The sequence below is a fragment of the Muscardinus avellanarius genome (genome assembly GCF_963383645.1).
Source record: "Muscardinus avellanarius genome assembly, chromosome: 1".
NCBI classification, from domain to species: domain Eukaryota; kingdom Metazoa; phylum Chordata; class Mammalia; order Rodentia; family Gliridae; genus Muscardinus; species Muscardinus avellanarius.
Genome location: NC_137786.1, coordinates 224323597 through 224395685, shown reverse-complemented (window position 1 = coordinate 224395685; position 72089 = coordinate 224323597). Strand labels below are relative to the sequence as shown.

Below are 72089 nucleotides of genomic sequence, written 5' to 3'. Positions count from 1 at the left end.
CAGCCTCCCAAGTGCTGGGATTACAAGTGTGCGTCACCACGCCCGGCTCACCACTTCATTTTAATATAGGACTTCAGACTCTAGCTAGAGCGATAAGGCAAGAAAAGGAAATCAAAGGAGTAAAAATAGGAAAAGAAGAACTCAACATTTACTATTTGCAGATGACATGATACTAAGAAGAGTCAACAAACCCACCAAAAGGCTTATAGAACTGATCAACAAATTCAGGAAACTCTGAATACAAAATCAGTTTTAAAAAATCAGAAGCTTTTCTGTATACCAACCATAAATCCATTGAAAAAGACATCCAGGAAACACTTTCACTCAGTATCTCCCAAGAAAAATAAAACACATAGGAATAAACTTAACCAAGGAGGTAAAAGACCTCTATAAAGAAAATTATAAAACATTTTTAAAAAATCAAAGAAGAACTTAGAGGATTAAAAGATCTTCCATGGCCGGGTGTGGTGGCACATGCCTGTAATCCCCGCGCTTGGGAGGCAGAGACAGGAGGATCGCGCAGGTTTGAAGCCAGCTGCACGCGCTGGCTTAGGAGACCCTGTTTCCAAATAAAAATGTAAAAATAGGTCTGGGAGTGTAGCCCGGAGGTAGAATGGCTTCCAGGAACCCCAGTACCACCAAAAAAAAAAAAAAAAAAAAAAAAAATCTTCCATGTTCATGGATAGGCAGAATAAATATCAAAATTTTCATACTTCCAAAAGTGATCTACAGATTCAATGCAATACCCATTAAATTACCAAGATCATTCCTCACAGACATAGAAAAATCAATCCTTAAATTTATTTGGAACAACAAAAAACCCAGAATAGCCAAAGTATTTCTCAGCAACAAAATCCATGCAGGAGGAATCACAATATCTGACTTTAAATTATACTACAAAGCCATAATAATTTTTAAAAACAGCATGGTACATAGACCAGTGGAGCAGAATAGAAGATTCAGAAACAAATCTGCACACTTATAGCCAATTCTTTTTGACAAAGGGGCCAAAAACATACACTGGAAAAAAGATAGCCTGTTCAACAAATGGTGTTGGCAAAACTGGTTAACCATGTGCTGAAAAATGGAAATAAACCCCACTTTCTCACCCTGCACTAAGAGTCAATTCAAGATGGATCAAAGACTTGGAAATTTGACCAGAGACCTTGAGGCTCCTTGAAGAGGGCATAAGTCCAACACTGCAACACACAGGCACAGGTAAAGAACTTTCTCAACAAGACCCCAAAGGCACAAGAAACTAAAAGGTGGATCAATACGTGGGATTGTGTGACACTGAAGAGCTTCTGTTCAGCAAAGGAGACTGTCAAGAACCTCAACTGAGATCCAACAGAATGGGAGATTTTTGCCACCTACTCCTCCAATTGAGGACTAATATCCAGAATATACAGAGAACTAAAGAAGCTCAGCACTAAGAAAACAAATAACCCAATCAAAAACTAAGCAAGTGAACAAATACACACTTCATGAAAGAAATTCAATGGCCAATAAATGCATGAAAAAATGCTCAACATCACTGGCAATCAGAGAGATGCAAATCAAAACTACCCTGAGATTTCACCTAACTCCAACTAGAATGGCAATCATTCAAAACACAAACAACAACAGATGCTGGCGAGGATGTGGAGAAGTGGGAACTCTAAGACATTGTTGGTGGGATTGCAAATTAGTGCAAACACTTTGGAAAACAGTATGGAGGATCCTCAGAAGAATGGGAATCAATTTACCAAATGATCCAGCAATACCACTTCTGGGTATCTACCCAAAAGAATGGAAACCAAACTACCAAACTAATGCATGCATATCTATGTTCATAGCTGCACAATTCACCATAGCCAAACTATGGAACCAGCCAAGATGTTCATCAACAGATGAATGGATTACAAAACTATGAGATATGTACACAATGGAGTTTTACTCAGCTATAAAGAACAAAATTACATCATTTATAAGGAAATGGATGGAACTGGAGAACATTATGCTGAGATTAGTCAGTCACAAAGAAAATAAGAAATGGGAAGCTCTCCCTAATATGTGGAAGCTAGAGAGCAAATGGGTCATAGGAGGAACTCCAGACAAGAAGTAGATTCTATAGAGGAGCAAATAAGGTAACATAACTGAGGAAGGTGGCAAGGGGGGAGACAGAAATTTTTAATGTATATGATGTACATTAACAAATATATCAAAGTCAATCACTAAGCCAAACATGAGGAGGAAGGGGAGAGGAAATGGGGTGGGAATTGGGTAAGGGCTGTGTGCATGTATTCCTTAACATCTTGTACTCCATTAAGATGTATGATTACAATGCACCAATCAAAAGTTAAAAAAATAAGCCGGGCGTGGTGGTGCACGCTTGTAATCCCCGCGCTTGGGAGGCTGAGATAGGAGGATCACACAGGTTCGAAGCCAGCCTCAGCTACTTAGTGACGCTCTCAGCAACTTAGTGAGACCCTGTTTCCAAATAAAATATAAAATAGGTCTGGGAATATAACCCAGAGGTAGAAAAGCCCCTGGGCTCCACCCCCAGTACCACCAGAAAAAAAAAAAAGTTAAAAAATAAATAAATATTCTCACCACAAAGATAAGGGTTAAAGTTTTGGGACTGAAACTAATTAGCCACATGACCCTCTTTGAATATCTTTATTTCTTGTTAGACAAACCCTGAAAAATAATGACACGAACCTCTTCATTTGTAAGTGTTCTTTAACTCAATACCCCCATTAAAACGCTTAGGAATAAAGCCGGGTGTGGTGGCGCATGCTTGTAATCCCAGCATTTGGAAGGCTGAGATGGGAGGACCACTAGTACTTAGTGAGGCCCTCTGCAACTCAGTGAGACCCTGTTTCAAAATAAAGAATAGGCCGGGCGTGGTGGCGCACGCTTGTAATCCCCACGCTTGGGAGGCGGAGACAGGAGGATCGCGCAGGTTCGAAGCCAGCCGCGCTGGCGTAAGAGACCCCGTTTCAAAAATATAAAATAGGTCTGGGAGTGTAGCCCGGAAGTAGAAGGGCTTCCAAGAACCCCAGAACCACCAAAAAAGAAAGAAAAAAGAAAGAAAGAAAGAAAGAAAGAAAGAAAGAAAGAAAGAAAGAAAAGAAAGAAAGGAAGAAAGAAAGAAAGGAAGGAAGAAAGAAAGAAAAGAAAGGAAGGAAGGAAGGAAGGAAGGAAGGAAGGAAGGAAGGAAGGAAGGAAGAAAGAAAGAAAGAAAGAAAGAAAAGAAAGAAAGGAAGAAAGGAAGGAAGGAAGAAAGAAAGAAAGAAAAGAAAGGAAGGAAGGAAGGAAGGAAGGAAGGAAGAAAGAAAGAAAGAAAGAAAGAAAGAAAGAAAGAAAGAAAGAATAGGGCTGGGGGTGTAGTTCAAAGATAGAATGCCCCTGGGTTCCATCCCCAGTACCGCAAAAAAAAAAAAAAAAAAAGATTGAGCCACGTGGAGGCACACTTTGTAATCCCAGCCTTTGGGAGGCTGAGACAGGAGGATTGCAGTTCCCGGCCAGCCTCGGTTACTACTTAGTGAGGCCCTTTGCAACTCAGTGAGAACCTTTTACAAAATAAAGAATAAAAAATAGGCATGCGCCACCACACCCGGCTCAATACGTCTTTTTTAAAATGTTGGAGTGCCTGCCTTGCTGGTCTTGCCTTTGGGCCATCCAGGACTGACTCAGAGATGCTACCAGTATTCCATTACCTTCCTCCGAGAGCCCTGAGCTAGATGCCCTGAGGTTCTCCTGAGCCCTGACAACCCGTGATTCACAGAACCGAAACCACCCTTGCTCCAGTCGCCTCCACTGAGCCCACTGTGACGGTCTCAGGAGAGCTGTGTCAGCTGACAGGTGGAGAAGGAGGAACCTGTCCCCACCGGCAAAGCCAAGCGCCTGGGGGAGGGAGCACAGAGGACCCGGACGGCGGGGAGCCCAGCCTGTGTCTTCACCCCAGTAACAAGTCCCTGGGCCCCTCCTCAGGCCCATTGGTATTTCCTGTGCTTCCGAGTGAGCTGCGTTTCTGAGAATATCATTTTTTAAATTGCTAATACAAGTCAACTTCTCTTCTCGTTAACAAGGCCCCCAGTGCCTCCCTCCTCAGGTGACTCCCAGGCGGCCAGAGCCAGCAGAGCTTCCCAGGAGGGTCAGGCCTCGGAATTCCTCCCTGCCCATCGCCACTGTGACACAGACACAGTTGTCAACGGTGATCAGAGATTACCACAGGAAAAGTGAGCGCGGCCCGCCCTTGCCTAGACGCCGCTCAGTGTCCCCCACTTGTGCACGCAGCCTTCAGGTGGACCTTCGGTGTCCAGCAGAAAAAAGGTCTTTTCTGGGGAAACTGAGTCATTTAGTTGACTTAACTGGGAAAACTCCCCCAGGTTCTTGCAAGCTCCCAACGGGGTAGGTGAGTTTTTCTCTCCAGACTTTGGAAGCCAGGGAGGAGGAGAACGGCTGCGACCTTTTTACGTGGGAACTTTCTCCCAGCAAGTAGGGCTTCCCGAGCTCTAGCACCTCTCAGGCTGTTACCCGCCTCAATCCCGAAATAAGGGCTTGATATTCTATGTGTTGTTTGGGTTTTTTTGTTTTGTTTTGTTTTGTTTTTTCATTCACTTTGGTACTAGGGATTGAATCCAGGAGCATTCTACCTCTGAGCTACACCCTCAGCCCTTTTTTTAATTTATTCTTTTTATTTTGGAACAAGGTCTCCTTAGTTGCTGAGAGCCTACGTTGCCGAGGCTGGCCTTGAACATGCAATCAATCCTCCCGTCAGAAACCTAGCAAGACACTGTTTCAAAAAATAAAATAAGCCGGGAATGGTGGCACATGCTTGTAATCTCAGCATTTGGGAGGCTGAGACAGGAGGATCATGGTTAGCCTCCGCTACTTAACCAGGCCCTTTGCAAATCAGTGAGACAATGTTTCAAAATAAAGAATATAAAATAGGGCTGGGAGGTAGAATGCCCCTGGGTTCCGTCCCCAGTACCAGGATTACAGGTGTGTGCCACCCACCCGGCTACGGGGGGGTACCCTCTTCTTCCCTGAGACCTGAATCTCCCGGGACCCCAGAAAAAGATTTAGGGGTAGGCATATCCCAAGGACCTCCCCAGAGCTCTAGGGCTTCAAGCCGCGGGTGACCTTGGGGGAAATGGCCTGGCTCTATAAGCTCCAGGCAGGACCGGGAGGGTGCAGATGTCAGCCCTGAGTGCTACCTGTTTGACCAAGACTTCTGTCTCTTACCAAGCGTGGATGTTTGGCCAGCCAAGAAACAGCCCCGGAGAGGAGAACCTGAAAGACGCAGGCCGGAGTGAAGGTGAGTCTCAGAAAAGCCTCCTGGGGCTGGGCGGAGGGGTTCTTGAGTGTCCCTGAGGGTGTAGCCGACCGGGGAACATCATTTACCAAGGTGGGTATTGGCCTGTTGGAAACCCTGAGTTTCCCCAGCACTGATTCAGGGAGCTGAGGCTGCCTGGCCTCCTTCCCCATTCCCAAACCCACGCCCACCGTCACCACCAGCAGTGTCCATCTTTAAGCATTTCCTGAGAGGCCTTCAGAGGTCCTGAGCAATTTCTCCCAGGTCCCCATTCATGAGGAGTTACAGCCTCACTTGTGGTGGGACTGGAGTTAATGTGTAGCAAGTCAGTGGATGCTGATGATGTATACCAAGGGTCTACCCTGTTTGGAGAAGTAGGCTAAGCACATTGACACATTATCTTTCACACACACACACAAAAAAAAAAAAAAAAAAACCTACGGCTCAGAAGAAGTTGAGTAACCCCACCAGGTCTCCTGACTTGTTCGATGCACCTTTTGCATAGTAAATGTGTGCAGAGATTAATTCCCACTTCCAAGCCACCGTACCCCCTCATCTGCTGCTCCCCCGCCAATCCAAACTCATCTTGAGCTCCGGCCCAGCCTTCTCATCCTGAAGCCCTCCCCATCACTCCAAGGCCAGTCGCCCTGCCCTCCGTGGATCTCTACTACACAGTGGGTACCACCACCAGCTCCAGCCTTATTTCATGGAACAAAGTTTGTCTGAACAAAATGTTTAAGATGTTAAATGCCTGCAGTCATGTCTTACACTATTTTAGACAGCGGTTGTTTAATTTTGGGGAACAACTGTTATCATTCAAAGACTTTGGGACCACCACAATTGACAACGGTAGTTGTTCAAATATTTGCTGTTTGCATGATACAAAATGTAAGGGAGTCTCCGCCTTCAGAAGTCATAATGTGATGGAGCCTGCTGGTGCACGCCTGTGATCCCAATACCGGGAAGGCTGAGACCGGAGGATTATAGGTTTGAGGCCAGCCTCAGCAATTCAGGAAGATCCTTAGTGATTAAATGGGACCTTGTTTCAAAATTTAAAAAAATAAAAAGGGATGGGGGTGTCGCTTGAAGCTAGAACACCTAGGAGTTCAATCCCCAGTTCCATACACCATCCTCCACAAAAAAGAAAAAAAGAAAAAACCTCAAGGCGGGCATAGTGGTGCACGCTTGTAATCCCAGCATTCGGGAGGCTGAGACCAGTTAATCGCAGTTCACGGACAGCCTCAGCTACTTAGTGAGGCCTTCCACAACTCAGTGAGACCCGGTTTCAAAATAAAGAATAAAAAATAGGGTATGGGTTGTAGCTCGGAGGTTAAATGCCCCTGGGTTCCATCCCCAGACACGCAAAAGGAAAAAAAAGTCAGAAGTTATGTGACCAGGAAGTAAAATGACCCGGCGGGGCCAAAGAAAGACAGAGACACCAACAAAACCCTATTGAACAACTCTAAGTACGTGTGCGTGAGGAGAAATTAACTTGCCAGATTACGACAGCCCACAAAACAAGAATTCCACTGGGTAAAAGAAGTCTGACTAGGAGGGCTGAGGAATGGTTTTGCAAGAGGTGGAGGAAACCCGGTGGCACTTTGTAACTGAGCGCCTCAGAGTAAGGCTATTGACCCAGGTCACTGGAGAATCATTCCTGGGTGTGCCCCTGACGGAGTCACACGCCATCTGAGAGTTGAGTGGGAGCAGTGGAGGACCCGGACCAGGGAAAGACCGTGGGAAGAGGGGGCTGGGAAAGAAAACAATAGCCCTCATTTTCTGTAGGGCAGGGTCCAAGAGCTCTACCTACAAACAGTACAGCGCGGGGCTGTCATCCTATCAGAGACACATAAAAGCAATAAGACCCGTTACAGATCAGAGACTCTCCAGAATCTGGGTTTGAATAAAACGAAACCCTCAAGAAAGTTAGAAATGAAGGAGTTAGCCAGGCATCATGGCACCCGCCTGTAATCCCAGTACTTGGGAGGCTGAGACAGGAAGATTGAAGCTTTGAGGCCAGGACGTAAGTAACTTAGCAAGTCCCTGTTTCAAAATAAAAATAGCTGGGGGTGTAGCTCAGAGGTAGAATGTCCCTGAGTTCAATCTCCAGTGAGAAGGAAGGAAGGAAGGAAGGAAGGAAGGAAGGAAGGAAGGAAGGAAGGAAGGAAGGAAAGAAGGAAGGAAGGAAGGAAGGACCACTGGGTGAAGAAAGTGGATTACAGGGCAGAAAGCTGACTTTGCTAGGTTAATCTCAAGACAGAATCATGTGATAGGAGTCACGCAGAGCAGTACCCTGTTTTTCAGGGTTGCACATCCTGACCTTTTCAACAAGTAGATGGTTGGTCCGTGAAGAATGTGGAATGTTCTAGTAAATTCTTCTACAGTCACATAATCATGAACCCAGCTCTGGGAGGAAAGAGTAGCATCAAGGGCAGGAGGAAGATTCTGGAGCTGACTAGTTCTTCTAAGGCCACAATCTTCACACTGAGGTTGTATCCCGCTGTGGGTGAGTGAAGACCCTCCAGAGGGCTCAGAGGCGAAACAGTGTTAAGGGAACCAGTTTCCAGAATCTCCGTGTGTATCTGCTCTTTCCTAAAACCTACATTTCTGGAGAATATATCCGCGATGGGAATGCTGTGCTCAGTTCTCTCCCCCTCCGCAACTGCCCTTCTTTCACTTTTGAAAAGACACGCATAGTCAGGAGTAGTGCCACATGCCTGTGATCCCTGATACTTGGGAGGCTGAGACAGGAGGGTCACAGGTTCAAAGTCAGCCTCAGCAGCTCAGTGAGACCTTGTTTCCAATTAAAAAATAAAACGGGGCTGAGGGTATGGTCCAGAGAAAGAAGGCACCTGAGTTCCACCCCCAAAACCAAACACACACACACACACACACACACACACACACGCACGCACACACACACACACATGCTTCTAACCCACCATGAATGTTACAAGAAGATATTTACTAACATACAGAAACTTCCAGAGTACCACATGAAGGCATAATTTGAGCAGTAAGTGTTAAAAAAAAAAAGTAAATAGCTTTCATAACTGCCTATAAAATTCTTTTAAGTTAGCTGGAAACCTCTCAACCAAAACAGAGGGAGAGTCTTTAAAAATTAATAGATAATAAGGTATTAAAATAATTGTTGATGACACATCATATCAGATTCTCGGCATCACTAAGGAATTCGATTAATTGAAGGGCATTACCCTAACAAAACCCCTTAGATTCCCATCCATTAAATTATGTTAACAAAGCTTCTCAGAACTCACAATTTTATTACAAAATATTTTGCCAGAGATTAATATTAATGCTGTGAGAGGCCAGGGTGCGTAGGTCCTTGGGAGCTGGACAGAGCTTCCTAAAGGTGTTCACTATTAATCAGGTGTAGAGCATCCTTTTTGCTAGACAAGTTCATAGGAATTCTACGCATGTTCCTGAAGCACAGTGGCACGAAGATCCCTACCTACTCGGGCAGAAAGTTCAAGGAAGATGTGTCACAACCAGACTGGTGGGACCAGCCGTGACTTCAAAGATTTTTTTTTTTTCAGTACTAAGGATGGAACCCAGGGCCATTTTACCTCCGAGCTACACCCCAGCCCTATTTTTTATTCTTTATTTTGAGACAGGGTCTCACTACTGAGTTGCAAAGGGCCTCACTAAGTAGCTGAGGCTGTCTGCGAACCGTGATCCTCCTGTCTCAGCCTCCCGAATGCTGGGATTACAAGCATGAGCCACCACGCCCGGCTCCTCCACCTCATACTGTGTGTGTGTGTGTGTGTGTGTGTGTGTGTGTGTGTGTGTGTGTGTGTGTTGTACTGGGAGTTGAACCCAGGGCCTCACACACACTAGGCAAGCGTTCCACCACTGAGCTACCTCTCCAGCCCTCACCCTACACCTTGACTTAGCTGCTAAGGAATTGGAGCCCCCGAGAGATGAGAATTGTCCAGGGTAACAGAGCTGGATGTAGAAAGCAGCTCCATCCTGTCCATTGCTCTGTCTGCCAAACCCTGTACCTGTTACAACAGGTGGGGGAGCAGTGAGGCCTGCCCCTGCCTTCTCCTGCACCCCAACGCCACACTTCGTCTGTATCTTCAACATAAACCTGCTTGATATGAATGAGATTCTCCCAGGACTAACTTCCAAGAGCAAGAGGCAGGTGTCAGGGAACAGAAGAAAGTAGAAAAATAAGGAAGGTAAGCATATGTTCTTCATTTCCCAAAGGGAGAAACTAATACATATGGGTGCGTGTGTGTGCATGCGTGCATGTGTGTGTATGTCTTCACCAGGGATACACAATTAGTTAGAACCACCATCACAATGAGGACTCACATCTGCTTGGCTTCCCATGAGCCTTTGCACTTTCCTGCGGAGTCTGATACTTCCCACCGGCTCCTGGTGAAAGGAGCCGCCCACCCGCGGGCGCCCTCCCCCCTCACCTGGCACAGGGATGGGCATACCCCAGAAACACTGAGTGATTGTCACTCGTCACCTCTACAGATGACACCTGGAGAACCAGCCCTGGCCAGCGGCAACCACACCCCAGTCACCGAGTTCATCTTGCTGGGATTCTCCAGCGACCCAGAACTCCAGAAGCTTCTCTTTGGAGCCTTCCTGTTCATCTATACCGTGACGGTGGTGGGCAATCTGGGAATGATGGTGCTCATCTTCACCGACCCCCGCCTCCATAACCCCATGTATTTCTTCCTCGGTGTTCTCTCTTTCCTTGATATCTGTTACTCTTCCGTGGTCACGCCCAAGCTCTTGGCCAACTTCCTGGCCTCTGACAAGTCCATCTCTTTTGAGGGCTGTGTGGCCCAGCTGGCTTTGTTCGTGGTGCACGTGACGGCTGAGAGCTTCCTGCTGGCCTCCATGGCCTATGACCTCTTCGTGGCCATCTGTCAACCCCTCCGTTACGGTTCCATCATGACCCAGGGGACCTGTCTCCAGCTGGTGGCTGCTTCCTATGCGTTTGGCGGAGCCAACTCCGCCATCCAGACTGGAAATGTCTTTGCCCTGCCTTTCTGTGGGCCCAAACAAGTGGCACACTACTTCTGCGACATTCCACCTCTCCTCCGTCTGGCTTGTGCCAACACAGCCAGGGCAGAAGTGGTCCTCTACATCTTCTCTGCCCTGGTTACCCTTCTGCCTGCCACAGTGATCCTTACCTCCTACGGCTTGGTCCTGCTGGCCCTTGGGAGGATGCGCTCAGGAGCTGGGCGGGAGAGGGCGCTCTCCACCTGCGCCTCCCACTTCCTGGCTATCGCCATTTTCTACGGTACTGTGGTTTTCACCTACGTCCAGCCCCATGGATCCACCGGGGATAGCAATGGCCAAGTAGTGTCCATCTTCTACACCATAATAATTCCTATGCTCAACCCCTTCATCTACAGCCTCCGCAACAAGGAGGTAAAGGACGCCCTGCAGAGAAGGCTTCAGGTTACCATCCTTCCCTGCTGAGCCTTTGAGGGTGGTATCTGCAAGGCCTAACATCTTCCAGATTACATTATGAGCCGGGCGTGGTGGCACACACTTGGAATCCCAGCACTTGGGAGGCTGAGACTGGAGGATCGCAGGTTCGCGGACAGCCTAAGCCACTTAGTGAGGCCCTTAGCAATTCAGTGAGACCCTGTTTCAAAATAAAGAATAAAAAAATGGTGCTGTGGGTAGAGCTTAGAGGTAGAATGCCCCTGGGTTCCATCCCCAGTACCACAAAAAATAAGAAATAAAAAGGGCCGGGGGTGCAGCTCAGAGACAGAATGCCCCTGGGTTCAATCCCTAGTACTGGGTGTGTGTGTATGTGTGTGGGAAGAGAGTATACCTTTCAATCCGGTATTCAACCATGAAATTAGGTATTTCGTTTCAGATTCTTCCTTTGTGTTTCTCCAAGACACATGTACTTAACAATATTACATGTCTATTTAAAAACACCTAATTCTATTTTAAAAGTTCTTGAATTGACTCCCAAAGCACAGCATCTTATAGAAAGCTGTAGCTGCCTAAACATCACACATACACCCACGTGCACACACACGCAATTAGATACAAGACAATGTGGTAGGTCCTACATGGATTGCCATTCAAATGTTTAACATAGATAGCTGGTGCTACAGTAACAAATCTACAAATCTCAGTAATGTAATGCCACCGGGTACTGGGGATGGAACCCAGGGGCATTCTACCGCTGAGCCCTGTCTTATTCTTTATTTTGAAACAGAGTCTTATTAAGTTGCTGAGAGCCTTACTAAGTTGCTGAGGTTGGCCATGAACCTGTGCCCCTCCTGTTTCAGGCTCCCAAATACTGGATTACAAGTGTGAGCCATCATCCCCTGCCACCACCATGCTGAATCTGAGCCACATGAGCTGAGTCTTCGGGAAACCGTACCCATCCATTAATGTCTTTGGGTCCCTCTCATCTTGGAATGCCACCATCTCAGGCTTTGCTCCCAAGATCTTAATGACGACAAGGGAAATGGCCAAGGTCACATGTCCTGTGTTTTTGAGGACCTAGCCCGAGGCCAGCTCACATCACTTCAACCCATGTCCGGCCCAAAACCAATGTTATGGCCCCAACATTACAATAAAGGACACTGGAAAGTATAGTCTTCTTTTTTGCCCAAAGAGAGGAAAAATAAATGAAGTTTAGTGAATGCATAGCTTTGTCCTATCACGGGTCAATTGAATAGTTGGTTATGACAGTCATCTGTAAGGGACAGGAAAACAGCCATGGAACGAATCAGAAATACAGTACTGGTTAGGTCAGGCATGGCGGCCCAGGCCTGTGATCCCAGGACTTGGGAGGCTGAGCCAGGAGGATCACAGGTTCATGGCCAACCTCAGCAACTCAGCTAGACTCTGTATCAAAATAATAAGTAAAGGTAGAATGCCCTTGGGTTCAATCCCCAATACTACAAAAAAAATAAAAAGGGGTGAGGGCAGAGCTCAGAGGAAGAATGCTCCTGGGTTCAATTCCCGTACAAGAAAGGAAGGAAAGGAGGGAAGGAGAGAGGGAGAGAGAAAGGGCTAGTTGGTGTTTCTGTGTAATTGAGGCAGACTGTTTTTGTGAGTGAACTTTGTTTGTTTGTTTGTTTGTTTGTTTTGAAGAACTGGGAATTGAATCCAGGGGTATTCTACCTCTGAGCTACACCCCCAGCCCTATTTTTTATTCTTTATTTTGAAACAGAGTCTCACTAAATTATAGAGGGCCTCACTAAGTAGCTGAGGCTGGTCATGAACCTGCGATCCTCCAGTCTCAGCCTCCCAAGTATTAGGATTACAAGCGTGCATCACCACACCTGGCCAGAACATTTTTAAATACCCCTTGCCTGGGTTTACCTAGCTCTGTTCAGTATTTTTTTAATTATACACTCAAGTTGCATGACAACCAGTACAAGCAGGCCAGTGAACTCGGAGACCAGCTGCTTGATGGCTAAGTTGGAGGCCTGGGAGTTAGCCCAGAGGTAGAAAGCCTCTAGGTTCCACCCCCAGTACCACCAAAACATAAATAGATACAAATAAAAATAAAAAGATAATAAAATTAAATAACGTACAACAGTTGAATTTTCGAAGAGTGATTTTAATCTAAGTTCAAACTTTGTAACGGATTGCTCAAGAACTGACAGGCTTGCAAACACATATATTCCTGAGGAGAACACAAGAAACCATAAAGCAAGAAGGTATTTATTTATTTATTTATTTATTTATTTATTTATTTATTTTTGCAGGTCTGGGGATGGAACCGAGGGGCATCCGACCTCTGAGCTACACCCCCTGCCCTGTTTTTTTTTTTTTATTCTTTATTTTGAAATAGGGTCTCACTGAGTTGCAGAGGGCCTCACTGAGTAGTAGCTGAGGCTGTCCGCGAACCGCGATCCTCTGGTCTCAGCCTCCGGAATGCTGGGTGGGATTACAAGGGTGAGCCATCACGCCCGGCTTAGGAAGGTATTTTTTAAAACATAAAAGTCAGAAAAGAACACAAAAGCTAAGTGTGCATGGGATGTGACTCTACCTATTGGAAGTGTTCATTTACATACTGTCATTTTATGACCTTACTAACACTTAGATTATCTGATTATTTTTTTCTGATTTGGCAGGCATAAAAGCATATCTTCAGGAATTTCCCTAATTACCAAGGTGCTTTTCTATTTCCTTTGATTCTTTTTTTTTTTTTTATGGTGGTACTGGGGGTGGAACCCAGAGGCTTTCTACCTCCGGACTATACTCCCAGACCTATTTTATACTTTATTTGGAAACAGGGTCTCACTAGGTTGCTGAAAGCCTTACTAAGTAGCTGAGGCTGGCTTCGAACACGTGCGATCCTCCTGTCTCAGCCTCCCAAGCGCGGGGATTACAAGCGTGCGCCACCACCACGCCCGGCCTCCTTTGATTCTTCACATGCTGTGAGAACTTGTATGAATTGAGAAGCTGGATGTGTTGGCACAGTCCTACAGTCCTAGTACTGAGGCAGAAGGATGACAGGTTGAAGGCCAGCCTCAGTAAGTTAGCAAGACCATCAGCAAGTTAGCAGACCTTGTTTCAAACTAAACAATAAAATAGGAATGGCGATATAGCTCAGAGGTAGGATGCCCCTGGGCTCAATCCCCAGAACCATTAAAAAAAAAATTGAGAATCCAAGAAGACTATCATCGCTATCCACCTTGACTTTATAGACTCGGGCTGAGGAATAGCAGATTAATATCCTGGCCCATTCACTGTTGTGTCTCTGTGTGAGGAACAGTGCCCAGAACATGGAAGGACTCAATAAATGTCTGTTCAATGAAGGACTTGATGGAAGTTCTTGCTTTCCTTGGACCAGCGGCTCTGTCAAACCAGAGAGCTCTTGAGCTTTTGAGAAATGTGGGACCTGGCGTTTTAGCGAGATCCTCAGATAATCTGTGTGTACATTAAAGTTCAAGGCGTCCTGGACCATGTCTCAATCCAGCTTTACATCCAAGAGGGAACGAGGAGCGTGGTTCCTCACGGGCCCTCGCAGGGCTCACAGGTTAGTCTGAGAGAATGTTTTCAGCAGAGGAAAAAGAATGGCAAAGACTAAGAATTTTTTTTTTAAAAAACCTACTCTGTGCCCTCTTCCCTGACCCCTATCACCATTGTCTGTGATCCACGTTGAAATGATCAGTAAACCGGGCATGGTGGTGCATGCCTGTAATCCCAGTACCTGGGAGGCTGAGACAGGAGGACTGCAGGTTCGAGGCCAGCCTCAGCAAGTATTAAGACTCTCAGCAAGTCAGCAAGACCTGGTTTCAAAATAAAAAATATAAAATAGGGCTTGGGGCCGGGCGTGGCGGCGCACGCTTGTCATCCCAGCATTCGGGAGGCTGAGACCGGAGGATCGCGGTTCGCGGACAGCCTCAGCTACTTAGTGAGGCCCTCTGCAACTCATTGAGACCCGGTTTCAAAAATAAAGAATAAAAAATAGGGCAGGGGGTGTAGCTCGGAGGTCGAATGCCCCTGGGTTCCATCCCCAGACCCATAAATAAATAAATAAATAAATAAATAAATAAATAAATAAATTAGGGCTTGGGGTGTAGCTCAGATATAAAAATGCCCCTGGGTTCAATCACCAATAACACACACACACACACACACACACACACACACACACACACACACCATAAGCAGTAAAAGGAAAATTCACATTAACAAAATCACCAGGGGATGGGATCCCAGTATGGCATTGCTTTGCCTAAATAATGATGGGAAAGGTTGGTATCATGGGGTAACCCTGGGTATGACCGAAGGAACACTTGTAAGGAGTGGGTATGTGTTGGACCCCTTGACTCTATTTCCTCTGGTGCTGGTTGCGGGCATGGTGTCAAGACACTGAATTGGGGGTTTGTTTAAAGCTGTCAGTGTTAAGCCAGGCTTGGTAGCCCATGCTTGCGATCTCAGCACTTGGGAGGCTGAGACAGGAGGATCGCGCAGGTTTGAAGCCAGCCTCAGCAACTTAGTGAGACCCTGTTTCCAAATAAAATATAAAATAGGTCAGGAGTGTAGCCCGGAGGTAGAGGCCCCTGGGTTCCATTCCCAGGACCACAAAAAAAAAAAATAAAAATACAAATAAATAAAGCTGTCAGCGTTACCTTAACTAAAACAGTGAACGTTAGGGTGTCTGCTGGTGTGTTTGTTTTCCCACTAGATGAGCTTCGCCCCCCTTCCTCCCGGCTGCCTCTGTGAAAGCGCGCCGTCTCTGCACTGAACACTGCGTTATTTTTACAAGCTCCACCCAGTGACCGACCCCCAAGAGCCATCACTAGTGAAATATCTAAGAGGAAGCTAAATAAATGTCATTTTTGACAAGGGCATAGACGCTTCCCACTAAAGGACAATATTTTATGAGGTATATATTGTTAGCCTTCTTTTACTAATTAAAAAGATCTGCCAGGGCTGTGACACATCCCTATAATCCTAGCAGTTCAGATGGCTGAGGAAGGATAATCAAAGGTTCAAAGCCAGCCTAAGCAACTCAGGGCGACCCTATCTCAAAATAAAAATTAAATAAGGAAGCTGGAACAAGGTGCGGTGACACAGGCCTGTAGTCCCAGGCGGTATAACTCGGAGGCAGAATGTCCCTGGGTTCAAACTACAGCACCGAAAAAAAAAAAAAATAGAATTGGGGGTGTAGTCCAAACTGGGGTGCCACTGGATCAATCCCCAGTACCACAAAAAAATTAATTAAAATTCTGTTTGGTATAGAAAAAAGGTTTTGAGGTAAGCAAAATTAAACAATTTTAATATTTAGAAGTGCATTCACAGATGGCAAAACTTTTTAAAATCAAGCAAGAGATGATTGACACAGGGTTCCAGGAAAATGCTTACCTCTCTGGGGGACAAGGGGGATGAGACCCGGAGAGGCACAGGAGCCGACCTGGATCCCACTCAGTGCCGTCCGGGGGCCTGCACCAAGTCGCCCGGAGCTGGTTAGAAATGCAGGCTCGGGCTCTTCCCCGAACCTACTAAAGCAGAATCCGCACCTTTACATGGCGTCCGGGTGATTCACGGGCATATTAAAGATACTTGTATGCCGGGTACGGTGGCAGCGCACACCTGTAATCCCAGTGACCCCGGAGGCTGAGGCAGGAGGATTGGAGTTCCAGAACAGCCTGGATAATTTCGCAGATCTTGGTCTCAAAATAAAAAATAAAATGGGCTGAGGAATATGGCTCAATTGTAGAGTGTCTCTGGGTTTAATCCCCAGTATTGAAAAAGAATATATATATATATATATATATATATATACATACATATATATATATATATACACACACACACATATGCATATATATATACACATATATATAAGCTTCATTTCATTTTACATCTAAATGTTATGCACTATATATGGTGGTTATTATTTAAAGATTGACAATTTTATTTTCGGGTATAACCTTGCAACTCAAAAACTCCTTGCTCATTCTTTTTACTTGAAATATTTGGTAGAGAAATTTTCATTTTTAATGTTGAGAGAAAGATCTGCTAATGGTAACTATGCAATGCAAAATGGTAGAAGGTTGTGTAATTGTGAAAGTGCTTTTTTGATGCTCTTGAAAATTTGAAAATTCTTAAGTTTTTTCTTTTCTTTTCTTCACACCTTTTTTTTCCTTTTTCTTTTTCTTTCTTTCTTTCTTTCTTTCTTTCCTTTTTTTTTTTTTTTTTTTTTTTTTTTTTTGGTGCTGGGGATTGAACCCAGGGGCATTCTGTCTCTGAGCTACACCTCCAGTCCTTTTTATTTTTTTTGAAACAAGGTCTCACTTAGCTGCTGAGGCTAGCCTCAAATCACCAATCCTCCTGCCTCAGCCTCCCAAGTATTGGGGTTACAGGCGTGCACCACCACATCCAGAGCTTTGAAAATGTGTGGAGAGAAAATATACACACTGACAATCTTTTCCCCTGAATTAAAAGAGTATCAGCGCTAAACCACTGTCAACAACTTGGTGGAACGGGAACCTTCCCTCTTCAAGGTGTTGTTAGCTTAGCTTGATGCCAATTCTCAGCCCCTTTAGAATAGGTGTTAATCCCCAAGGGATGTGTGGATGGATCAGTGTGTCATTTTGAAGGTCCCTATGACGTATAGCTACAACGCACCAATGACGGTGTTTTTTTTTTTAAGCACGGGTGTTGATGCAAGGCCTTGGACTCACCTGCACAGGAAGATGACTTCCTCCTCCCTGCCAGCTCTCTTTGGGCTCCTCATCCACCGGATGACAAAGGTACTCTGTCAGTTCAGGGAGACCCACTCAGTCCAGCAGCTCCCCCTCTCCTGGTCACGCACCCGTTCACACACGTCTTCCTCGGGGTTTCAAAGTACCCAGGAATACGGATGAAAAGACAGGATTCCTGCCCGGCCGCCTATCTCGGCCTGTCTCTCCTGGCATCTGCTCAAACCACCCTATGCCCAGTTGGTCTCAAATGCCAGACCTGACCGCAAGTCCCAAAGGAAAAGCTTCTCCGAGATCTCAGCGACTCCATCTTCCCTCACGGAGGCCACAGGGCGCCTTCACCCCGCCCGCAGGACGCTGAGTCTGAGGGAAGGTTGCCTTCGCCGTCTCTGCCGGGCCCACCCCGCCCAGAGCCTTTCCTTCTTGGTCCCTGCACCTCAAGAGGTGCAGACAGCCCAGCAGGTGAGCCACGGGACTCCTCCCAAGGGGTCCACTGGACTGGAGCTCACTTCTCCCTGCTTCCTAAGCCCCAAGAATTTTTATAAAGACCTTGAGAGAAGAGAAGATACTGAAGAAACTGGCTTCGGCTGATCCTATTTTCTTAGAGGCTTGTGGGGAAGGCATGACTTTATGCCCCGGGTTATTGATGGGTCTAGCTTTTGAAGTTCAAAAGCTTTTTAATCACAAAGGTTTTTTTGGGTTTTTTTTTTTTTTTTTTTTATCTCTGCCTTGGGTTTCCAAAACATATTTTAAACCTCAAAGGCCAAGGATTGACTTTTTTTTGGTAACTGCACTATGCTACAAGAGCCCTGCCCCAGGGCATATGGCCGCCAAGAGGCCAATTTTGAGTAAGGAAGAAACACTGAATCAAATAATATATATTGCCAGGGGGGAAAAAAATCAGTAGATCACAATAATATTCTACTGTATATAATTGTAAAGACCCATGCATTTGCTCCATTGCAGCACCTGGCTTTTTAGCTACACACTCTGGCAGGATATTTATAACATTTCTTCCATGTGCTTTAAGTTTTGTTGTTTTCCTTTATAATTGAACACAGTTGTCAGACTTGCTTAAATTCAATAAGCGTCAAGTTTACTGTTTTTGGCACAGGAAATCATATCTTCCTCTGCCTCAATTGTAAAATCGTTAGCATCAGCACTCCCCCCCCCACCCCGTTTTCCACTAACTTTTGAAAAGAAGGGCAAATATGCAAAGAGATGTCAAGTAACTGCAAAAACATTGCCATATTTAGATGGCAGCGCGGCTAAAATGAAGCTATTGGCTGGCAGACGGCAGTACCAGAAGGTAACTTGATATAGCTATTGGTCTACTGAAATAAGAAAGTCAAAATTTGGTACAGAGAGGAAGTTTAGAGGTGTTGGTGTGTAACATATGAAAATACTGTGTATGTAAAAGTTGATGACCTCCTGCATTTTGATCACTGATATTTGTTCACTCTCGACTCTCTTTGCATTTTTAAATGTCAGTGAGAGCCGGGCGTGGCGGCGCACGCTTGTCATCCCAGCATCGGGAGGCTGAGACAGGAAGATCGCGGTTCAGGGACAGCCTCAGCTACTTAGTGAGGCCCTCGGCAACTCAGTGAGACCCTGTTTCAAAGTAAAGAATAAAATATAGAGCTGGGGGTGTAGCTCAGAGGTAGAATGCCCCTGGATTCTATCCCCAGTATCTAAAAAAAAAAAGGCAGTGATTTAAAAAATTGTATTTGTAAAACCTTTATTGAGATACAATTCACTTTATAATTTACTTAAAGTGTATAATTTACTTAAAGTGTATAACCTGCCAGGTGTGGTGGCACACACCTATAACCCCAGTACTTGGGAAGCTGAGAAGGGAGGATCACAGGTACTGGGGGTGGAACCCAGGGGCTTTCTACCTCTGGGATATACTCCCAGACCTATTTATATTTTGATTTGGAAACAGGGTCTCACTAAGTTGCTGAGAGCCTCACTAAGTAGCTGAGGCCGGCTTTGAACCTGTGCGATCCCCCTGTCTCAGCCTCCCAAGCGCGGGGATTACAAGCGTGCGCCACTACACCTGGCTACTTCATCCATTTTAAATAGCTGAATAATATTCCATTGTAGGGTACATCAGATTTTATTTATCCATTTATCAGCTCATAGACATTTGGATTATCCCCATCTTTTCACCATTGTGAATAATGCTGTTAGGAATATTTTTGCACAAATTTTCATATAAACATCTATGCTCAGTTCTCTTGGCTCTTTGTCTAGGAGTGGAATCACTGGGTCACAGGAAAACTCTGATAACTTTCAGAGGAACTGCAGCTAAGTTGTGGAGGGCCTCACTAAACTGCTGAGCCTGGCAGTAAGCCTGCAATCCTCCTGGCTCAGCCTCCCAAGTCCTGGGATTACAAGCATGCGCCACCACGCCGCTGTCTTCTACTTCTTTAAGCATGGTTTCCTCTAGTTCTTTGATAATGCCTACTTTGAAGTCTCTAAGTCTGACGGCTGTTCGCTCTCACAGGCAGTTTCTGTTGACTGGTTTTGATCCTGTGTATAAATCACATTTTCCTATTTCTTTGAATGTTCATAATTTCTGTTGAAACTCGACACTGCAGATCCTAGACGGTAGAAGCTCTGGATACGTTTCCTCCCTCAGCCCCCGGGGCCTGTTTTGCTGTTTGCCCATTTGTGTATTGGCTGGCTGGGCTGTGGTGGTGGAGTCCACTTCTCCAACTTTTCCGACTTCTCCGAGGTGTGAAGCCCCCAGTGCTGCTCCTCAGAGGGCGCAGCCCTGGGTGTGTGCGCAGTCACCTGCTGCAGGGCTCTCCCCGTCTCTTCCCCTCATCTGTCCCCACTCTGGGCTCCACTAATTTCTAACTGATTGCTGTGTTAGTTGTGACAATAACTATAGATTATATATAATATATATAGCCGGGCGTGGCGGCGCACGCTTGTCATCCCCGCGCTTGGGAGGCGGAGACAGGAGGATCGCGCTGGTTCGAAGCCAGCCTCGCTGGCTTAAGAGACCCTGTTTCCAAATAAAAATATAAAATAGGTCTGGAAGTGTAGCCCGGAGGGAGAAGGGTTTCCAGGAACCCCAGTACCACCAAAAACTAAAAATATAAATAAAAATATAATATATATTATATAGATATAATTGATATTATGGATATGAATTGCTCCACAACTGATCCAATTAAATTTGGTATCCTTTGCAGAGCTGGTTTTCAAGACCCAGTGTTTCAAGTTTCTTGTCCCCCGGGGTGCTTTTCTTCACTATTTTCCTGGTTCCTGCTGGTCCATGGCTGGTCTGTGGCTAAAGCTAGACCTCTTACAAAGCAACCAGCCTCCTCTGAATCTCTGACAAAACCGTCATTGTGTTTTTCAGAGAGAGCATCCTTAGGATTGAACTTCCTTACATTCTGTTACAAATAAAATCTGTTCTTTAAGGAAGAACTTCAGAGTTCTATGTTTAGAGTCTGCCTCTCCCCCTAAGCAAAATCCTCAAACCCCAGTTCCAGAGCTGGAGGCGGGGGTGGCGACTTGTCTCTGGGTGGATCCTGCTTTAGGCAGCTGGTTGTCCATGCTCTGACTCCTCTTACTCTGATCCTCAGCTATAAATTCTCATTTCACCTGGTCACATTCAGAACTGCGCTTAGTTCTACCCCGAAGTCTCTTTCTCGTGTTGCAATAGCACGGAATAGAACCTGTCTTCGTCGCCCTTAACTCATTCCTGGCTGTTTCTCCTTGGCAATGCCCACGCAGATGTTCCAGAAGTGTATTCTTACACAGGAGCACTTGAGTGTCCCACATCATACATATGTAATTTCTATGTCCACAAGTCATAGAATCAAAATGTTAGAAACTGAAGGCTGAGGTCATAGTTTAGTTCAGTGATGGAACACGTACTTATCTTGCTTGAAACCCTGGATTCAATCCCCCCAAAAAGCAAATACTAAAAATGCCGGACACAGTGGTAGTCCCTGCTACCGAGGAGGCTGAGGCAGGAGGATCACAGGTGTGATGACCGCCTTAGTACTTTAGCAAGTCTCTCAACAAGTTACCGAGACCCTGATTCAAAATAAAAATAAAAAATAAAATGTGACAGGCGTGGTGGCGCACGCTTGTAATCCCCGCGCTTGGGAGGCGGAGACAGGAGGATCACGCAGGTTCGAAGCCAGCCGTGCTGGCTTAAGAGACCCTGTTTCCAAATAAAAAATATATAAAATAGGTCTGGGAGTGTAGCCCAGAACCCCAGTACCACCAAAAAATAATAATAAATAAATAAATAAATAAATAAATAGTCAAGCCGGGCTTGGTGGCATGCTTGTAATCCAGCATTTGGGAAGCTGAGACAGGAGGATTGTGATTCAGGGACAGCCTCAGCTACTTAGTGAGGTCCTTTGCAACTCAGTGAGACTCTGAAAATATAGGAACACTCATTATACTTTTTTTTATTGCTGGGGATGGAACCCAGGGGCATTCTACCTCCGAGCTATACCCGCTGCCCTATTTTTTATTCTTTATTTTGAAACAGGGTCTCACTGAGTTGCAGAGGGCCTCACTAAGTAGCTGAGGCTGTCCTCAAACTGTGATCCTCCAGTCTCCACCTCCCAAATGCTGGGATCATAGGTGCGCGCCACCACGCCCATCTAAATTTTTTAATTTTAATAATCTGAATATTATGCCACGAATGGAAAATTCCACTCCTGACTGCACATGATAGGTCCCAGTCAAAATGCAGCCAATGAAACTATTGCGCAAAGCCAATTTCAGTCTATATGTATAAAGTATACATGAAACATAAATGAACCTGTATTCAGACGTGGGTCCCATGCTCAAGGTATTCTATATGTGTGAATATCCCAACATCCTAAAAACCCAAGTCCAAAACATTTCTATTAGAGTTGATATTCAACTTGTATTAGAGTATCATGAATACTACTGAGTGATTACTAGAGTATTGCATTTCTTTTTATTTATTTCTGAACCCCCATCCTGATCAGTTCAGCTCCCCAATTCTGATGCTTGCCTTTTACAGAGACCTTTCCCTGAGATTATAGACTCCAAATCTTTGTGTCCTTGCTGGTATTACCTCTATAACTTTTATGTTGTTCTCCTCAGCACTGTCACCTACCAAAGGCACAAGCAAGCAGGCCAGTCCATGTTAGAGTATGGGTCAGCCACAAAACAATTTCAAGTGAATAAAAATATAACACGTATCCAAGACATACCAATGCACGTGATGGAATCCTGCTCCACGACTCCAGGCTTGACTGCTCTGCCTTCCCCAAGATGCTTAGCCAGGCGTGGTAGAGCACGTCTGTAATCCCAGCACTTGATTGAGAGGCGGAGACAGAAGGATTACGGGTTCAAGGACAGCCTCAGCAACTTAGCAAGACCCTCCGCAACTCAGTGAGACCCTATTTCCAAATAAAAAATAAAATAGAGCTGGTGGTACAGCTTGGAGGTAGAATGCCCCTGGGTTCAATTCCCGGTCACACACACACACACACACACACACACACACACGATGCATGACCCCATAGAACTCACCATAACTCCTAAAAATAAAATAGCCCATTTCATTGCAAGACGTAAGCAAGAATCTTAGAAGAATCTTAGAAGGACGATTACTTTTTTTTTCTTTTTTTTTTTTTTTCTTGTGGCATTGGGGATTGAACCCGGGGGCATTCTGCTTCCAAGCTACACCTCCAGTCCTATTTTTTATTCTTTATTTTGAAACAGGGCCTTACTAAGTTGCAGAGGGCCTTGCTAAGTAGCCGAGGCTGGCTCTCACGCCTGCGATCCTCCTGTCTCAGCCTCCCAAGTACTGGGTTTACAAGTGTGCACCACCACACCTGGCTTTTAGAAGAACAGTTCTGAAGGATGTTCAATCTAAGAGGCTAAGGTAGTTGACCGAGTAGTAATGTCATCCCCACTTTCCCACAATTCATGATAGGACTCCTCTTTTTACTCTGCCTTTGGAGTAGGATGAGATTTTCCAGAATATAGTTCTTGAAGCGAAGGAAGAATTTGGAGAAAATAAGCCTAGGGTTGCCCTTCAGTTTTTCTGGTGGAAGTCACAGTGCTATTTCCTTTACATGCTGTTTTCTTTCCATCAGTGCCATGTGATCAAAGTAGGCCCCAAATTCAGAATGATATAATGGAAAAGGTTTTGCTTCATCAAACAATGGATTCAACCAAAATCAACCCTAAAAATTAATATGACTTTAATTCCTTTCAGAGTATGTATTTCCAGAGCTGACAAGAACCTAAATACTACAATACCCATCTTATAGATGACATAGACATAGCCCTCTTTGAAGCCACACAGCTAATTAAAGGAAGAAACATGACTAGCATCAAATCTTTTTCCATCTATGTCAGAAAATCTAAATCTAACCTACCAATTTCTCAAGCAGTAGAAACTTCAGGGAAAAGTATTCATTTTTAAACTGAAGTGTGGGAGCACAGGGTCTACAGTACAAACCACCTTAGGAAATCTACAGTAACAGGACAAAACGCTGGAGCCCTGTTTGCGTGAGCCCCAAGGTCTCCTTGGAACAATGGAGACAAGGAGAGTTAACAAAAACTAGTTCAACTTCTAAGGTCGTGTGAATAGGGCACCTCGGGATAGCAGGAACTCAGTTCAAGGTACAGGCCAGCTGAAGACCTGCTGGTTCTGAGATGTGGGCCCGACACCAATGAGGAGTGAACTTGAGTGGCACCTAATGGTGCGCTCCACTATCTTGGTGTGGCCCTAGTTCTTGAACTGTAGGAAGTTCAGAGTGCAGGAGCCCTCGCAGGGGTGGGGGGAGGAGCCCAGGAGGAGCACCAACAGCAGAGAACCCAGAGCTGGCCAGCAAGGACTTCTACCCACCAAGAGAGGTGAATGTTATTCCAATTTGGAGACAGGAACCACAGGAGGAGACAGTAACAGCAATAGTCTTAGCAGTGCATGGAGGCAGAGGGGAATAACCATAGCCAAAGAAGAAAGATAATCAAAGAAGTCTCTGGAGAGTCTAGAACACCATTGGCAAACTGGGTTACTACTGGGGTCTGCTCAAACTGCCTGACAGCTGCATGTAGCGTCGAGCGCAGGTCTGCACAACCGCCTGAACTTCCGATGAATGAATCTGCAACATGTAGCGCCGAGCAGATAAGGAGGGCGTGACTACTCTCCTTGCCCCCACTAGCCCAATTTGGTAATGTTGAGCCTTATGGGCTCAAATAATGCTTCCGTGCTCGTGAACCCCTCGTGCATTGGACAATGATGGGCTGCAAATTACGTGCTTTGCACATGCAAGAGTGACCTTTAGCTTGACAGGTTAGAATAGTTTCCTGTTGGAAATCCCCCTTGAGGTTTTTTGCTTTAAATTGGGTTGCCTGAGAGAAATAAACGAGATCCTGCTTGACACATCTCCCGGCTCGTGTGGTTCTGTTCGGGCCGTCGGCACTCAACCTTCTGGTTCGGTCCCACAGCTGACGGGTTGGACCTGTGAGGTTACAGTTCAGAGTGCCAAACTCTCTCATACTCAAGGCTGAACAGAGGCACAGGAGAGCAGCTTTGCTTCTAGTATTAACAAGATAGACACTCCTCCTCAGAGGAGAGAATTCATTTCCTGCTATCTTCTCTCAATTCTATTTGTCCTGTCTTAGGACAATATGTTGCTTGTGTGCAAGCTCTTCAAAGCATTTTGTGGTGGCGGTGTGGTAGTACTGGGGATTGAAACCAGCGGTATTCTACCTCCAAGTTACATCTCTAGTCCTATTTTTTTTTTTTTTTGAAACAGGGTCTCACTAAGTTGCTGAGGGCCTCACTAAGTTACTGAGCTGGTCTTGAACACGTGATCCTCCTGTCTCAGCCCTCCAGGTACTGGGATTATAGATACGCACCACCACACCTGGCTCTTTGAAGCATTTCTGATATGTGGAACTTCATTTTTTTTTTTCCGGGTCTGGAGATGGAACTCAGGGGCATTCGACCTCCGAGCTACACCCCCTGCCCTATTTTTTATTCTTTATTTTGAAACCGGGTCTCACTGAGTTGCAGAGGGCCTCACTAAGTAGCTGAGGCTGTCCGTGAACCGTGATCCTCTGGTCTCAGCCTCCCAAATGCTGGGATTACAAGTGTGCGCCACCACGCCCGGCTTGTGGAACAACTTCTAAGTGTAGTAATCAAATACCCCGACTGACCTAGACTTTCTGAAAAGTAGTACATTGTATCCAGGGCCTTAAAAATACTCATAACTTAGCCGGGCCTGGTGGCGCGCGCTTGTAATCCCCGCGCTTGGGAGGCAGAGACAGGAGAATCACGCAGGTTCGAAGCCAGCCGCGCTGGCGTAAGAGACCCTGTTCCAAAAATATAAAATAGGTCTGGGAGTGTAGCCCAGAGGTAGAAGGGCTTTCAGGAACCCCAGTACCACCAAAAAAAAAAATAAAAATAAAAAAAATAAAAATAAATACTCATAACTTCCAGATATGGTGGCACATACCTGTAATCCCAGTACTTAGGAGGCTGAGACAGGAGAATCATAGGTTCCAGGCCAGCCTCAGGAACTTAACAAGGCCCTCCTCAACTTAGTGAAACCCTGTTTGAAAACTTAAAAAATAAAATAGCGTTGGGAGTATAGCTCAGAGGTAGAACACCCCTGGGTTCAATTCCCAGTACCATCCCTCCCCCCAAAAAAAACTTAGAACTTTTGACCCAGCAATTCCTCTTCTAAGGAAATAATCCAAAAAACAAATATTAGGCACAAATATGTTTATTACAGCATATTTATAATACTATACATAGTTATAACACTTAAGTATTCAACAACTAAGTAGAAGTTAAATAAATAACAGTATATTCATGCAGCAATGAAAAAAATATAGTTGTAAAGTATCAACTTAGAAATGTTACAAAACAATGTCAGACTTGAAAAGCAGGTTAACTTGATTGTATGTGTTGTAGAAGCTCTATCATGTTATTTAAAACAGCAAAAAAAAAAAACAGATGAAAGAATATAAAATGTTAATAGTGGTTGCCTCTGGACCCAGAATATGATTGACTTATCCTCTGCTTTAAAAAAAATAATAACTTCCCATAGTTACTAAATTATTTTCAATCACACTTTTAAAAAATTTTATAGCCAGTAAAAAACAAAACAAAACAAAACAAAACAAAAAAAACTCCAAGACCTTCTCTACTATTTATCAGTTTGGAACCTCAAGGAAGTAGCTGGACGACTCGGGTTCTGGCGTAGCTCTGCCAAGCTTCTTGCTGTATCCCTCAAACCCCGCTTTCAAGGCTCTCTAACTGACCCAGGCCATCTCACAAGAATAATACCCGGAAAATGAGCCTACACGCAGAAGCACAAGACATCTCACTTGGGTGGGAAGTTCCAGTCTGGATGGGAGAAAATGAGTGCAGAAAAAGTTGCTAAGAATTGGATGGAGGGAGGGAAGGAAGGAAAGACGGAAGGAGGGAAAGAAGGAAGGAAGGAAAGAAGGCAGGCAGGCAGGCTGGCTCGCTGTCAGGGACATAACTTGGCTCTCTGAACTCAGAACTAAAAATGAAAGAGACCTAGACCCACTTCCAGACCCTAGAGCTGCTCCAGGAATGGGCTTTACTTCCCAGCCCAAGAGGAGAGCCCTTGTTATCTCTGGATGAGGACAGGGACTCCCGAGTTGGACCCCTTGTAGTCAGAGTTAAGTAGCTGCGGGGAAAGATGAGATAGATTGTGAAGATAAGTTGAGTCCATTTTAATATATTATGTTTTAGGTACTAGGAGTTGAATCTAGGGACATTCTACATCTGAGCTAGACCCCAGCCCCTTTTTTAAATTTTTATTTTATTTCTGGGGGGAATACTGAGGATTGAACACAGGGGTGCTCTACCTCTGAGCTACATACACTCCCAGACCCATTTTATTTGTTGTTTGTTCGTTTGCTTGTTTTTTTTAATATTTTATTTTATTTTTTAATTGGTGCACTGTATTCATACATCATAGTGGAATACATACTTTTGTAGACATACATGCACACTTTTCCCAGTCAGCCCCCACCCAATCCCCACCCCTCATTTGCTTGTTTTGAACAGGGTTTCATTAAGTTGCTGAGTCTTAAGCCTACAGTCCTCTTTTTTTTTTCTGTTTTCTTTTTTTTTTTTTTTTTTTTTGGCGGTACTGGGGATTGAACCCAGGGGCATTCTACCTCCTAGCGACACCCCCAGCCCTATTTTTTATTCTTTATTTTGAAACAGGGTCTCAATAATTTGCAGAGGGCCTAAGTAGCTGAGGCTGGCTGCAAACCAAGATCTTCCCGTCTCAGCCTCCCAAAGGCTGGGATTACGAGCGTGCGCCACCACGCCCTGCTGCCTGCAATCCTCTTGTCTTGGCCTCCTAAGTGCCGTGATTGCAGGCTTTCTTCACTGCTCCCAGCAGCTAAGCTGTCTTCAGAAGCGAATTTCTCAAATTTTAGTGTGCTTGAGAATTACCAGGGAGATTGCTTAATTACCAGGGAGAGTTCTTACAACCAGACATGGTGGTGCACGCATGTAATCCCAGTACGTGAGAGGCTGAGACGGGAGAATTGTGGGTTCAAAGATAGCCTCAGCAAAGTAGTGAGATTCTCATCAACCTAGTGAAACCCTGTTTCAAAGTAAACATAAAAAATAGGGCTGAGGGTATAACCTGGAGATAGAATGCCCCTGGGTTCAATCCCTAGTACCACAAAAATAAGTAAAATAAATTGCTAGTTCTTTCACCCGGAATTCTGATTTAACTTTAATACCTTTGGAGTAGGATCAAGAACACTACATTTTCATCAAGAAATTCTCTACCTCCAAGTCTTCCCGCTACATGAAGCACAGCCTTGAAAACAGAGAGACTGAAATTTTAAGCACGGTATTGTGTGTGTGCATTTTTCTGGAGAAGAAGATTCATAACTGTCATCAGAGTCTCCAGGAGCTCGGTAATCCGAGAAGGCTAAGTACGGTCTTAACAAGCACAGAAAGTCAGAACTGAGGAGGCCACACTGGAGCATCGAGTCAGAGGGCCAAGGAAAGGTTTAAAACACACAAAAATCAGAGTGGAGTGGAGACCAGCGGGTGGAGACTCGTGAGGATGTGCCTACAAGATTTTCACCTGTACGTCTAGAATGTCAATCGCTTGGTTTCATTAGACACAGGCAACTTGGTGTGGGTGGAAGGTCATACAATCTGCAGCTCAAGCTGCTCCGGGAGGTAGAGTCCTCGGGGCGGGGGTGGGGGGAGCTATGGTTGAGACAGAAGCCACTGATGAAACTGTGAGCCCAGTCGACGGCATCATTTCCCACCTCTGTACACAGCGGATCATGGTGCTCCAGAAAGGCTGCTCAGAGACACCAAGACTGCGGCAAGGGGGCCGTGAGTGCTAGTGCTCTGCCAAGGGCAGGACAGGAGAGGAAGGTGCTGGGCTGCAGCCCATACCCCAGCTCAGAGGGGCTGGCTCTGTCACTAATGAAAAGTGGGCGTATTTCCACGCCCTCTCTGTTGTCCTTCCCAGAGCTGCGGCCTGGGAAACACTAGTACAAGTTGATCATAAAAGGATTACCTCCTGGACCAAATCTGCATTAGCCGAAATCCTCTTGGAACAAATTTCTCACTCGTTTGCTTTACAAGGAGCAATAGCGTCTTGGCTGATCTTCCTACTTCTCCACTTCTGTCCTACTTCACTACAGCTCAACTGATGGCCTTTAAAATACTCAAGTGTTTCCTCAAGGCTGTAGGTAAAATTTATAAATCCTCTGGAATCCTGTTTTCAGATGAACTATTACCAGCCAGGTGTGGTGGCGCACGCTTGTAATCCCAGCATTCGGCAGGCCGAGACAGGAGGATCGCAGTTTGCGGACAGCCTCAGCTACTTGGTGAGGCCCTCTGAAACTCAGTGAGACCTGTTTCAAAATAAAGAATAAAAAATAGGGCTGGGGGTGTAGCTTTGAGGTAGAATGCCCCTGGGTCCCATCCCCAGTTCCACAAAAAAAATTTTTAAATTAAAATGATTAAATGAACCATTACCCAGAAGCCACATTTTATAAAAGTTAGAGGCCAAGCTGATCTCATTAAAAAAGTGACCCAGTGTCCCCTCTGTTGAGCCCTGTCCTCCATCCTTGCTGCTCGGGAGGCCCCACCACAGAGCCCTAGGTCTCCAGTGGCCTCAACCCACTTGGTTTCCTATGGCAAGAGAACTTCATAACCCAAGCACTGCCCGAGGCCACTGCACACCTCCCTCGGCGCCTCTGCGCCTCAGCCACATGGAAGTATTCTTGAATTTACCATTTTTTAAAAAATGCTTTATTACAGAAAATCTCAAATCTACATAAAAATCAAATAGAATACTGTAATGAATCTCCACATACCCATGAACTGGCTTCGATAGTTATCAGCTCGCAACCAGTCATGTTTTGTGTATTTCTCCATCCCTCTTCCCTGTACTACTCTCATTATGGCATTTTTGCCCATCAAAACCCCAGTACAATGCTCAAATTTATCAGGCAGTGATTACAACCACCATCGCATCTAAAAAACAAGGCTCATCCCTTAATAACATCAAATGTCTAGAGTTCAAATGTCCATTGTTTCACAAAATGTCACCTTTATGTCAGGATCCAAGTAAGAAGACTGAGACTGCTGTTCATCTATAGGTCCCACTTTATTTTTGTCTTCATATAATTTAATTATTAAGGGGAATTGGGTCGCTCGTTTTATAACCACCACCGCCCATTTTGCTAATTATATCCCGTGGTGTAATTTAACATTTCAGCCATCCTCTGATTTTGCTATTAAATAGAAATTGAGTCTAGAGAGAGGTGGGGTTTTTTTTTGTTTTGTTTTGTTTTGTGTGTGTGTGTGTGTGTGTGTGGGCAAAGGATTCCAAGTACTCCACCATGGAGCCACACTCCCAACCCAATTTTTTAACTACTTTACAGGTGGGATCTGTTACTTTTTATGATGTTAGCAACTGTTGATGGCCAAATGCTTAAGATCTATGGATTAGAAATTGCAAAATGGTGATATTCTATTTCAATCACTCATTTATTAGATGAAATGTTTCTTTTTTTTTTTTTTTTTTTTGGTGGTACTGGGGGTGGAACCCAGAGGCTTTCTACCTCCGGGCTATACTCCCAGACCTTTTTTATATTTTATTTGGAAACAGGGTCTCACTAAGTTGCTGAGAGCCTCACTAAGTAGCTGAGGCTGGCTTCGAACCCGTGGGATCCTCCTGTCTCAGCCTCCCAAGCGTGGGGATTACAAGCGTGCGCCACCACGCCCAGCTAGATGAAATGTTTCTACATAGAAAAAACTCCCCTTGCCCACTTGGATGTCTAGGGACCCACATTCTTTTGATGCCTCTGGCCTTTGGCACATTATTCTGTCTGATTTTACTGACTTCACATAGTCTCTAGTGGGCAAAATCCTAATTATCCTTCCAAACCAACCCAAATATGACTTTAAGAAAGCTTTACCTCCCTCCTAGTAGAGTCCTATAAATATTTTTTAAAAAGATATTATAATAACACTTAACTCGTTTCATTAATTCATAGCCTTTATCCCTGGAGTTCCTCAAAGACAGGAAGTATCTTACGCCCATCTGTACATCACAGTTATTGGGCAAATCTGCAGAAGGAAGGAAAGACCAAGGCAGTCGGGGTTTCATGGAAGAAAACTCGGTTCCACTTGCAGGTGACAAAGCGACTGGCAATGAGGTTCCGTCACTGGACATAACTTTCCAGAACCCAACGCTCGCTGCAGGAAGCAGAGGTGGAGTCGGGGCTGAGCTGCCAAGTGTCCACAGTCAGACATTAACCCAAAGAGGTCAGCTTGGGCCTGACTTCTCAAAAGCAGAGAGGACATGAGGAGAACCAGACTGAGCCAGGTCCCTTCCTAGGACTCTCATCAGAAACAGGCCATCAACCAGGGCTCTGAGCCAGTTGCACCCCTTTCTTCTTCTGCTCTCATTTCATGCAACATCAGAGCTATGAGGGTTGGGAATGGCAGCAAAGAAACCCCTGCCTTGGGCTAAAAATCCCAACACCAGGCTGGAGGTGTAGTTTAGTGGTGGAACTGTTGCCTGGCATGTTCAGGGGAAAGGAAGAAGGAAGGAAGGATGGAAGGGAGGGAGGGAGGGAGAAAGGGAGGGAGGAAGAAAGAAGAAATAAAGGAAGAAAGAAACAGAGAAAAGAGTGAAAAGAGGGGAGGAGAAAGGAGGGGAAGGGAGGGAAGGAGAAACATAGATTAAAAAACTAAACATTTCCTGTAGTATGTTCTGAGGGATAGGGAGGGTGGGAGGCACAGCGTCCCTGCCCAGGATCACAGAGCAGGAGAAATTTTTTATTTCCAAATCTTCAGGGTGGAGAAGAGGCTGATGGGCTGCAGCCCGGGACAGCGGTGTGCAGGGCACCAGTGTTGCCTCGCCCTAACTGCCGGGCCAAGGGCTCTGAGCCGAGGTTCCATACCGGGAGCAATCTTTCTGTGCATTTCCAGCATGGCCACAGAAGCAGGAAGATAACAACGCCTCATCCTGTGTTTTGCCAATTCTGCCTTTTAAATCTCTGAAGCCATCTAGGTTAGTAATTTAAAAACAAAGAAAGAGAATCAAGGAGAAAAAAAAAAAAAAAACCAGATTCCCAAAGGTGAAATGGGAATCAGGAGGAAACTGAGTAGATAATCATGAGGTAGAATTATATGCAGTGCAGTGGAAGGCTACCCATGGCGGACTGCTATGGGGAAAAATAACCTGCGAAACACGTATCATGTGTATGTAAAATCACTCCACAAGAAGTAGGGAAAGATATCTGGAAGGATATGCAACAAATAGGCGATCGTGGTTATCTATGGGAAATGACATAAAAAAATTCAATTCTATAATCGACTGTACTGTTTTATTTGAAAAAGATTATATAGCCAGACAAGGTAGGCTGTGTAGGTACACACCTACAATCCCAGAGCTACTCAGGAGGCTGAAGCCGGAAAATCACAAGTTCAAGGCCAGTCTAGACAACTTAGTGAGACTCTGTGTCAAGGAAAAAAAGAATGAAGACACAGGTCAGTGGTGAAGTGTTTGCCTTGCATGCGCAAGGCCCTGGGTTCAATTCCCAGTAGTAAAACAAAAACAAAAACAAAAGTTTTTATATAGGCTCTTAAACCAAGTTGAGGGGGGTATTTGTTTGGGGGATTTTCTTAGTACTAGGGATTGAACCTGGGCCTCGCATATACTAAGCACATACTCTATCCTTAAACCAAGATTTAAAAAAATAATATATGAGTGGGGCATGGTGGCACATATTTGTAATCCCATTTGGGAGGCTGAGATAGGAGGACCACAGTTCGCAGACAGCCTCAGCTACTTAGTGTGGCCCTTAACCCGTTTCAAAATAAACAAAAAATAGGGCTGGGAGGTGTAGCTCAGAGGTAGAATGTCCCTGGGTTCCATCCCCAGTACTGCAAAAATTAAAAAAATAAAAAGTACTGTATGAGGCAGGATGGGGTTGGGGTGTGTTCCTAAGTTGCAAGCCCTCTGGAGGGAGGTCCCCACTGGAGACGGGCTCTGCCAGCAGAGGGCGCCCACCATCATCTCCTCTATCTCTGGTGGTTAGTGTATACTGCTCTGCGGGAGCCTGCTATGCTCTGCCCTTGAGGTTGTATTTGCATTAAGGTAGAGAGCTGCTCTAGGGGCACGTCCCCAGGCTGCACTAGTCCATTTGAACACTTTGACAGGACAATAGGTCCGTGGGCATCCGGGTGAGCCATAGGATAAAGGACAGGGGTCCAAAGAGTAAAGGGGATGCTGGTTCCCAGGCCAGTCCTGCCAGTCCTCCAGGATCCCCATCTTGAGTGGGCCGGGAATGTCTGCTCTGCAGGAAGGACCTGTTGATGGAGGCAGTTCACACTAAGGTGGCTTCCTTCTATAGGCACAGGATGGAATGGGGCTCTGCCCTACTGGCTATGGCCACCACTCTTAAAGTTCTGAGCAGGGAGATAAGCCAGAGATTTATAATTTTAGATGGCTGCTAGGTAGGACAGGTCTCGAGTGGCAACAACTAGAGACCTCGTTGAAGGAAAAGGAAGAGAAAAGCAGACAGATGGTGATCAAGGAGCAGGCGAAGGGAAGCCAGAGAAAAGGATGAGACAGGACAGGCAGGCACAGGTCTGATAGTAGGAAAAAAAAAAAGAGCCATCACCTGTCTTGCCCAACTGAAAAGGTAGTCCTCTGGGAGAGTGAACCTGGTTTTGGGCCAGAGGGGAGGAGTGTTAAATGAAAAATTGAATCTATGCCCTCTACTGCTCCAGAGGACAGGCTAAGAGTCAAGCACTGTAGCAAGACTGCAAGAAAAAATAACATATCCAAAGAGAAAACACAGCAAGGCAAGCCCTACTGTTTCGAAAGCTGGTGGCAGAAGGAACTCCAGACTCCTTTAAAATGGGGAAGGGGGTAGACACTCTTATAAAACAACTAGTTCCCTAGTTTTTCAGGATCTCCTTTCCCTTCTTAAATATTCATGTAACATCAAGGTTCAAACCTAAGCCCTCTACTTTTCTCTAACTCTATCTGGACCACTCATACACTCGCATAGCTTAAAATACAACCTGTAAGTTGGCTGCCAAATCTCTATCTGGAACCCTGACCCCTCTCTCGAGCTCTGTCTCCATAAATCCAACTGCGCATTCCACACCAGTGCCTCTCAGTCACCTCAAACTTCTGTAGCTGAACTTCTCTAGCCTGCCCTTCTACTCAAGACAGTTTCCTGTCTCCATCAGGGGCTAATGCCAGCCAGGCACCTGGTCCTGTCCTTCACTCTTCCGTGCCTCACCTGGGTTTTGCCATTTCTACCTTTAAACCTCTAAAGCCCTCTAGGTTGGTTATTTATTTATTCACTTATTGATTGTTGTGGTATTGGGGATGGAACCCAGGGGCATTCTACTTCTGAGCACACCCCCAGCCCTATTTTATATTTTTTATTTTTAAACAAGGCCCCACTAAGTAGCTGTAGCTGAGGCTGGACAACGAATTTGCAATTCTGTCTGAGCCTCCCAAGTACTGGGATTACGAATGTGCACCACCATGCCTGGCTAGGTTAGTCACTTAAAAACAAAGAATTTAGAAATAAGTCTGATCGAAATCTGACTTTTGCCACTGAATGTAACCTCAGGCAAACCTCTTAACTACTTTAAGAATCTATTTCTTCATTTGTAAGGTGGGACTAATCATAGAACTGGGGCAAGCTGGCCATGGTGGCGCACGCTTGTAATCCCAGCATTCCGGGGGCTGAGACAGGAGGATGTGGGTTCGTGGACAGCTACTTGGTGAGGCCCTTTGCAACTCAGTGAGACCCTGTTTCAAAATAAAGAATAAAAAATAGGGCTGGGGATGTAGCTCAGAGATAGCATGCCCCTGGGTTCCATCCCCAGTACTGGAAAAAAAAAAAAATAGAAAAGAAAAAAGAACTAGGGCAAACATTAAGCAGAAACAATGCTATGAAGCCTCTAGCACAAAGCTCAGCCCCCAAACATTTGCTATTATATATTCATTTCATTCTGTTCCACGAAGGGTTGATGTGAAGATTAAGCCACTGTTATCTCTGGTCTAAAATCATGCATCTTCCTCTGAGTTAGAGGAAGACTGGATGACGGGTTCGACTCTCAGAGGAAGATGCATGGTTCTAGGCAAGAGATAGAGTTAAACTGGTCATTCAGACTTTTCCCCTCCGTACTGGTCTCAATAGGTATTAATCTGGTAATATCACTACTTAAAACTCTGCCTCCAGGGTAATTTACTGCAAGTTTCTAGAGGACAAGGTCTGGTGGACACTACAATATTTCTATTTCCAGGGTAAGGCTTAGCATATAGCAAGGCGCTTAATATATATAGCTTTTCATTTCTTCTTCCATTTAACAAAATCCCTTCACATATCTCATGGGCTCTGCATAAAGATGACTTCCTTATCCCTCAAGAATTCAGATATTCAGAAAAACCTTGGTTTCTTGTGAGGAAATCTTTTCCCATCCTGTTCAGATAAGCCTACAGGATCACAAAAACAACGAGACCTAACAGATGCTCCCACCTGAGTGTACCAGGAGGCAGTCTTGACCTTTCATTGCAAAGTTCACTCCAAAGGTCCTACCACTGCAGGACGTAGAGCAGGGCCTGGGCAAAGAGGTGTAAGTCCCTACCAAGTATCTAACGCAAGGGTTGGACACGGGTACCGCTTGCTTACTATTTTGGGTAGCCCTTGAAAGCATCCCTCAAGAAGTTGGACACAATAACTGAGCACAGTAAACATGTGACTAAATATAAACATGACTGTGAAGAAAAGTGCCTGGTGATAGATACATCTAATAACACATACTTAGCATGTGCCAGGTACAATTCCGTGTGCAATTACATTCACTATTTCATTTGATCCGTCACTCATCCCAGAGAGAGGCATCAAATGCTCAGGAAACCTGCCCAAGTCTACAGAGCTAAGTACAGAATGAGGCCCTGAATGCAGGCAGTCTGGCTCCACAGCCAGAGCTCGGTGCCGAGTACTCTTATAGACATAATCATCCTAAAACATCTTTGAAAGACTAACTCCAATAAGGAGAAAATCAAAGATTAAATAAAGCAATAGGCATTTGAATAAGATATTAGATAGCACATCTTGATCTCATATAAAATCTATACTTTGCATTGCAAATATGTTTTAAGTGCATCATAAAGGAGAAAGAACTGTCTACTGCAAATGTTCCTCACGATAATGTACCAGCAACAATCCAAAATTTCAATTAACATCCCTGAGAAAGGCCTTCCTGGAGCCTAGGAAGTGAGTGGTGACACAGAGATGAGCTTGGACAGTCTGATGGCCCTCCTTGACCTCTCCTACTCTAAAGCCAGCAGTCCCTGAAGGAAGGTGCTCCTTCAGCGTGTCAGAGGACAGCCTCCAGCGTTAGCCCAGCCCCACTTTGGATCAAGTCCTATTAGAATATGGAATGCGACTCCAAAATTTCTTCCCAAAGAGTTAGCAATTTATGAGATGAGTCAGCAAAGTATAAAAGTATTCTGTCCTGCTGTCTTTAAAAGCCAGGCTTACCAACTCACATAGCAGCCAACAAACTTTTATTGAATTATTAACTTTGCCATTACAGAGACTGCCTTGGACCCGCTCCCTTTGTCTCTACTTTTGCTCTTCATTCTGCTCCTTTCTGTACAAATCCTCTGCACCTGCCACACGCTGAGCCCAGCACTGGGCCCCAGAAGTCGGTGCTTAACCACTGCCTGACTGCTGCCCTAGGAGCGAGCTTGTTCCATCAGATGAAGTGCCAGTTCCAACTCTCTCCACTCTCCCTGTTTTTTTCCCTACTTGTCTAGAAGCTACAAGTTCACAGCTATTCTTTAATCGTTATTCTAGCTAATATGTATGATCTCAGAAAAGTCTTGATCAGTGACTTTCATCCCCAGTACCAGGAAAATAAGTCTTGACCAGTGTCTTTACTTTCCTCCCAAATGTAAGAACCTGAAAACTTCAGTGCTGTAATTACCCTTAGTTACTTGCCACCACTGTGCAGTGCTCTGTATTTCTCTCCTGCAAATTACATACTGCGCCCATGCTTAAGGCTTAGTAACATTATTTACCAATATTTTTGTTCAGCGTGCCTTCTTGCATCTGACTTACCATCTGAGATAATTTTCCTACCACCTTTAGGTAGGACACCCATTTTTTGGTTTTTTCTTTTTCTTCTTTTTCTTTTTTTTGTACTACAGATAAAATCCAGGGACATTCTACCTCTGAGCTATGCCCCCAGCCCTTTTTAATATCACTACTTCTTAAATTTTGAAACATTTTGAAACAGGGTCTAAATTGATGGGGACGTAAGTCGCTAAGGCTGGCCTTGAACCTGTGATCCTCTTGTCTCAGCCTCTCAAGTATTGGGAGTACAGGTGTTTGCCATCTTGCTCCACTAGGACAAGTGTAAGCTTCCTTAACAAAGTTTCAGGTTCTTTATCCTGCTCCCACCACCCCAACATGAGTGAAGACAGAATTTCAGTTTTCTAGCTTTCATTGTTGATGCTCAAAGTTATCCTCCTTGGCTGTTTTCTAGAGTCTGTATTACTTTCCCTTATTGCTTTTCTGCATTGTACCTTGATGCCTCTTGGTGACTTACTTTTTTATCCTGCTAGGGATTCACTAGGTTTTCCCAATCTGAGGCTTGATAGGTTTCACCAAATCTGAAACTTTTACCAGCCATGATCTTTGAATGTTGCCTCCTCCTCCTCTCTTCCTGGAGCTCCAAATAGTGGACATTAGATCTCACTCCACAATCCATTATCTCACCTTCCTATTCTCTGTTCTTCCTTCTCTTCTTATCTGGAGGGCATTCTACTTTTTTTGAGAACTTAAAATTCACTAACATTCATTCAACTAACCTCATCTTAGTCAAGTTTCTATTTCAAATTTGTTTTCACTTCTAACTCTAAAGTTTCCCCATCCCCCAAATGTTGTCATTTTCAAACCAGTTTTAGCTCATTAATCAAGTTATTCCTTAACAAGGTTTCAAGTTCTTTATCCTGCTCCCACCACCCCATCCTTACAGTGCCAACATCTTACATATTAAGGGCCAGCTTCTCTGTCAATGTTCCCGTTTTCAGTGTTTTGTTCCTTTGGGTCTTTTTGTTAAGCAATGCTGCTCATTTGCCATGAAGGTTGAGGTTACAGGAATTGCACTGGCTTCTGTGACTCACCTGGAGGCATGGCCAGGCCAACTGTGCACCACATTAATTCCCTAGGTTTTTGGACCACACAGGTAGCCTTAATTTGGGCTGAAACCCCACAAAGGGCTATCTTGTGGGTTGGAATTCTCAGAAAAATGCACTATGTATTTTTTCTTCCATCTAGCACCATATTTGAGACAAGTAAGTTTTCATTATCCCTAAGGAGTGGAGGTTATTTCTAACCTTTATACTGAGGGTATCCAGCTTTATGGGGGAAAATCTGATACATTCCTCATTTTTTTTCTCATATTGTGTAGAAGTTTAAGGTCTGCTGAGTTTGGCAATGACTGAGTAAAAGCTGGCTTTAGCAGTTATTGCCTAGGATTCCAGCTTTTGCTTCATTTTGAAGACTACGTTTCTTCCTTTTGTGCCTTCTCAGCAATATGTTTTAAAGTAGTTTTTATCAATATTTACCCAGCACCATAGGTTGTTTCTTCTAAAAGGGGTTTTCAAAAGAGTATCTAATGCACCATATCACCCAAACAGAAGCCTGAATTAGTTCCAAACACACATACTGCACTCCTTCTGCCTGATTTTTTTTTGGGGGGTGGGTACTAAGGACTGAACTCAGGAGCATTTTATCTATGTTGCCCGAGTTGCCCCCAAGCCTGTGATCCTCTGGCCTCAGCCTCCAGAGAAGCTGGGATTAGACATGTACCACCAGTTCCTTGGCCCCCCAATTTTGACAAGAGTTGCAAAAAGAAAAATCTTAAGCCTAAGGACTGAAGAAGACAAGAAGTGGGTAAGAGACTAAACCATGACCACAGATATTCCATATTTCTTGTTCTTTTCCTCAGACACAAATGCCTTATGGCATTCAGACTATTTGCCCATTAGCACTAGAGAGATTGGAGAAAGACAGCAAGGTACGAATTTCTGTATGTCCCCAATGAAGACAGAGATGTCTATGGAGAAGTATAGTGCTTTTTCTCAGCTATTAAAAAATAAATAAATAAAATAAAATTTTAAAAAAAAAGGTTCCTACAATTACAAGAGAAATGTAATGTTCTTGACTGAATCCACTCAGATGGCTGGCCCTGGTCATTTCAAACTACACAAAAGCAGAAAAACATAAATCAGGCCATAATGATATGGATAGATGAAAATGATTCTTTTCACTGCTTTACCTACCTCATTTCTCCAGCTCTCTCCATCCATGTCTGCCCTTAAATTCTGGATAGAACATCTGAAGAACTAGTGCTTTAAGTGACACAGATGAGAGTAAAGTCAAGAGGTCCAAGCTAAGCTGGGCGTGGTGGCACACATCTGTAATCGTAGGACTTGGGACACTGAGACAGGATTCAAGGCCAGCCTCAGCAACTTAGTGAGGCTCTCCACAACTTAGTGAAACCCTGTTCAGAGAGAGAGAGAGACAGGGAGAGACAGAGAGAAAGGAGGCAAAAAGCCAGTTGTGGTGGCCCACACTTGTAATCTCAGTACTTGGGAGGATGAGATAGGAGGGTTACAGGTTCTCAACCAGCCTCTGCAATTCAGTGAGGCTTTCAGCAACTTAGCAATGCCCTGCTCAAAATAAAAAAAGCCGAGCATGGTGGCTCACACTTGTAATCTCAGCATTCAGGAGACTGAGACTGGAGGATCGTGGTTTGCAGACAATCTCAGCTACTTAGTGAGGTCCTTTGCAACTCAGTGAGACCCTGTTTCAAAATAAAAACTAAAAATTAAGGGTGAGGTGTAGCTCAGAGGTAGAATGTCCTGGGCCTCAATCCCCAGTCTCACTCACATGTGCATGCACACGTGCGCACACACACACACACACACACACACACACACACACACACACACAGAGGTCCAAGCCCTATGAAAAATCTGCTCCTACCAATATCATGGTGTGTGCAAGAAATAACAGGAGGTTACAAAAGCACTGATAAGTGTCAAGAAGCTTCAGAGTAAGCTGGGCGTGGTGGTACACACTTGTAATCCCAGCATTTGGGAGGCTGAGACAGGAGGATCATGGTTTGCAGGCAGCCTCGGCTACTTAGTGAGGCCCTCTGCAAGTCAGTGAGATCCTGTTTCAAAACAAAGAATAAAAAATAGAGCTGGGGGTGTAGCCTGGAGGTTGAATGCCCCTGGGTTCCATTCCCAGACCCACAAAAAAAAAAAAAAAAAAAAAAAAAAGCTTGAGATATAGGGCTTTTACAGATCATTATGTTCAACATCTCATTTTAGATAAGGGCACAAAAAGGTCTTTTAAAGTTCATAGTTCTTGGGTACATAGGATTCTCACAGATTGCAATTTCTGAGAAAGGGCCCACCTGTTTCATTCTCTGATCTAAGTATTACCTCAATAATGCTTAGCATAATATTTACTAAATGAGGTTAAAACAAATGAACCAATCCAGAAGGAAAGGAAAAGTAGAGTTTGTTACCTAGCTAGCTCAATGCCCGTAAATAAAAAAAAAGAAAGAATATAACCAAGAAATTAAAGTCCATTTGACCTTTAATTTTTCTGCATAGATAACAACTATCTCAAGTGGGACTAACCAAACTTCTTTGAAAAGCAAACTCCAATCGCTTTTTGGCTCTGTACTTCACCCTTCTAGTCAAAGACTTTAATTAGCACAAATCAAGCCTTAATAGGTACAACTACAGTGCTGGGATTTCCTCGTCTCAGTAGCCCAAGAAAGTTTTCAAACCCAAGTCCTAATTCAACAAAATGAGACAGGATTGCCATCAAGAGCAGCTATATAACTTTAATCTAAAAATGTGGCATAGAGAAGGCATTTTACAATTCTCTTGAGGTCTTTAAATTATATGACTGGACATAAGGGCCTCTTCCCATGTCTTAATCCTTGGCATCTACAAAAAGATAATCCCTAGTCATCCAACAAGTATTTGTTACTCACATATTATTTGGTAGAACACCTTTTGTGCCCTGCCAAGCTTTTTGTAGGATGTCCTGTGAAATAAATAGCCCCATCTACTACACACAGCCAGAGAAGCAGCGTTATGGCCCAGTGATCGGTACTTACATACATGGGCCATACATGGGCCTTTTAAATCTACACTTTCATATTTATTAGGATGGCAGTGGGGTTGCTAGTTTCTAATCTTCTGCTCAAAATGTTATGTTCAAGAGAGCCATGTATTGCAGGAGGGGTTATTCAATGTTTTGTCATACATTACACAAGAATCCCAGCGACTAGTAGCCACTAATTTTCTATACGTCAGTCTCCTATCTCTAGTAGTTAGCGATAAGCTCCCCATGCTCTACTTCAGCCACAATTAATTTTTAAGAATCTTCAGAGGAAAAAGTGTTTCACATATAATTAAAAAGAATGTTGCTTGCTAAGAGTTGGAATTGAGCTCAAAATAAATCCATCCTGGTATAACCTCCTTCTGGTTGCTCTGCAAAGAAAAAGAACACTGCTACATAAGGACGTAACCAAGATGAAAAGGAGGAAGAAATACAGCTTGAAGTGAAGAAACGACACAGACCTCCCACATACACACTTTAAAAACTTTATTTATATAAAAAACTCATTTGTTTTTAAAAGCATTAACAAGAGAGAAAGGAAAAGAGCAAAGGTATGGAGCAGAAGGTATGCCCCTTAGTAGTATTCGGTGGGAAAGTGGGATTTTTGGTTCTCTGGAATTGAATGTTTAGTGTTTTTATAAATGAAAGAGGGGGAGAAACCAAAAAACAGTTAAAGGTCCCCAAAAGCCCATGGCTATTCTATTACCCACATCCCACCGAGAAAAAAAGAGCACCAGGAAGAGTAGAGCATAAGAGAAACCAAGAGCGGAGCCAGGTCTGGATGGGGCGAGTCCCCTGTGCAGTGTGCTCTGAGCGTCACAGAGAGCAACGGCTCCTTTTTGCCAGAAAAGGTGGATGGGAAATGGGAAGAAATGGGAAGGGGGGAAAGGTAAATAAGGAATTTTAATGCATGGGGAAGGGGTTTGGTGGGTTGTGCACTTTTCTCCTACCCCATAGCCTCAATATATAAGGGAAGGGGAAGAGAGGGATAAAGAATTCCAGTTGCATTGAACAGAGCTTTTAGATTAAGGGGAGTAGAAGGCAAATAAGGAAAAGGGTTAAAAAAAAAAATCAACCCACATAGCAGCTGATTCCTTTAGCCCAACCTGCTAATATACACTAAAGCGAGAAGGGACGTTTTGGGGCAGTGGAGAACGGGGAGAAGACCCTATAATCCCTACAACCTCTTCAGAGATGATGATAATCCTGGGCAACGAAGGAGTAAGTCACACCTCTCACTCCTCCTACCAACCTTGCTTCGAGATTCATCAGGATGAGAGTTTTACAAAATCCCAGACACTTACTGTGACTGAAACCAAGAGGCTCTACCAATCCCCAGTGGAGAATGAGGTTCTCTAACTCACCTCTCCTTTTCTTTCTGCTATTGAGGGCCAGCAGAGGGTAAGAACACAACAAAATATTACTTGCAAAATCATGAGAAATGAGACTGCAGAGGCAAAGAAAGGCACATGGAAGGGAGGGCGGAGATGCACCCCAGGCCAAAGGCACAAAGGAGAGGCAAAGCCAGGGGGCCCCCACCTTACAAGGGCAAAGGGGGCAGGAGTTATGTACACCAGGTCCTGTAGGTGGCCAACCAATCCAGGGAGGAGGAGAGGAGAACAGGGCTGTAGGGGTAGGAAAAGGAGAAATGGGGCAGGGGGGAAGCCAGCTTTGAAGCTTCCTGCCAGTTTCAGACTAACCGCTTCATGTACATTCCTTCTAGCTCCTCCTAGAGGTTCCTCTTCTTCCCAAAAGACATCTTTCTGCTCCTTTTCACCCAAATAGTCTTCCTTGACAGTCCCTTCTTTATACAGCCTCTTGCAAATGGCCAAGCCAAGTCAGCAGACTTATCACAGGGTGGGAGGGCAGGGTAAGAACAGCCTCAAAGGGGCAGCGGCAGCAAGCCCAGGGTTGGCGTGAGGCTCACAGAGGAGATGAGTCTGGAGGTCCTTTATGGTCCCTGCCTCGGAGGTGAGGATTCGGGTAGGTTCTCGATCCCAGTTCTAGGAGGCTTCACTCCCTTGGGAGTCCCTGTCAGTTGGAATGTACCACTGCTGCCAGCCTTTTTTCCTTCAAAAACAGCCAAGTGGAACAAGGGAAGAACTCACACTTCCCTTTCTCCAAAACAAAATAAAAAGTCCCTTCCCCACCAGAAAAAATCATCTTGATTAAGCATCATCAGGTAAGCAGACTGCTGGCCACTGCACTGACAGCATGTTAACTTCCAATTCTTCCACGGCATCCAGTGAAGATTCCCACTCTCTCCCTCCCTCCACACAAGGCCAAATGTTCCAGAGAGAGCTGGCAAAAAGAGCTAATCTGCAGCAGTTTTTCGAGATAGGCAAATAACTGAGTCCGTTTTCTTGGGAGAAACTGGAGGGGATGGGGTAAGGGATGGGACAATTCAACTTCACTGGAAGAGGTTGAAAGTTGATGGAATGAAGGCAGCCACTTTTAGGCTATAAGGGCAGGAGGCGGCCTGGCAGTTGGCACAATAGTCCAGCGAAGAAAGGGAAAATCATCAGTCCATCTCACCACCAAAAAATAAAAGTACATATATTATAAGCCCAGATGGAGCGGAGATAGTGGTGCTAAATCTTCTGCTGTAGGGAAAAAAGGGGAAAAAATTATGTTAATAGGGTTGGGAATAAAGAGACCTAAAAAAAAGGCAGTGGAGCAAATCTGGAGGAAGGCAAGAAGCATATAATGGAGAATCACATCACCATACGCATATCCAGCTCTCAAGAGGTAGAAATCACGGAAGCCCAATTCCCCAGGCACCACATGGCTGCAACTAGAGCCTCTGTCCTGATCAGATCAGCATGATTGGCAGACTGGTGGCACCCAGGAGCCTCCTTCCTCAAAGACAACCTTGGGGTGACTAAAGGACATACCATGGGGGGGTAAGACATTTGGTCCCCCTCATCATCCAAAACCAATACATCCAACTCTTCCTCCAGAGACTCCTGCCCCTCGTCCTGCTGTGAACACATGCAATTTGTTAGTATGAGAGTAGAGATAAGAGCCTGACGAGTGCATGCCAGGTCTAGGGGGAAATCCCCAAATATGCAAATTGAAAGAAACAAGGCAATAATAAAAGGACAAGACATTCATAAACAGGCAGGTACAGAAAGATGGTGGGGCATGAGAACAGATGAGCAACTGTTAGTCATGTCAGTAACACCACCTTCCCCCAACTTGACCACCGCAGAACAATGACCACAGACATCCCAAGACAGTCAAAACTCCTCCTTCTTCCTGAAAACTCCTCACTAGAAAGAAATGCTATCCTTCTGTTTATACTTTATGTCCTATTTCACAAAACACACAGGCTTCAAAATAGAACTAGCCTTAGACAGAGAGAGTATACAAAGAGAATTTACCATCAAGGGCGTTCCCTTCAATGGCTCCATATCACCCAGATCCCCAGATCGATCCAGTGTTCTGCTGTGGTCCCCTCTCTCATTCAGTGTGGAATAGTTATCTAGTGAAAAAAGTAGTGGAAACTTGCTATTTTCCTCTAGGACACAACATACATCAAGCAGTGTCAGTTAGGTGTCTCTTTTGGGAACTGAGTTGTGCCATGTGATCCTGAACAGCATTTAATCCCGATAGTCCCAGACTTCAAAAGAACTTGACTATAATGGGGAATATATATAAAACGCCCAGAGCATGACACAGAGTAAGGCTAAACTGATAAAAATCTGTTTGTAAAAGAAATTAAAATTAAGAGATGCTCACTGCAATAGGAAGGACCTCAACAGAGCTTGAGTTAAGTCCTTGGGGACAAAGAGAATTTATAAAAACAATTGGAAAGGATATTCCCATAGAAGGTATGATATAAATGAATTAAAAATAAAAAATACAGGGTGAAAAGATAAAACAGCAAGCAGACCAGGTAAACAAACAGAAACAGTACATGGAGAGAAGACAGATGAGACTGGGTCAGGAGGCAACAGGCTAAGTGTAGGGACACAAACTGGATTCTGTAATAATGGGAGAAATACAAATGTTCTGAAAAACCTTGGAGTATGTGGAATCTAGGAAGAGTAAATGAATTAAGTTTTACTAAAAACTCCTTACGTCCACCCAAATGAAAACAATCAGGTATGCTCTTGCAGGATGGTAAGTGGTGACGGTGTTAGGAAAAACTAGAGCTGAGCAGCGCTCCTCATCCCAAGGAAATATCACTCCCACGTCCTTGGACAGAAAGCAATCACCTACCGTGTGACTTTGTGTTTGATCCCATATTGCTCATTTGAATTTCTTCCCGATCCGGCTTCTTATCTACATGGAGTCAGAAAGTTACACGGGTCACAAATCAACTCTTCAAAATCAATACACATCAGAAATTACCTCCTGGTCTGTCCTCCTCTTTTTTCATTCAAATATTTATTTAAAGCTGGGCGTGGAGGCTGAGACAGGAGGATCATGCAGGTTTGAAGCCAGCCTCAGCTACTTAGTGAGACCCTGTCTGGGAGTGTAGCCTGGACGTAGAAAGCCCCTGGGTTCTACCCCCAGTACCACCAAAAAAATAAAAACAAACAAACAAAAAAACAAAAACAAAAATAAAATTTTCTTACTCAGCACCCACCTCCCGTCTGTGCCCAGCTCAAGTACCTTTTTTTTTTTTTTTTTTGCGGTACTGGGGATGGATCCTAGGGTGCTCTACCTATGAGCTATACTCCCAGCCCTATTTTTTATTCTTTATTTTGAAACAGGGTCACTAGATGCGGAGGACTTCACTAAGTAGCCGAGGCTGTCCGTGAATGCAATCCTCCAGTCTCAGCCTCCCAAGTGCTGGGATTACAAGTGTGTTCAAGTTCATCCTTATGTAAGACTGGTTCTTCTATTTCCTTCGCCCCTTTATTCCTCTAATCTACCTTGAACCTTCATTCAATGATCACTTTCATATGAAGATATTATGTGTATCTGCGCTTGGGGGGCTGAGACAAGAGGATCACACAGGTTCAAAGCCAGCCTCAGCTACTGAGTGAGGCTCTTATCAGCTTAGTGAGACCCTGTTTCCAAATAAAATACAAAATAGGTCTGGGAGTATAGTCCGGAGGTAGAAAGCCACTGGGTTCCACCCCCAGTACCACAAAACAAACAAACAAAAAAAAAAAAAAAATAGGAAAACACAAGAAAATCATGTACTTTGCATCGATGTTTTTTTTTTTTTCTCAACCCCGCCCAAACTGGTGATTGAACCCAGGATGCTCTACCACTGAGCTACATCTCCACTTTTTTGTTTTGGTACTAGGGACTGAGCGCAGGGCCATCCTGCCTCCAAGCTACATTCCCAGCCGTTTTTACTTTTATCTTGAATCAGGGTCTTGCTAGATTGCTGAGACTGGTCGCAGACCTGCGATCAATCCTCATGTCTCTGCCTCCCAAGTACTGGGATTATAGGCATGCACCACCACACCTGGCTTTAACCTTTCAATACTTTTATTGGTACGCTGTTGTCTCACATAATGTAACTCATAGTGATAGTGATGTACTGAGATTCACATTGGTTGCAGAGGGTGGCCTCGAACTTGCTATCCTCCTGCCTTAGCCTCCCAAGTAGCTGGAATTTCAGGCACGTGCCGCCATGCCTCCCTTTCCTTTTCTCTTTTTTTTTTGTACTGGGGTTGAACCCAGTGGCATTGAACCCCAAGTCCTATTTAATTTTTTAATTTGAAACAGGGTCTCACTAAATTGCTAAGGCTGATCTTGAACCGGAGATCCTCCTCTCTCAGCCTCCCAAGTACTAGTATCGTAGCCATGGGGCACCACACCCCTACACCTGGCATCTGCCTCTTCCTCTTAAAGTTGAATAATGGCTAAATCCATATAACAGTTTTACTACAAAGCCAGATGATGTGTTACTATTTCAATCAGCAATCTAGCAAGACCCCGGGCTGGGAATGTAGCTTGGAGGTAGGATGGCCCTGCGTTCGGTCCCTAGTGCCCTGAGTAGTCTAGGGGAGATATGGCTAGTGTAAGACTACCGACATCTCATTTCTATCATTCAGATGGCTCTTTTTTAAACTAACTATGATAATGAAGAGCACAACTCCGTCAGTTTTGGTGTCACTGCCCTAAGACACCAGCAGTCAGCACCACTGCTTCCATGCCATCAATGCAAGTGTTCAGCTGCCTCTGGACCCTCAGACCACACTTCCAGAAACACCAGCCAGAGCCAGGTGTGGGGGCGCATATCTGTAATCCCAGTACATGGGAGGCTAAGAGAGAAGGGTGGCAGGTTCAAAGCTAGCCTCAGCAACTTAACAAGACCCAATTACAAAGTAAAAAATAAAAGAGGGTTGGGGCTGTAGCTCAAAGGTAGACAATCCTAGGTTCAAATCCCATTACCAACAAGAAATCATTGATTAAAGCAGAGGCCAAGCATTATTAAGATAATAAGGGTCACAATAAACCTTTTAAGTGAAAAGGAAGAAATTTTCAATGCAAAAGATATGATTCATCTCTTTAAGAAAAAGATGTTGGGCCAGGCATGGTGGTGCATGCTTATAATCCCAGCATTTGGGAGGCTGGTTCATGGACAGCCTCAGCTACTTAGTGAGGCCCTTTGCAACTCAGGGAGACCCTATTTCAAAATAAAGATTTAAAAATAGTGCTGGGAGTGTAGCTCGGAGGTAGAATGCCCCTGGGTTCCATCCCCAATACCACACACACCAAAAAAAAAAAAAAAAAAAAAAAAGGAGGAAGAGGAGGAGGGAAGAAAAGAAAAAACATGTTGGCTTATATGGCCAAAGGTTTTTTTTTTTTTTTTTTTTTTTTGGTGGTACTGGGGTTTCTGGAAGTCCTTCTACCTCTGGGCTACACTCCCAGACCTATTTTATACTTTTTATTGGAAACAGGGTCTCTTAAGCCAGTGAGGCTGGCTTCAAACCTGTGCAATCCTCCTGTCTCTGCCTCCCAAGCGTGGGTATTACAAGCATGCACCACCACGCCTGGCATATGGCCAAAAGATTTAGAAAGCTATAATCCAACCAGGTATGATGGCACCCATCTATAATATCAGTATTTGGGAGGCTGAGACAGGAGTATTACAGTTTTGTGGCCAGCCTCTGCAACTCAGTGAGACCCTGTTTCTAAATAAAGAATAAAATAGGGCTGAGGTAGAATGTCCCTGGGTTCCATTCATAGTACCAAAAACAAAAAAGTTTTAAGTTATAACACCAAATAGTAATGGTTATCTCTGCACATTAGAAATAATTATTATCTTTCTGGTGGTCTGTATTTTCTAATTTTTCAACAGTAAACATGTATTCTATATTTATAGAAATTTAAAAAAGAAGAGCCCAATGTGGTGGCATACACCTATAAAACCCAGTACTTGGGAGGCTCAGACAAGAGGATCACAAGTTCAAGTCCAGTGTCAGCAACTTTGCAAGATCCTGTTTTGAAATTAAAATAAAATGGAACCAAGGGGGTATATAGCTCAGAGGTAAAACACAACTGGGTTCAAACCCATTCAGAAACATATATATACTATTTCCTATTTGTTGTTAATAAGCCCATTAGAGAATAGCAGGAAGGCCAGACGTGGTGGCCCACACTTGTAATCCCAGTACTTGGGAAGGCTGACACAGGAGGATTGCAGGTTCATAGCCAGCCTCAGCTACTTAGTGAGACTCTGTTTCAAAATAAAGAATAAAAAAATAGGGCTGGGGGTATAGCTCAGAGGTAGAATGCCCCTGAGTTCAATCCCCAATACCGCAAAAAAAAAAAAAAAAAAAAAAAAAAGAGAGAGAGAGCAGGAGTGGCTAAAGAAGAGGGGTGCACCCCCAGGTACTATACCTGATTTTTGGTTCCTGTCAATGAGAGGGAGAGTGCTATCATCATATGAATGACTGCTCTGGCTTCGAGAAGTGTTGTTTAGATTCACCTGGAGGCAAACATAAAAAATGCCAAGTCATAGAATACTGAGCTCACCCGCACCTTTCCCCACCCTTAAATCCCCTCCTCCCCTTTTCCCCCATTAACTTCCTTTTTTGGAGGCCCTTACCAAGCATGGGTTCCTTCTCCAGCTTTCCATCTCTGCACCCACATGCCCCAGCCCCAATTATAGCTTATTTTTAAATGGGTTAAAACCTCTAGGTTTCTATTCCCAATACAACTATTTTTATTTATTATTTTATTTTATTTTATTGATACTGGAGATTGAACCCAGGGGATTCTACCTTTGAGCTACACCCCCAGTCCTTTCTATTTCTGAAACAAGGTCTAGCTAAGTTGCTGAAGCTGGCCTTGAACCACCGATCTTCTTGTCTCAACCTACCAAATTACTGCGATTACAGGCATGCACCACCACACCCAGCTCCAAATACAACTCTTAATAAAAGGCAACTCCTAAGAGTTGAATAAATACCCTATATAATGAAACAATAGACTTCTATTTGTGTTCCTGAACAGGAAATTACACAGGTTCCAAGCACTCACACTATCAGAAGGAAACATAAACAAGTCTCAGAGAAGGTAAACTCCCTCAAAAACCAGGGTGGATCTTCGGAGAAGTTACGAAGGCCATCATCACCCGCCATCAACATCAGCACTCCTGCATGTTCTGGCACAGAGGGTGACTAGAGCTGTTTCAGCAGCAAAATGACCAGACATTACTCTTCTGAGGAGTAAAGCAAATAATGCCTTCACTAACTAAAACCCTGGGTCAACAATGGAGTTACAGGCAGGTGTGGTGGTGCACACTTGTAATCTCAGTACTTGGAAGGCTAAGACAGGAAGATTGCAGATTTCAGGCCATCCTCAGCAACTTAGCAAGACCCTCTTCCAAAATAAAAAAAATAGGAAGAGCTAGGAGTGAAGCTCAGAGGCAGAATGCCTGAGTTCCATTCCTAGGACAAAAAAAAAAAAAAAAACAAAAAAAAAACAGTGTGATGGTGAAATAGAAGAAAGCAAAGATGATTCAAGTATTACTCTAGAATCAAGAAAAAAAAAGATAAAGACTTGGTCTCAAAAGTTGTAATACCTGAAAGTCTGATTTCTTCCATCCTTCTTTCTCCAGTGGTTTTCGCAACTCCTTATATCCCCAGATCGTCTGTAATACAAGTGCTGCTGCTCGAACTTCTTTTTCTGAGCGATTCCTTTTGAGGAAAGTAAAGTCATATGAAATGTAGGTGTAATGCCAGGAAAGCTTAGAATCTACGCTTTCTAACAGCCTAAGAATATAAATACCAAAACAGGTGCAATCAAATTTTTACCAAATCTTGTATTCTAACCTGTGGCAGACATAAGAATCCATTATTAACTTATACATCAAAAGTAAGATAGAAAACAGAACAATGCTCTTCATACTTTACCTGAACATAAAGGGAAATAATCTCAGAAAGCAAGAGGAAAGCGCCATCCTAGCAACCCTGCTTCTCCTACTCAACTTCTGCCAGCTCTGGTTTTGAATGCAAGCTCACCCTGACTTGTTGATCAACACGAGCTTCTCAATACCCTGTGTCTCTCGAAGCTTCTTGGCAGCCTCCAAGTTCTCAGCAATAACTTCATTGATGGTGTTCAAAATAGAAACCACGGTGTCCTCAGAGAAATTCCAGGAGGAGTTCTGCTGCCCTCCCGGCAGATTCTTCACCAAGTTAGGAATAGCATGCTTCCCTGCAGCAGTAAGACAGGAAGAACACATGCAGGGAGAGAAGGCATCACCGAGTGAGGAGCCTTCCGCTCCACTTCCTACTGATCAGATCAAGTACAGGTTCCCACCAAGGGAATCGGCTTCATTATCCTACATGACTATCAAGAGAAAGGGCAAAGGACACAGAACAGCCATGAAGTCATTGTCCTTCTTTTGTTTCTTCTCTCCTTTTTCAATCACATTGAAACAAGTGACTATTGTATATCAAATACGCTACCCAGTCCTTTCAGATACTCAGTATGTTTAAGACTATAATCACTTAATAGAATAGTGTCATTACAAATTTTTTTTAAATCAACAATCTGAGCCAGGTATGGGGGCGCACGCTTGTAATCCCAGTACTTGGGAGGCTGAGACAGGAGGATCACAGGTTTGCAGCCAGCCTCACCTACTTAATGAGACTCTCCGCAACTTAGACCCTGTTTCAAAATAAAGACTAAAAAACAAGGCTGAGGATGTAGCTCAGAGGTAGAATGTCTCTGGGTTCAGTCCCCAGTACTGTAAAAAACAATAACAACAAAAATAAGACCTGGGCTCTGCCACTAGCTAGCTGTATTAACTTTGGCAAATTACTTAACTTGTATGACCTTCAGTTCCTTCCCTCCCTCCCTTCCTTTTTTCCTTCCTTCCTTCCTTCCTCCCTTCCTTTTGTGGTACTGGGAATTGAACCATGGGGCATTCTATTGCCAAGCTACAACCCCAACCCTATTTTTTTTTTTCTTATTCTTTATTGAAACAGGGTCTCACTAAGTTGCAGAGGGCCTCACTTAATATCTGAGGCTGGCCACGAATCGGCAATCCTACTGTCTCAGCCTCCCAAATACTGGGATTACAAGCGTGTGCAACTGCACCCAGGCTTCAGTTAATTATATTAAAAAATGGAAGCTGGGCAGGGTGACGCACTCCTGTAATTCTAGTACTTAAGGCTGAAACAGGAGAATTACAGGTTCAAGGCCAGCCTCAGCAACTTACTGAGACTCTGTTTAAAAATGAAAATAAATAATATTAAAAAGGACTAGGGGTGTAGTTCAGAGGTAGAACACTCCTGGGTTCAATTCCCAGTACCAAGAAAGATAAATGAATAAATAGGGCCTTTAAAAATAAAGAAGTGCTTAACATTCTCCAGTGACAATGTAGATAAATAAATAAGTTAGTGTGTGTGGGGGGGGGGGTACTGGAGACTGAACTCAGAGGCATTCTTCCTCTGAGCTACCCTCCCAGCCCTATTTGTTTTTAAGTTTTATTTTAAAACAGGATCTCTCTAGATTGATGATATCTCAGAACTTGCTGAGGCTGCCCTAAAACCTGAAACTTCCCATCTCAGCCTCCCAAGTACTGGGATTACAGGTGTGTACCACCATGCCTGGCTTACTGTTACTCGTGTGTGTGTGTGTGTGTGTGTGTGTGTGTGTGTGTGTGTGTGTGTCTGTCTGTCTGTCTGGGAATGGAAACCAGGGGCATTCGACCTCCCTGCCCTAGTTTTTAATTCTTTAATTTGAAACAGGGTCTCACTAAGTTGCAAAGGGCCTCACTAAGTATCTGAGTCTATCCGCGAACTGCGATCCTCACCAATTAACTCTTTGTTGCGGGCATCCACAGCCAGGTTCCTCAGCGCTCCGGACGCAGCTTTCACCACCCGCTCGTGTTCACTGGTCAGGAGGTCAGCTATGGCAGAGAGCGCCTTCTCTTGACGAAGGGCAGAGCGGATGTATCGACCGTACTAGGTAGCACACGGAAAGCAGTGGAGTAAGTTACAAATGGCAGCAAATTAGCTATCTAGTTCTCCCAAGTTCAAATCCACCTTGTAAATGGCACGCACCGTCCAGCGGCCAGCACACAAGTTCTGGATGGCTCCAGCGGAGGCTTCTAAGATGGCAGGAGTCTTGCTCTCCTTGAGGAGTGAAATGTAGATCCGAACCACCTCCGGCTGAAATAAGAGCTCATAGCCTGCACAAGAAAGGGCAAGAAGACAAAATGTGCTAATCAATACCTACCAACCACCGGGCACGGTGGTGTACGCTTATAATTCCAGCATTCAGGAAGCTGAGACCAGAGAATAGTGGCTCACAGACAGCCTCCACTACTTAGTGAGGCTCTCTGCAACTTAGTGAGACCTTGTTTCAAAATAAAGACTAAAAAATAGGTCAAGGGGTGTAGCTTGGAGATAGAATGCCCCTGGATTCCATCCCCAGAGCTAGAGAGAAAAAAAAAATCCTACCAACCAGGCTCTGTTTGGTTCAAGTCCAGCCTTAGTACTCTGGTTTGATGGATTATTCTCCTATATCACTAGGCTCCCTGAACTTCCCCACCCTCTCAACAGCAAACTCAGAGGCTTGATTAAATACCTTCTTAAAAATAACTAATCCAGCCCAGGTGTGGTGGCACATGTTTGTAATCCCAGCATTTGGAAGGCTGAGACAGGAGGATCACGGTTTGCAGACAGCCTCAGCTATTCAGATACTTAGTGAGGCCCTTTGCAACTCAGTGAGACGCCATTTCAAATTTTAAAAAGACTAAAAACATAGGGCTGGGAGTATAGCTCGGAGGTACAATGCCCCTGAGTTCCATCCTCAGTACCACAAAACAACAACAGTGACAAAAAAAGAATGAATAATCCAGCCAGGCATGGTGGTGCATTCTTGAAATCCCACTACTTGAGAGGCTGCGACAGGAGGATCGCAGTTCGCAGACAGCCTCAGCTACCTAGTGAGACCCTCCGCAACCTAGTGAGAACTTGTTTCAACTTAGTGAGACCTTGCTTCAAAATAAAGAATACAATATAGGGCTGGGGGTGTAGCACAGAGGTAGAGTGCCCCTGGGTTCAGTACCCAGTACTGAAAAAAAAAAACCACCAATAATTAATCCATAATTATTAAGAGCAGAACAGATATCTTCAACTCTTTTTCTGTCCTTCTTGATTCTTCTCTCACACAGCTTAGACCTTGTTTCTACCATGGGCTCTCAAGAGATTAATTAAGCCCACTGATAGCATTCCACTCAGGGTTAAAGATTCCTCCAGGCTTTCTCCTCATCTTGACTAAATAAAAGGGACAATCACAGATTTAAGAACATTTAAAATTTTTATATCCATGGAGAGGTGCAAACTTTATATTCATCAATAGAATGAGTCCAAAAGTCCATTGTGATAAAGAGGCTTCTTCAACAATAAGGTTAAAGTCCCACGAACTGTAATGGCCACTTGGGGTAGCTAAGTTTCTGCTGCAGCCTCTCATGGCGACCTTATCCTACCCTCAAGTAACCTGCTTTAGTAAGAAGCCCTTTGTAAGTTATAACACCATTAAGTTTCCCAATACTTTCACCATCACTCCAAACCCATAAGTCAGAAATGAGAAGATAGTAAACATAATGTAAAGGCTGCTGTTAGGCCACCAAATACTGTATCTGTGGACTGTGTATGAGACCTTTGGAGGCTGAGAAAAAAAACTAACCTCGAGCAGGACTAGTTCTTTTAGGGAAATCCACTGTATCATTTGCTGGGTCCTCTGTGGGTTTTTTCCCTGTAAAAAAGAAAAAGAAAAAGGGAGGGTATAAGGGTAAAGAATTGAAGAAAGGAAAGATTTCACCTGGCACATTTTTCATTCTTCATATTCTTTGGGTCAGAAATGCATCAAAAGGGGTAAAAAAAAAAAAAAAAAAAAAAAAGTCCCCCAAATTGTTCCAGTATGGGGCTATGCAAAAACAAGAACAGGCAGCACATAGGTAAAACAAGGATAACCACTCCTGTTGCTACTGACCTGAGTTCTGACAACAAGGACTGCAGCCTAGAAATAGCATGCCATGGTACATGAGCTAGGAAAAGCTAACTTGTCTCCTACATGCATCCATGGGGAAAGGTTAGGCAAGGAAATACTAGGGAAGCTAAAATCCAAACATGCAAATTAGAAGTAGACAATCACCTTAAAGGATCCACTCACCTCTGGAGAACCACTCATCTTCCAGTGCGTCACCCAAGGTGGAAAGCAGAGGAGAGAAACGAAGGAAGAAAAATGCAGGAAAAGATGTCAACAGGATCATGAGCAAATAAGCAGGAAAGCACAGAGAAAGAAACACAAAGGAGGAATGGGGAAGAAGGCCCCAGATTAGTTGAGTTCTCATTCTTCCCTGTCCCAGTCACTAATACCAACACCACACCATCACCACCGCCACCACCACTGCCGCCGCCGCCGCCGCCACCACCACCACCACCACCACGGTCAAAGCACACTGCACAGGGGAAGCAGGAGCAGAGCAAAAAGGCAGTCTTCCAGGCAGACTCCCAGACTGTTTGCAAGTATTCTCTACCTAGAGCTAAGTGGTCCTTCCTCTCCCCCTGTCCCACATTAAAGAGCAAAGAACAAGGAACTCAGACTCACCTTTGCCCTTCTTGGCCCCAAAGCAACTGGCAGCATGTGGTCCAGTATTATTGGCAACACTGGGAGATGCCTCTTGGTAGCGCTCGGCCTGCGGGATCTCCCGGTGCACTTGATACGATAAGTTCCGAAGAAGGCACACGCAGTTCTCCACGAGCTTAGGGACATGAGAGAAAAGACTTGATGAGGCGAAGGCCTTGGAATGTGGTCATTTCCCAGCAGGTCTGCTTCCACGGTTCAAGCATTAAAATATAAAGCCTCATAGCACAGCCCGGTCCATCATCTCTCAGGATGCCTTTTCACTGTCCAGCCTTCTCAAAATCCTATCTCCAGGCTAAAGGAAGGCCTAGTTATGGATTTAATGAGTTTTTCCACCTTTTGGTGTGTGACATGGATCATTATTTTTTTCTACTTAGAAAACGTGTAATCTTGGAAGAGGTGGCTTTATATATGTGAAGGAAATTCTAAAGAATGTTTTCTTCTAAGTTGAACACCCACTTTTTGGAGAAGTGGTACAAATATTTTACGTAATTTGAAAGCCTGAGTAGGTCAGTCTACACTACAGGTTCCTACTTTGTGGGTGCAGGGAATACAATTCACTCAGCCATTAACTTACTTTGCTGTCTGAATCCTTCTGCCCAATCTCAGCCTGAACGATGAAAATGAGGGCGTCAACTAAACCATCACATTCCCGAAGTTTCCGGCGAGCTTCACTCCTCTCTGAGCTTACGTTCCTAAAGGGAAACCAGGAGAGGATTCCAAGGACTCAGACTCCGAAATCATCGCCTGAATATCTCTCAGCATCTACAATACCTTCTTTACTCACCATAAGGAATGGTCACTAGCTAACATAAGCAAGCCACTGCAGTTGAGGGAAAGCTGATTAAGCAGTCTCTGCCTTTGAAATTTTATATCCCTGAGGGGTGTGGGCTGATAATGTATATCAACAATAGTAATTCAAAGAGGCCGGGCACAGGTTTGGAATCCCAGTACTTGGGAGGCTGAGACAGGAGGATCACGGGTTTGCGGCCAGCCTCAGATACCCAGTGAGGCCCTCTGCAACAAAGTGAGACTCTGTTCTAAAGTAAAGAATAAAAGCTGGGCGTGGTGGCGCATGCCTGTAATCCCAGCACTTGGGAGGCTGAGAAAGGAGGATCACGCAAGTTCAAAGCCAGCCTCAGCTATTTAGTGAGGCTCTCAGCAATTTAGTGAGACCCTGTTTCCAAATAAAATATAAAAAAACTTCTGGGAGTGTAGCCTGGAGATAGAAAGCCCCTGAGTTTCATCTCCAGTACCACAAAAAATAAATAAATAAATAAATAAATAAATAAATATAAAATAAAAAATAAAAAATAGGGCTGGGGGTGTAGCTCTGTGACAAAATGCCCCTGGATTCAATCCCCAGTATTGAAAAAAAAAAAAAAAAAGAATAGATAATTCTTGTATGGAAGTACAAACATAAAACAGGAGGACAGACAGCCTGACCTGGAATACATAGATCTTAGGAAGGAACACACACAAGCCCAGAACTAGATAAGTGCCTTTTATGTTGTAGTTTCTGAAGACAGGTGTACCAAACTGGATGAACAACGTCAAAGATATATAAAAGAGAGATGTGAAGAGGACAGTAAGCAAACTGGCAACGGGGATGTGTGGCACACAAGAGGGAGTAAGAGCAAGGATAGATAGACTGGAGCTGCAGTATGCGATATAGACAGGAGTGCAGGCAAATAACAGGCCCAAGAACTTTAACTTCTTCTGAGCACAGGAGCACACACCTATAATTTCAACTACTCAGAGATCTAGACAGGAGTATTGCAAGTTTCAAGGCTAGCCCTGGTAACTTAGTGAGGCCTTGTCTCAAAATAAAAATATAAAAAGGGCTGGGGATATAGATCAGTAGTAGAATACCTCTAGGTTCAAACCCCAAGGGTGTTTTTCTTTTTGTTTTCTTATTTAATTTGTGATACTAGGAATTGAACCCAGGAATGTTCTATCCTGAGCTACATCCTTAGCTCTATTTTACTTATTATTTTGAAACAGGGTCTCGCCAAGTTGTTGAGGGCTTGGCTAAGTTGCCAAGGCTGGTTGCAAACCTGTGATCCCCCTATCTCAGCCTCTCAGGAAGGATGATTACAAATGTATGTCACCATGCCTGGCTTTTTTTTTTTTTTTAAACTTAAAAAATTGTATCAGTCCTAAGCCGGGTGTGGTGGCGCACACTTTTAATCCCTGAGCTTGAGAGGCAGAGACAGGAGGATCGTACAGGTTTGAAGCCAGCCGCGCCTGGCTTAGGAGACCCTGTTTTCAAATAAAAAAGTATAAAAAATAGGTCTGGGAGTGTAGCCTGGAGGTAGAAGGGTTTCCAGGAACCCCAGTACCACCAAAAAAAAAAAAAAAAAAAAAAAAGTATCAGTCCTAAGAATCCAATTTTTATATTCTCAAAGCCCCTACTCTTACCTAAGGCAGCCAGCTGTGTTAGTGAGCACCGACTCCCACTCAATATGGCGTGGCTTACAATCCTCATTGGGTTCCCTCTCCCAGCCAGAATGTGGAATGATCACTTCATCTGTCAGGGCATGCAGTGCATGGTCCACAATCTCCATTTTGATTGAGTCATGAGATGAGAGATTCCACAGGGTTCCTGCAGAGACATATTCATCACACAGCTCTCCAACACCCAAGATAGTATGTTTGAAGAATGTTATGAGCATCCTTATCCTATCACTTCTCACTCTTCCCAAAAGACTATATACCTTATAGGGATATTTAAGTTTTTGTTTGTGACCCATGATAAGAAATACATTTCACACTGTCGCTCAAAATGAACGATCAAGAAATAAAGTTTCATAAAATAATACTTTCTATAAACAACGTTCACTGGCCTGTCTATACTAATGTCTCTACATTAGCATCATTTTCGGCCACGTAATTCTTTGTTGTGGGAAGCTGACCTAGTCATTATTGAATGATAACCGGTATCCATGGTCTTTATTCACTGGATGCCAAATAGCATCCTCTACCCTCTGCCCCAAGTTATGACGACCAAAACTGTCTCCAACATTGCAAATGTCCTCTGGGGAAAGACAGTCTCCCCCATAAAACTGTTTGATTTACACTAAAGGGTCACAGCTGCAATCTGAAAAACCACCATTCAAAATAAAGCAAGGACCATAAGCTCAAATGTGTAATTAGCCTGGCAGGTAAGTCAAGACAGTGGGATATTTAAAGGAGATTGTAAGGCTGTGGGTAAATGGCAGCTGACACTCGGCTTCCTTGTTTGGGGAACTATTTTCTTTTAGACTATACTTGGTCAGAAATAACAAAATGTGTTAGAGATAACTAAGAGCTAGAAAACACATGCCCCAATGAGTTCAGACCAAATACTGTCAGAGAGGAACAGATCCATCATTACCAACTCTTCCATGTTTTTAATAGAGGAATCTAGAATTTTAAGTGATCGCTTCTAGCAACCCGTTCTTTAAAATTTCAATAGCTCAATGTGATCCAAACACATGAGTGGGCTGGATTTGATCCAAAGGCCACCAGTTCGCAATATATAATCAAAGTTAAAGGACTCGTAACCCCTTTAGCTCTCCACTTCTCCGGAGGTCAGTGACCCTAATCTAGCATTTTCTCAGGCCTAGAACTCACCAGTGATGACTTCAGTAAGGTCCATATCTCGAGCCTTTCGGAGCAATCGCACAAGGGCAGGAACACCATCACAGTTTTTTATGGCAATCTTGTTGTCTTGGTCCCGTCCAAAAGAGATATTCTTGAGAGCGCCACATGCTCCAAGATGGACTTCTTTTTTGGGGTGGTCTAATAATCCCACCAGAACTGGGATGCCCTTGAGCTTCCGCACGTCGGTCTTCACCTTGTCATTGCGGTAGCACAAGTGTTGCAAGTACGCAGCTGCGTTGGACTTGACGGCGTCCAGGCGGAATCCAAGCATGGCAATCACTTCTGGCAGCTCAGGCTGTCTCCAATTTGGAGGCGGGGGGCCTCCTTTTCGCAGGCTATCCAAGCTTGCTAAACTTCCCCGCTCATGCTGGGCCAAAGGAGCCCAATAGTACTGATCTGATGGTACCTCCTCACCAATCATATCTTCATAGCTCCTGGAAAAGAGAAGGAATACATCAAGCAGTTCAATCTACCTTGCCGGACACTCCTATAACTCTTCATCTTCAAGGCAGGATTAGCCTCAGCTCTCATACACAGATCATAGCTCTCCTTTTGCAATGATATACTGATCAATTCTAATAAATTTTAAAGACATCTGCAATTAGGCTAAAACTACTTTTTTTTTCTGTGAGGTTTGCTGGCTCACAAAGTGATATCAAAAAGAAAAGAAACAAATCCTGATTACTTAGCAAGTATTTAAATTATACCTATTAGCTATTAACTTCTCTGGAAAGAGATTAAAATAAGCCTTCAGACAGCAGAATTAACCAAAGCAACTGACTCAAAATTACAGAAGCCAGCAAACAAAGCCTGAGAACAGTTCTAATAAGCCTTTAGCTAAACAGGAAATGAGGCGTTTATATGCAGGAAACAGCTGGTGGAATAAGACCTTAGACACACTTCAATATGTAATCTTTTCCTTACCTTATTTTGGAAATGATAAAGGGGGGGGGGCTGACAGAAAAATAGAACTTCTTGCTACATTATATGAAGTCCTAGCTTTGGTACTGAGGAGGTATATGCCTAAGCATTTCACTGTTCACACCAAGGTCATACCTCCTACTCAGCAAATATATGAGATAATATATTTGTAAGTTAGATCACCCATTTTCCAATTTCTACATAACTCCAATTCTGTCAAGATGGAGTCTACCAACCAACATCGCATTTGAGATGCCTGGACACAAGGAACAAAGCAATTCAAGAAAGGAGAATTAAGTCAAACAGGAGACAATACTTGTGTTTCAGTACTACCAACAACCACTAGAGGGTGAGTCGGTCACACTATTATTTATTCATAACCACCAGGAAGAAACCCATTATCTCTGAGCTCATCTCACTTGGTGACTCCCACAGGAGAGAGTGGAATCTATTGTGTGGAACTCTCCAAATAAGACCGTTGTTTGCTCCACAAAACCACTCCCACTGCCACCAAACACTCAAGGTTAGCCAGAGTCACGGCCTGCCTCGCAGGTATCAACATCCACCACCCAACTGTGATTCAGAGGGGCAAAGCACTTAGGGGGGAAAGAAGAAAAAAAAAACCACTGTAACTACTTAACTCATTGGAAAATAGGATATATTTCCATGTATAAAAAAAGGAAATTGAAAGATATGTACCAGCTGGGGGTGGTGGCGCACACTTGTAATCCCCACGCTTGGGAGGCTGAGACAGGAGGATCACACAGGTTCAAAGCCAGCCTCAGCTACTTAGTGAGGCTCTCAGCAACTTAGTGAGACCCTGTTTCCAAATAAAATATAAAAATAGGTCTTGGAGTATAGCCCAGAGTTAGAAAGCCTCTGGGTTCCACCCCCAGTACCACCCTCCCCCCCAAAAAATAAATAAATAATGAGAGATATGTACCAAAGTGTTAAGAGTGGTTCTTCATGAATGGGTGGCATGTTTTTCTGTTGGTTTTTTTTTTTTTTTGAGTTCTGTATTAAGTATATTCTATTTTTCTTGTTATTTTAAGATAAGCAATTATAAACACAATTGCCCTAACCAGACTTCAATCACTCAGAGAAATCTTATATTTCCTTCCTTTATAGGCCGAGGATAAAGATCCTTTCTTTTTAGAAATAACAAAGTTGCACCCAGAAAGATCAAATAACTTGCTTGAGGCTACACAGTTGTGGCAGAGGCACAAACAGAACCAAGGTTTTCGAGGTCAGTGCTTTTTCCACTACTCACTGCCTCACTGTGTGAGTCCGACCTTGTATAACTCTCCTAGGCCAGGAACAGGAAGCAGCAATGATCTTGCTAGTCAAGCAGGTTTCCAAGTCCACTGCCACCCTGGAACCAAGCCAGGAACTAGGCCCAAGCCCTCGCCATGTCAACCGCCACAGAACAACAGAGCGGCCTGGCCATCCACACCCACCTGGGTCCAATCACTCTGTACTAATGAGGAAGTCAGAAAGCTCAGACTTTCATTAGAGGCAACACCCAGGGCTGGCTGCTTCAGAGATAGTGCTATCTGCCGCTGCTCTAGGCCTGCCAGCTGAGGTCTGGAGCCCCACCAGGCATAAAAGGTGAGTCACGGGGGAGTTGAATTAGCTAACTGAGACACCTGAGAAGTGAGTGATTCGGCTCAGGTAATGGGGCCTCTAGTGCTGTCCCCAGCCTAGTTTAGTTCATTACTAGCCAATACTACCCAACACTTGAGAAACAGAAGCATCAAGGCATTTGCTTTAGGAGGTCACGACCCATATAGAGAAATTCAGCAACAGCTGCCAGAGCACCCACACCGTCAAGACAACCATGAATCTTTTCTTTATTATCTCCCTTTGCCTAGAAAACACAGGCCCTGTTTTATTCTAAAGCAGGGTTTGCAGCCCAGGAGCCAAACCAGTTTTTATATAGCCCTAGAACCAAGAATTTTTTGGTGTGCGTGTACATATGTAAGTATATGTGTATTTTGGGGGTGCTGGGGACTGAACCCAGGGACATTCTACCTCCAAGATACATCCCAAGCCCTATTTTTTATTTGGAAACAGGATCTTGCTAAGTTGCTGAGGCTGGCTTTGAACCTGTGATCGGCTTGTCTCATCTGTCAAGTACTGGGATCACAGGCGTGTGCCACCGTGCCCAGCAGTTTTTATATATATAGTTCCCCCTCCCCCACGGTACTGGGGATGGAACCCAGGGGTATTCTACCTCCGAGCTACACCCCCAGCCCTATTTTTTATTCTTTATTTTGAAACAGGGCCTCACTGAATTACAAAGGGCCTTACTACGCAGTAGCTGAGGCTGGCCTCAAACGGTGATCCTCCTGACTCAGCCTTCCAAGTACTGGAATTACAAGCCATGTGCCACTACGCCTGGCTAAAAGATTGTTTTTAAAAAAGAATTTGTAACAAGAATGCCACCTTCATTTCCTTTCCAACCAAATCTAAGACTCTAAGCACAAAGTTTAAAACCTTTGTGAGGAAAAGGTTTTTATTTATTTATTTATTTGGTGGTACTGGGGTTCCTGGAAACCCTTCTACCTCTGGGCTACACTCCCAGAACTATATTTTATACTTTTTTATCTTTGGAAACAGGGTCTCTTAAGCCAGCACGGCTGGCTTCGAACCTGTGTGATCCTCCTGTCTCCACCTCCCAAGCGTGGGGATTACAAGTGTGTGCCACCATGCCCGGAAAATGGTTTGTTTTTAACATTGGAATTAGAACCAGCATGGGGAGAGTTCTTAAGTATATATATATATATATATATCCTTCATGGTTCCTTCTGGCTCTGAAAGCCTAAAACTCTCAACTCTGTAATTAACACCAAACCAAGTCAGGTATAGTGCACATGTAATCTCAGACTACTTTAGAGGCTGAGGCAGAAGGATCATAGGTTCAAGGACAGCCTGGAGGACAGCAAAACCCTTTCTCAAAAATAAAAAGGGTTGCCGGGCGTGGTGGCGCACGCTTGTAATCCCCGTGCTTGGGAGGCGGAGACAGGAGGATCGTGCAGGTTAGCCAGCCATGCTGGCTTAAGAGACCCTGTTTCCAAACAAAAATATAAAATAGGTCTGGGAGTGTAGCCCGGAGGTAGAAGGGTTCCCAGGAACCCCGGTACCACAAACAAACAAACAAACAATAAATAAATAAATAAATAAAAAGGGTTGCCGGGCGTGGTGGCGCATGCTTGTAATCCCAGCATTCGGGAGGCTGAGACCGGAGGATCGCGGTTCGGGGACAGCCTCAGCTACTTAGTGAGGTCCTCCGCAACTTAGTGAGACCCAGTTTCAAATTAAAAAAAAAAAAAAAAAAAAAAAAAAACAGGGCAGGGGGTATAGCTCGGAGGTCAAATGTTCCCGGGTTCCATCCCCAGACCTGCAAAAAAAATTTTTTTTAATTAAAAAAACAAAAATAAAAAAAATAAAATAAAAAGCGTTGGCTGGTGGCACGCGCTTATAATCCTAGTAACTTGGGAGGCTGAGACAGGAGGATCACACAGGTTCAAAGCCAGCCTCAGCCACTTAGTGAGGCTCTTATCAACTTAGTGAGACCCTGTTTCCAAATAATATAAACTATGTTGGGGAGTGTAGCCTGGAGGTAGAAAGCCCTTTTGTTTCATTCCTAGTACCACAAAAATTAAATAAAGATAAAAAGGGCCAAGAAGCCAGGCACAGTGGCTCACACCTATAATCCTAATACTAGGGAGGCTGAGACAGGAGGATTGGATTGCAGATTCAAGAACTGCCTCAGCAAGTAGTGAGACTCAAATCAACTGAGACCCTGTTTCCAAATTAGTAATAAAACTGGCCAAGGGGCATAGCTCAGAGGTAGAATGCCTCTGAGTTCAATTTCTAGTAAAACACAATCACACACACGCACACACGCACACACAAGCCTGCACGTGTACTCAGGTTGAAAATGTAGCTCTACGAAGTCAACCACTAAGCCGAGCAAGAGAGGGAGGGACAAGGAGGGAATGGGGTGGGAATTGGGTAGGGGTTAAATCAGTGATGTGTACATGTCTGTACACAGAAGTTTTTTACCCCAATATGATGTATGAATATAATGCACCAATAAAAATTTAAAAAAAGAAAATGTAGCTCTAGCATGTGCTAGGACCTGAGTTCATTCCTCCAAAACACACACACACGCATACACACACACACACACACACACACACCATCAAACCAGAAGCTGAAGAAATTCCCAGTATCAAGTAGTCCATGGCTCCAGGTATCAAAGCTCTTTTGTGGTCCTCCCTGCCTATCACCAAAAGAGGGTCAAACCTTTGCCAGAAAGTACTGAAGCTATGGCATAGAAGCAAAGTCCATTATCTGGGACAGAGTAATAACAATCTCAAGTCACTTTCTACAATTAAAATATGTGACCTTTATAGCAAGAGAAAAAGACAACAAAGCAAGTCTTCAATACTAAGCAAAGTCAGTTGAGTGGAAAATAGGGTGATCTTCCAAAGGCACAGGGGAAGGACCACAAGCGTCTCCAGTCCCCAAACACCCTCAGAAGTAAAAGGAAAACCTAGCCCTTTCTCATCTTGGAAAGACACTTTCCTTCCTTATCTTTGCATACCTGAGGCGTCGGCGAGGGTCTGAGGGTGTCCCAGTTCGCCGGGCAGTGCCATAATCGGACATCATGCCGTAGTCCAGGTCATCGTAGCCCATGCTGCGCTGGTCATCCTCTAGACCATAAGGCTCTGGATGAAAGCGATGTAGATCCACACTGCTCCCACCTACCCGAACTTGAGGCTGGGGCCCATAGACATCCTGTCTGCTAGGTGCCCGGTAGGCTTCCATGCTGGGCCTATAGCGCTCCTCGATGCGGGTCACACGGGACAGGCTGCCATAGTTGTCACTGCCGCCTGGATAACCATCTTCATAGTGGCGGCTATATCCATCAGGAGGATAGTGGAAGTTCCTGGGAAGGGTAGCGGTGCCCGCTTGGCCTACATAGGGACCAGGCCCCCCATTGCCATTCTTGCGGAAGTCACGACCCAACGTCTGGATGTAGTTGTTGGAGACTGATGAGGCGTCCACAGGCAGCCCGTCCGGTCCCATAGGGACTGGCTGTACTGTCCGTGTTGTCACAGTCTTCACTACTTTCTTGACCTTCAATTAAGGATGAGGAGAAAAAAACAACTACTAAAGGAAGTGAATGATATAAGCTTAAACTTCAGACCAAATTAAGAAACAAACCCTATCTCTGGGTTACTTTGCCTAAAAATGACTTCATCTACCATCTACTTTTTCTTTCTATCCTGTAGAAATCCCCAAGGAAAACTGTCCTGTAACTATGCTTCTAAGGGAATCTACTACAGACTTTAATATGCCCTCTCTCTTCCCAATCCATTATATTGTCCCACATCTCTTCTATATTTTCTGTTTTTTTGTGATTTTTTTTTTTTTTTTTTTTTTTTTTTGCAGTACTGGTGATTGAACCCAGGGGCATACTACCTCCAAGCTACAACCACCGAGCTATACCTCCTGCCCTATTTTTTATTCTTTATTCTGAAACAGGGTCTCACTAAGTAGCTGAGGCTGTCTGAGAACAGTGATCCTCCAGTCTCAGCCTTCCAAATGCTGGAATTACAAGCGTGCACCACCACACCCAGCTCTTTTTTTTTTTTTTTTTTTTTGAAACAGGTCTCACTAAGTTGCAAAGGGCTTCACTAAGTAGCTAAGGCTGGCGGTGAATCTGCCATCTTCCTGTCTCAGCCTCCCAAGAGCTGGGATTACGAGCACCATACCTGGCTTATCTTTTCTGTTTGAATAGACATCATTTTCTTTATGGCATCAGTACAGATGGTGGCCCTTCACCCACCCTAATTAAGTGCTTAACTTCTTCTAACAGAGACCAAGGAAGACCCTCTATCACTCCAAGACCTAATCATCTCAGCTTACTGTGGTCTCTGTGCGCCGAGTGGTCCCATCATCAGAGGTTTCCACAGACACAACAGACATGGCTCCCTCAGGGTCCTCCTCTGTGTAGGTCTCCACAATCTGCCCAGGCTCCTGCATCCTGGGGATGGTGCTATAGAGAAGGTGACTATGATCCTACATGGAAAAGACAAAAAAAAAAGGAAGCTCCTATGAAGCCTTATGTATTAACATGAACAACCCGTTTTAGTTCTAATAAGAACCATAAGTAATCCTAACCACAGGGACTCTTCCCACATCATCATCTTCTTCTTCTTCTTTTTTTTTTTTTTTTTCCAGTACTGGGGGTGAAACCCAGGGGCATTCTACATCCAAGCTACACTTCCAGCCCTATTTCTTATCCTTTATTTTTAAAACCGGGTCTCACTGAGTTGCAGAGAGCCACTAAGTAGCTGAGGCTGGCCGCGAACCAAGATCCTCCAGTCTCAGCCTCCCAAACGCTGGGATTTCAAGTTTGCACCACCACGCCCGGGTTTCCTGCATCTTCTTTAGCCTCAAGATTTTGAGTGGGTTGTTGTTACCTTTCAAACTTATACAAAAGGAGAGTAATATAATTTTCCAGTTCTAGTCAGTCAATAGATATGAACCTCATATCAATGGCCACAACAATATCCAGGTGACAAAAACAACAGGTTTAACTTCCCAGTTCTGGTCATCTCGATACAAACTGTGTGACAAGTTTACACATATGAGTGAGTGACGCTTTTGCCCAGCATGGTGGCATGGCGCACGCTTGTAATCCCCGGCTTGGGCTAGGGAGGCTGAGACAGGAGGATCGCACAGGTTCAAAGCCAGCTTCAGCTACTTAGTGAGGCTCTCAGCAAATCAGTGAGAGCCGGTTTCCAAATAACAGGGCTGGAGTGTAAACAAAAATAGCAGCTTTAAGAAACTTAAGAAGTGTGCGAGGTGGCGCACACTTGCAATCTCAGCATTTGGAAGGCTGAGACAGAAGGATCGCAGTTTGAAGACAGCCCCAGAACCACAAAAAATAAAATAAACTTTTAGCTGGGCGTGGTGGTGCACGCATGTAATCCCAGCACTTAGGAGGCAGTCAGAAGGATCGCACAAGTTCAAAGCCAGCCTCAGCTACTCAGTGAGACCCTGTTTCCAAATAAAGTATAAAATAGGTCTGGGAGTATAGCCCAGAGGTAGAAAGCCCCTGGGTTGCACCCCAGTACCACAATACATACATACATACATACATACATACATACATACATACATACAAAAAACTTTTACTATAAACCAGGAAAATCCCCAAAAGAGCCTTTAAAAAAAAGATTTAAGCTAGGCATGGTGGCCTATGTTTGTAATCCCAGTATTCAGGAGGCTGAGACAGGAGGATAGCAAGTTTGCTGCCAGCCTCAGCTACTTAGTGAAACCCTGTTTCAAAAGGCCCTGCACAATTTAGTGAGACCCTGTTTCAAAATAAAGAATAAAAAAATGGGGCTGGGGGCATAGCTCAGAGGTAGAATGCCCCTGGGTTCAACCCCTAGTTCTGAAAAATAAATAAATAAATAAATAAATAAATAAATAAATAGATAGATAGATTTCTTGCTCTTCAGTTACTGTCTAAGGCTCAACATCAGCCAGATTTTATTTTATTGTATTATGTATGTTTTTACTTAATGACTTATGTCTGTGACTGGGGATTGAACCCAAAGGCATTCTACTTCTGAGCTATACCCCCAGACTGATTTTTATTTCTTATTTCCAACAGGTCTTGCTAGGTTGTTGGGAGCCTCACTAAATTGCTGAAGCTGGCTTCGAACCTGCGATCCTGTCTCAGCCTCCCAAGTGCTGAGACTGCAGGATCTCGCCCAGCATTCAGACAGATTTTAGGTAGGATTTTCTGCAAAATGGAATCATGCCCTCCCTAAAAAGAGAAAGTAGTTACCTGAGATCAAAAGAGGGGGTGGGGAGGTAGTGCTAAAGATAAATGGCCATTAAAATTTATTTTGAAATGAAACTTTGTAGCTCTACCTTTTTACTTTTCTAAATGAAAAATACTAATTAACGGGTCTTTACAATGTGCTGAGCTTACAAGACACCATTATGCTCCTGGAGGCTGGGGAAGTGGAAAGATATGAATGAAGCGACCCAGGGCTTCAGCCAGAAAATTACCTGTGGTCCGTTGAGTTTCAAATCTGAAAATTTCTGTCTCTCAAGGTCAGCATCGCCCACAAACCGGCTGTTCTGAAACAAAGCCCACAAGAAGACAATTCATTTTGTGGCCTACCTCTGCTCTATCACGCACACACATGTCTTTTCCAACCAAGAAAAGGGGCTTTCAAGAAGAAATTTGTGGCCTAAAGTCCTGGTGTTAGTACTAATAACTATACCACTCAGCCTTCGCTGTTTCTCAAAATTAGAATCAGGCCTGGAATTCTGGCGACTGAATCTCTGGAACATAAAACACAAGTTCCAGGGAGCAGAGGAGGTTTTGGTCAGTTTTGCTTAGGGATGGTATTTGTAGCACCTTGAACAGTGCCTGGCACAAGATAAGCATTCAAAAACTATTTGCTGAATTAAAAGCAGAAAAGTTACCCTAGGTGCAACCTTTTTAGAAAGCCCTTAAGAATACAAGAAAGGTTGGAAAGGCTAAACTGGGGTTTTCCAAAAGCCTTCTTTATGGCTCCATGAATCTTCACGTTCTGCTACCATTGGAAACTCCCATCCTTGGCAGCTTTTTAAAGAAAGAAGCAAGAAATGTAAGTCTCCATTTCCAAGTATGAAGAAAACAGGTACCCAATTCCCCTGAAGAAGACTGAAGTTTCAACATCTTTATCATCAATTATTACAGCCACAGAACATATTTCAAAATGTCACTCTTAAGTTCTGTCTTGACAGCAGGAAATAATCTCATGACATCGTTCCACACAGAAATACATTTCCCTGAGCCTCTTCCAATAGAGTACAGTGAAATCCAACCACCTTGAAAGACCCTTTCTTCCCCCACCCTATTCCCCTTTACATAGAGTGTAATGCTACGGGGAGAGGACGCTAAACATTACTTTCAGGAAGAAGGAAGGGTGTGGCTTCACTGCTGAGCAAAAGTTAAAAATAAGAGAGAGAGAAACCCCGTACTAAAGCCTGGAATTCCCCACTACCTCCAAGCATGAGCAGTCCTACTCTCCCCTTTCAACAGATACATTTCATCCCTAGCTCTCTATTCTAGCTCCTATAAAAATACTAGGAACTGAGCCCGGCATGGTGGCGCACACTTGTTATCCCAGCATTCGGGAGGCTGAGACAGGAGGACCCAGGTTCGCAGACAGCCTCAGCTACTTAGTGAGGCCCTCTGCAACTCAGTGAGACCCTGTTTCAAAATAAAGAATAAAATAATAGGGCTGGGGGTGTAGCTCAGAGGTAGAATGCCCCTGGGTTTCATCCCCAGCACCGCAGAACAAAACAAAAAAACAACCTAGGAATATTGCAAATACAGCCTCATTTAAATCCCTTAGTATTATCCACAACTGGAATTCTGTCCTCTTACTCAACTGCAAGTCTCAGCATGATGGACCTTCTGGACCTTAAAAATTAAATAAGTAAGCAATGTAAAGTTCTATCAGAGCCGGGCGTGGTGATACACACTCGTAATCCCAGCATTCAGGAGGCTGAGACCGGAGGATCGCAGTTTGTCGACAGCCTCAGCTACTTAGTGAGGCCCTTTGCAACTCAGTGAGACCCAGTTTCAAAAATAAAAGAATACAAAATAGGGCTGGAGGTGGAGCTTGGAGGTAGAATACCCCTGGGTTCCATCCACAGTACCGCAAAAAAAAAAAAAAAAAAAAGATAAGAAAAGGTCTATCAGAGCCGGGCGTGGTGGCTCAGTAGTTGGGATACTGAGACAGGAGGACTGCAAGTTCACAGCCAGCCTCAGCTACTTAGTGAGGCCCTCTGCAACTTAATGAGACCCTGATTTGAAAGTAAAAAATAAAAAAAATAAATAAAAAATAGGACTGGGGGTATAGCTTGGAGGTAAAATGCACCTGGGTTCAATCCTCAGTACCATACACACAAAAAAAAGGACACTGAGGCATAACTGAACTCTTCTGCTCCCACCTAGAGTTCTAAGATGCAGTCTACCTAGCAATACCCCTACTCCCTCCCACACACAGATAAAACCTCAGACAGAGTACATCACAGTAAAGTCAGACTAGATAAACCGTAGGAAACACAAGCTACTTCTCATTTCTAACACCAACTCTCCAAAGTCACATCACAGAGTCGGCCAGTCCAGAGACCACTGGCTCCTGCGGTTATTTGGGTTAAGCAGCAGAAGGAAGCTCCCTGTACAACTGTAACCAACAAATTTAAAATGACCCCTTCCTCCATTGCATGATTTACACAGCCAACAAAACGGGCACAGGGGACGATATGGAACAAGAATATATCATTTGTGGACACGGCCTCACCTTCTGAGAACAGAATATTCCCTAAGAGGGACTAAAGTGGAGCTGAGAGCACAAGATGCCCAACTTTCACAACCACTAAGCAGGCATTTATTTTCCTGAATTTTTGATGACAAGAAGAAAAACAAAAGTCAGAGAAAACAGAAGTAACTTGAATATAGCTCCAAACTACACTATCTGCCATTGCTAGACTGGCATCCCAACTCAGAAAACCCACTCCAGCAAAAAAAAAAAAAAAAAAGTCAAATAAATGCTTTTAATGGTAAGTCTACCCACTGGGGCCGGGGCCACACCTCTACTCCAAGCTCCAAGTACTTGGGAGGCTGGGACAGGAGGGTAGCAGGTTCAAGGCCAGCAACTCAGTGAGACCCTCACAACTTAGCAAGATCCTATTTCAAAATAAAAAAGGGCTGGGGGTGTAGCTCAGAGGTAGAATGTCCTGGGTTCGATCCCAGTACCAAAAAAAATAAGTCTACCTATCTCAGCACAGCAGCAGTATTTTATCTCTTACTCAGTATCTACCGCCCCTGGAAACGTTCACCATAAAGCACGGGCACTGGCTAGCCCACTGCCAAAAAAGTAGCTTCACAAAAGGGATGGTAGCTTCTCTGAGACCAGCCAAAGTCCTACCTGCAGGTCTGGTGGAGAGAGGGGTTACCTGATGCCGGCGGGTGAGGGTGCCGTTGGCCACGAGTGGACTGGCATCTTGTGGCGAGACCCGGACGCGTTCCAGTTGCGCCGAGACGTGGCGCCGTTCCTCCTCCAGCGCCCGGGTCAGCTTCTCAAACTGGGCCTCTTGTTCCTTCACAGAGGCCAAGATGCTGGCGGTCGACTCCACCTCTGAGTCATCCATGAAGGTAAGGGGCAGAGCCGCCGCAGGGCAGGGTAAAGAGGAAGGTGGATCACAGAGGGAGGAGGGAGGAGGGAGAAGGCCCCTCACTTCACACTATGGGGGGGAAAGGGTAAGAGAAAGGAGAGAAAGATTACAGGTCAGAGAAGACAGATGAATTATTAATCCCAGAGCCAAAGATGCCCTCTCATGGTTTTACTGCAGTGCAGAAAGCAAGCCACCACCAAGCCTGGGAGCCCATCACCAGAGTCTGCTCAAGCATGATCTTTTGCCCACTATCCTCTTCAACACCAGAAATACCTATGGAAAGGAAGGTACAACTAGATCCAAGTCTACACTGTTGGGCAGGAGAAGGAGAAAGTGGCTAAGTGTTGTAGGCATGATATGAGGTTGAAATTATGTTTCTTTCCCCTGGAAAATTTTGTTCATATCAATTTAATGAAATTTTAACTCCATGCCTCACACAAGCATTCACTGTCTTGCAGTGACAAACCACTTCTAGAAATAATTTTACCTAACCTCTCTCTCCTGAATCTAAACACTGAAACTGTTGCTGTAGTGACAAAATATGCTAAATTAATATGCTAAATTAAAATGTCAATTAAGAAATGGAAATGGAGCCGGGCGTGGTGGCACACACTTGTAATCCCAGCATTCGGGAGGCTGAGACCGGAGGTTCACGGTCCGCGGACAGCCTCAGCTACTTGGTGAGCCCTCTGCGACTTAGTGAAACCCTGTTTTAAAATAAAGAATAAAAAATAGGGTAGGGGGTGTAGCCCGGAGATCGAATGCCCCTGCGTTCCATCCCTAGACCGGCAAAAAAAAAAAAAAAAAGAAATGGAAATAGTAAAAACAAAAAACTTCTCACAATCAAAGGTGGAAGAAAAAATTAGGGCCTCCAGGGCTTCCCAAACTGTATTATAATACTGAAGGTAACACATGTTCCTTAAGTAAGAAGACAGTGA

At 44.3% G+C, this 72089-nt stretch overlaps 2 protein-coding genes across 2 annotated transcripts; one reads left to right on the top strand and one right to left on the bottom strand.

The window, feature by feature from the left end:
* Positions 1–9808: 9808 nt before the first annotated feature.
* Positions 9809–10768, top strand: LOC308276466 (olfactory receptor 5J3-like; the record flags this gene model as incomplete). Its single annotated transcript, XM_080715254.1, has 1 exon — positions 9809–10768. One exon carries the CDS (start codon positions 9809–9811, stop codon positions 10766–10768), a length of 960 nt encoding a protein of 319 aa, XP_080571380.1.
* A 32641-nt stretch (positions 10769–43409) lies between these two features.
* Positions 43410–71127, bottom strand: CTNND1 (catenin delta 1; the record flags this gene model as incomplete). The annotated part of the gene is made up of 19 exons (XM_080691480.1): positions 43410–43700; positions 44136–44222; positions 44625–44725; positions 45466–45528; positions 49054–49141; positions 50240–50354; positions 50679–50871; positions 52478–52628; positions 52728–52855; positions 54358–54426; positions 54844–54861; positions 55282–55435; positions 55895–56012; positions 57739–57922; positions 58933–59396; positions 64496–65031; positions 65824–65976; positions 67984–68055; positions 70933–71127. 19 exons carry the CDS (start codon positions 71125–71127, stop codon positions 43410–43412), a joined length of 3180 nt encoding a protein of 1059 aa, XP_080547606.1.
* Between the last annotated feature and the right edge of the window lie 962 nt (positions 71128–72089).